Raw genomic sequence first — 72,089 nt, 5'->3', positions numbered from 1 at the left:
TTAGCATTATTCCTTCCAAAGAAATCCCAGGGTTGATCTCCTTCAGAATGGACTGGTTGGATCTCCTTGCAGTCCAAGGGACCCTCAAGTGTCTTCTCCAACACCACACTTCAAACACATCAATTCTTTGGCACTCAGCCTTCTTCACAGTCCAACTCTCACATCCATACATGACTACTGGAAAAACCATAGCCTTGACTAGACGGACCTTAGTCGGCAAAGAAATGTCTCTGCTTTTGAATATGCTATCTAGGTTGGTCATAACTTTTCTTCCAAGGAGTAAGCGTCTTTTAATTTCATGGCTGCAGTCACCATCTGCTGTGATTTTGGATCCCGCCAAAATAAAGTCTGACACTGTTTCCACTGTTTCCCCATCTATTTCCCATGAAGTGATGGGACCAGATGCCATGATCTTCATTTTCTGAATGTTGAGCTTTAAGCCAACTTTTTCACTTTCCTCTTTCACTTTCATCAAGAGGCTTTTTAGTTCCTCTTCACTTTCTGCCATAAGGGTGGCGTCATCTGCACATCTGAGGTTATTGATATTTCTCCCGGCAATCTTGATTCCAGCTTGTGTTTCTTCCAGTCCAGCATTTCTCATGATGTACTCTGCATAGAAGTTAAATAAGCAGGGTGACAATATACAGCCTTGACGTTCTCCTTTTCCTATTTGAAACCAGTCTGTTTTTCCATGTCCAGTTCTAACTCTTGCTTCCTAACCTGCATACAGATTTCTCAAGAGGCAGGTCAGGTGGTTTGGTATTCCCATCTATTTCAGAATTTTCCACAGTTTCTTGTGATCCACACAGTCAAAGGCTTTGGCATAGTCAATAAAGCAGAAATAGATGTTTTTCTGGAACTCTCTTGCTTTTTCCATGATCCAGTGGATGTTGGCAATTTGATCTCTGGTTCCTCTGCCTTTTCATGTCCAACTCTTCGCAACCCCTGAACTGTAGCCCGACAGGCTCCTCTATCCATGGGGAATGTCCAGGCAAGAATACTGAAGTGTGCTACCATTTCCTCCTCCAGGGAATCTTCCCAACCCAGAGACCAAAGCCAGGTCTCCTGTATTGCAGGCCGATTCTTTACCATCTGAGCCATCATGGAAGCCCAAGAATACTGGAGTGGATAGCCTATCTCTCCTTCAGGGGATCTTCCTGACTCAGCAATAGAACTGGGGTCTTCTGCGTTGCAGGCAGATTCTGTACCAGTTGAGCTACCAGGGAAGCCCCTCTTTGAGCTTCTAAGGGAAGCGAATTCTGGGAAGGCAAGCACAGGAGGTCCCCTCCATAGGAACAAGTTCCATTTTGAGAGCATGCTTGTAAGTCCCATTTGTTCTTAAGTCCAATAAAGTTAGCCTAGAAACCCAACTAACATAATCAGCTATACAACACTGTACTGTAATAGGTCTGTAATACTTTTCACATAAATAATACACAACAAACACAGAAAATAAGGAAAACATTTTTACTCTTATGGTACAGTACCTTGAAAAGCATAGCTGTACTAGCCACATAATCACTGCTTTTACCCTTGCTTTTGGACATCCTGGGCTTGAAATAAAGATACTGTATTACTGTACTCTATATAGGACTACACAGTAAAGCACAGAAAAGCGCAACCACTTGTAGAGGATTCATGCACATAACAAGGTACACCAGACACGTGAACTAACTTACCGGATTCGACAGGTCAATGACCATTCGCATCTTTGAAAGTCTGCTAAGTTCATATGTAGGGGACTTAATATATTGGGGAACTTGATGGTAGATAAGAGCTACTTTAAGCAATGTCTGTTGTATAGATTCTTCTAGTGCTGCCTCTGGACTGACACAGGTCTAGCATTGTCTCAGGTAATTATCATCTGGTCTTCCTGGTAGAAAGGAGACAGGAGACACCTACACAAATTTATATCCTGATCTTGGGCAAATAATGAGAGAGCAGAGAGCTTTTCTTACATCTACTTCTCATTTACCTTCATATCAAAACAATCACTATGACAAAGGGACATATTTTGGAATAGCATCTTCCACCTTTGACAGTCATCGCAAACTGTCTTCAATAATGTAATTCAGGAAATGTGTTTCTTCATTTTATTAAGGGTTTTTTTTTTTGCATGAAAAAAAGAAATTTTATTTTGTAGATGTTCAAGTCATACATTTTAGACTTAAATGAAGAAAAAAAAATTTTCCCTACCTTGTCTACAAATAAATTAATTTTACCATATCATTACCCTAGAAGGCTTTTGTAAGTTTTGTTTTCCCTTATGTTTAAGGATTGAAAAAGCCGGTAATAAAGCAAGATATCTCATGATTAGCGTATGCCCTATGGAATAGCAGATGTTACAATGCACCCTAAGGACAAAAGAAGCTGCCAAAATAGAACAGGCCAGCTTTAACAACCCTGGAATTCAGTTTTGCCAAATGTTTTAAGTACAGGAAATGACTGGAGCCACTCTGTATTTCTTTTTATTTAAAGCATGACTAAAGGTTGAGTCTTCCAGATCTGAGGCAAGTAGCCAATTAAAGCCATGTCCATCACCTGCAAATTTCTCCATGAGATTGCTGTGCCCAATAACCCAGAGAGTTATTTACTTCAATTATCTCAAGTAATAAGTCAATGCTAAGACCCCCAATCCCATGTTTTCAGAGTTATTTGCAATGATCCAGACTATATGGTCCAAGTCAGATGGTACGAATAAGGAATTGGAGGAAATATGTTAAAAAAAAAGTTAAAATCTCAATGTGATATTTACTTTCCCATTTTTTTATTCTCTGGATCATAAATCTTGTATTTATGTTTTCATCCAACATATATTTATGAGTTTTTTTTAACCCAATTCACATTTATAATTATAGATACTCAAAGCATACTAAAGGGGCATGGAAATTAATAAAAATACTTAAAATAGTCTATCATGATTTATTGGATTCATTTTGTGAGAAATTGTAGACTTTTGTAAATTTGTAAGAAGTTGACTAGAGGAAAAATCAGGAATATTTTTGGACATATATTGTACATATATTTATGTTTGAACAAACAACCCTTAAGCCATTTAACAGTTTATTCTGGCAGAGGGCTGAAGGTCATATGCTTAGCCTCTTTGTGTGACAGATGACTTTCTTTTATAATCTCTGACATCCTTAAAGGATTACAGCTGTATTTGTCACAAATTTATCATCAACGACAGAAAAACAAGTCAAAGCACATGCAGATTGGGCCAGTAACATCATGATTTGCATATGTACTGCAAGACTTTTAAATCCTGCTCTCTTGTTTCAATTTTTCATGTGTCCAGGTTACACGGTCACTATAATCCTAGATTGCACCAAGGATATACAGAAGAGGTGTGGATATACAAGTCGTGGTGTGTGTGAAACATAGTACAAATGGCTCCTGGAATTGTCAGAGTAGAAGAGATGGATGACTCTTTCCTTCTGGCAAAACCCCATCCTCTCAGAACCCAGCTTAAAAATCATTTCCTCTGGGAAACACTGAACTACCCTCCACTTATCCACCTCTTCAGATAATTTGTTTCCATTGTGCTACATGGGAATTCTACTTCCTGTTCAATTTTTTTGCAAACCTGAAAGTGCTCTAAAAATTTAAATCTATTCACTTAGAAGATGTCCTGAAAAATAGAATGCGTAGGGGGTCACAATTTTGTTTCACATCCTTAATTGTGTTAAATTTTTTTCTTAAACTTTATGACTGCCATCAGAGTATTTAAAAACTCTAGGGTCAGCATATTAAGGTTAATTTGGCCAAGCTATATTTTGACTATCTCAGATTCTTTACATTTCTGACACACTGCCAATAATCATTACTTGGCAAAGCAAGTCTCTCCTTAGGGAAACTTCCCTACTTCTAAACATGCTTTTCTGCCTGTCAGCAGCCTGCTAATGTTCACAGTAGATGTTTTTGCAAGGGAAGAGTTCCATGTTCAGTTGTAGTAGTATTTGTTTGAGGATTCTATGTGAACTTTTTAATAACCTGTATAATGAGTTTATTATACTAATAGATTATATTCAAATGATATGTATGCCTATATTTATTTCTTTTTGACTGTGCTGGACCTCTGTTGCTGCATGGGCTCTTCCTCTAGTTGCAGTGAGCTGGGGTCTAGGGTTGAGTGGGGGTTTTCTAATCTCTATTGCAGTGCATGGGCCTTTCATTGAAATGGCTTCTCTTGTGTGGAGCACCAGCTCTGGGGCGCTCAGACTTCAGTAGTCGCAGCACATGGGCTCAGTAGTTTAGGCTCCTGGGATCTAGAGCAGAGGCTCTATAGTTGTGGCACACAAGCTTAGTTGATCCGTGATATGAGGGATGTTCCTGGACCAGGGTTTGAACCCATGTCTCCTGCATTGGCAGGTGGATTCTTTATCACTGAGCCATCAGGGAAGCCCCTCAGATAGTGTGTATATATATATATAGACTCAAATCTATAGTGCTGAAACTATTTCCTCTATCAAAATAAATCTTTAAAAATCTGCCCCATATACACTTTCAGCTGTTATGTACTTCATTAAGCTAAAAAATACTGAAACATTTAAATAGGATTATAATTTTCCAGTGGTCATGTATGGATGTGAGAGTTGGACTGTGAAGAAAGCTGAGAGCTGAAGAACTGATGCTTTTGAACTGTGGTGGAGAAGACTCTTGAGAGTCCCTTGGACTGCAAGGAGATCCAACCGGTCCATTCTAAAGGAGATCAGTCCTGGGTGTTCTTTGGAAGGACTGATGCTAAAGCTGAAACTCCAGTACTTTGGCCACCTCATGCAAAGAGTTGACTCTTTGGAAAAGACTCTGATGCTGGGAGGGATTGGGGGCAGGAGGAGAAGGGTACAACCCAGGATGAGATGGCTGGATGGCATCACTGACTTGATGGACATGAGTCTGAGTGAACTCTGGGAACTGGTGATGGACAGGGAGGCCTTGGGTGCTGCGATTCATGGGGTCGCAGAGTCGGACACGACTGAGTGACTGAATTGAACTCAATAATTTATCTAGAATCTCTTATCCTTCCAACAAATGTTTTTAACTACATAACTTCCAGACCAGGTGTGAGAAGCTGGAAATATAAAAGAGAACAATCTTACCACTAAGGAATTTACACTTTCTTAAGTGAAAGGGACCAATGAACAATTATACTACAGCATAATAATTTCTGGACTTCCCTGGTGGCTCAGACGGTAAAGCATATGTCTACAATGCAGGAGACCTGGGTTCAATCCCTGGGTCAGGAAGATCTGCTGGAGAAGGAAATGGCAATCCACTCCAGTACTACTGCCTGGAAAATCCCATGAACAGAAGAGCCTGGTAAGCTACAGTCCATGGGGTCGCAAAGAGTCGGACACAACTGAGTGACTTCACTTATAATTTCTACAATAGTGGGTAAATTTAAGATCGTTAGTGAATAAAAAAGTATTCACATACCTATTGCTCTTATTGTCATTCTGAAAATATTGCAGAGTTGAATTGACTGGATAAGAAAAGTGATTAGGAAAGGGAACAAGAGATGAAGAAATAGTAAGGATATCACAATGATTTCTGATTTGGGGAAGTGAGATAGAGACACAGCGCAAATGAGCAGGACCTAATTCTGGAGTCCATTCGAGGTGGGAACGGGAGAGTGATCTATATAGATGAAATTTCAGGTTCAAGAACTGGACTTTAGATTTGACAATGGTCTCAGTTCAGTTCAGTCACTCAGTTGTGTTTGACTCTTTGCGACCCCATGAATCACAGCACGCCAGGCCTCCATGTCCATCACCAATTCCCGGAGTTCACTCAGACTCACCTCCTTTGAGTCAGTGATGCTATCCAGCCATCTCATCCTCTGTTGTCCCCTTCTCCTCCTGCCCCCAATCCCTCCCAGCATCAGAGTCTCTTCCAATGAGTCAACTCTTCGCATGAGGTGGCGAAAGTACTGGAGTTTCAGCTTTAGCATCATTCCTTCCAAAGAACACCCAGGACTGATCTCCTTTAGAATGGACTGGTTGGATCTCCTTGCAATCCAAGGGACTCTCAGGAGTCTTCTCCAACACCACAGTTCAAAGGCATCAAGTCTTCGGTGCTCAGCTTTCTTCACAGTCCAATTCTCACATCCATACATGACCAGTGGAAAAACCATAGCCTTGGTTAGATGGACCTTTGTTGACAAAGTAATGTCTCTGCTTTTGAATATGCTGTCTAGGTTGGTCATAACTTTTCTTCCAAGGAGTAAGCGTCTTTTAATTTCATGGCTGCAATCACCTCTGAAGTGATTTTGGAGCCCCAAAAAATAAAGTCTGACCTGTTTCCACTGTTTCCACTGTTTCCCCATCTATTTCCCATGAAGTGATGGGACCAGATGCCATGATCTTCGTTTTCTGAATGTTGAGCTTTAAGCCAACTTTTTCACTGTCCTCTTTCACTTTCATCAAGAGGCTTTTTAGTTCCTCTTCACTTTCTGCCATTAGGGTGGTGTCATCTGCATATCTGAGGTTATTGATATTTCTCCTGGCAATCTTGATTCCAGCTTGTGCTTCTTACAGCCCAGCATTTCTCATGATGTACTCTGCATATAAGTTAAATAAGCAGGGTGACAACAAACAGCGTTGACGTACTCCTTTCCTATTTGGAACCAGTCTATATTTAGATAAAACTGATGCCAGAAAATGCATATGCATAACCAGGGAGTCTGCATAATGTGTGAAAACAAGAGAAGGTGTTAACATTTAGAAGTTGACTTCAACAGATTAATAAAAGACTTTGCAAATAACCATGAAAAGACTCAAAAATTAGAGGGGAAAAATGCAGAGTGCAAGTTCAGGAAAATTCAGGACAAGAAAATGTTTCAATAGGTAAGTTATAGAAAGGGCTAAGTGGGTAAGATAAGTAAATGTGATCAAGACTGAAATGTGCACCGGCCTGTGGTGTGGGTACAGTTGTCACCTCAAGGGAAATTTAACACAGTTCTGTTTCCTCTCCCCACTCTCAGTGGGGAGTCTAGCTTGGGATCCACCATCATTTGCTCGCTCAAAAAATATTTGTTGAGGGTCTATTATGTCCCATGGAGAAGGAAGTGGCAACCCACTCCAGTGTTCTTGCCTGGAGAATTCCATGGATGGAGAAGCCTGGTGGGCTGTGGTCCATGGGGTCACAAAGAGTTGGACACAACTGAGCGACTAACCCATTATGTCCCAAGAAATGAAGTTTTTTGAAAGAAAAGAGCTCTTTTATGCTCTTTCAGGCTTGGGCTACATCAGAACCAAAAGACCCAAACCCTTGCCCTTGTTGTGCATCCCTGCCAGAATTAGGTAAGATGGACAATAAAAATACTTTTTATTGTAAATTAATAATTTTTGTATTTATTTTTATAAATATAAAAAGAAATTTTATATTCTTCAATCCATTTTAATGGATTAAAGAATAAATAGGAAGTGATAGGTTTAAGATGATTAGTATGTACCGATATCAAAATTGTTGTTGCTGCTGTTCAGTTACTAAGTCGTGTCCAACTCTTTGCAACCCTAGGGACTGTAGCCTACCAGCTCCTCTGTCCACGGGATTCTCCAGGCAAGAATACTGGAGTGGGTTGCCATTTCCTTCTCCGGGGATCTTCTGGACCCAGGGATTGAACTGAGGTCTGCTGCATTGCAGGCGAATTCTTTACCGCTGGGCCAATGTGACAGCAGCAGATCTTTTTCTTTCTTTCTTTTTTTTTTTCTAAAGTGTTTCCATAAGATGGATGCCAATGGAGAAAGAGAAACTGAATATGAGGGGGAAAGAAAGCAGATAAATGGTGAACTAACATTGCCATGAAGAGGAAAGGACTGGATTTTAAAGTACAAATGGAAAAATTAGAGTTATGCCAAAGATGTGACATTGCTAGTGTGGTCTAGATGCAAGGAAACAGGAAGAAAAAGTCATGGGTATGATAATAATAACAGAGATAATAAGATAGTAATATTATGATAATAACACTTTATGCTTTCAGGGAAATTATAAGGTCTCCTCCTGACAGTAAAAGGAAAAATATAGAGATAGAAGGGTTAGTAGAGACTTTGAATCCTTGAATTATTACCCCTGAGTATGAGAGGACAGCAAAGAACTGGGCATGAGAGAGAGGACTGCCAAGAGGGTCACTCTTATCATTAGAGTTAATGCCCTCGTAGGACCCGAGGCCTGAATTTGAAAATAGAGAAGTTGGATAGATTTGTCATTATAGTTCATCCAGTATATGAACATTGGTGCCTAGGTAATTGGCAAGAAGGTAATGCACTAATGGGTTGTGAATCCTGGAGAATATGTGTGTGCGTGCTCAGTTGCTCAGTCATGTCTGACTCTCAGTAACCCCATGGACTGCAGCCCACCAGGCTCCTCTGTCCATGAAGTTTTCCAGGCAAGAATACTGGAGTGAGTTTCTATTTCCAGTTCCAGGGGATCTTCCTGTCTCAGGGATTGAATCCATGTCTCCTGCATTGCAGGCAGATTCTTTACCACTGTGCCACCTGGGAAGCCCAGAAAAGATGAGGATCAGAGAAAATGAGATGCCAGGTAGGCAAGGAGAATGCCTGAAGATATGGAGGTGCAAGTTTAAAAACCTCATATATTCAGCTAATCAATTCTTTCATGGATCATGCTGGATGTACAGATTTATTATCAAACCCAAAGTCAACCTACATATCCACCTATTTTACCTTCCAGGGATTTTATAGTTTTGCATTTTACATGTAAGCCTGTGATCCATTTTGAGTTAATTTTTGTGACGGGTCTGTGTCTGTTCATTATTTTGCACATGAAACAATGTGTTCCAGCTGTCCCAGCACTGTTTGTTGAAAAGACTGTCTTTACGCCATTATATTGTCTTTGCTCCTCTGATGAAGATCAGTAACTACACAGATCTCTCTCGACTTATGATAGGGTTGTGTCCTGTAATTTGAAAATATCAAAAGTCAAAAATGCATCTAATATACCTAATCTACCTCTTAGGAACAGCTCGTTTCTCCTTTCTGACTAGTTAGGACATGGTTCTGACCCCATTTTGGAAAATAAGACCCAGACTGGATATTGCTGGCAACTTGCAAAAAACTATGTTCTTCCAGTTTCAATCTAATTTGAGTTGCTGACAAACCCCACCTAGAAAAGATTACAGGGCTCTGTGGTACTATTTTGTGTTCTGGATGCCATGGTTTTTTGAGGGTCCAGAGGTTGCCCTGTGGAGGAGGAAGCTGTGACAGTCTCTAGTGCTTTCAGGAGAAGGATGAATTGATTCTCTTTTCCCTAGGGGATGTCACGTAACACCCAGCATGCAGGAGGAGAGCTGTTCCCAGGTACTGCAAAGGAGCGTGCAGAATTTGGTTTGCTAGAATCACTTGTGGTAAGTTGACAGGGGCCAGGCTGAAACCATAATTGGTGCAGAGACACTGAGGAGAAGGCAATGGCACCCCACTCCAGTACTCCTGCCTGGGAAATCCCATGGGCGGAGGAGCCTGGAAGGCTACAGTCCATGGGGTCGCTAAGAGTCGGACATGACTGAGTGACTTCACTTTCACTTTTCACTTTCATGCACTGGAGAAGGAAATGGCAACCCACTCCAGTGTTCTTGCCTGGAGAATCCCAGGGACGGCGGAGCCTGGTGGGCTACTGTCTATGGGGTCACACAGAGTCGGACACGACTGAAGTGACTTAGCAGCAGCAGCAGCAGAGACACTGCATATGATTAATAGGGTCTGGAGCTGACTGCCCTGAGTTAGAGAGAAGGTGCCTTTTCTGAAAGTGCATCCACAGATGTCCCAGTGACAAAGTCTATAAGAGATGAATGTGTACACCCCATACTAGGACTCTTCCTGGAACTGAGGTCATTGTCAGAGCAAATAAGGGTTTGTTTACTCCCACAGCCTCCAGACTGTTCACCTTAAGGCTATTGCTGCACAGTCAAGAAAATAAAGATAGAGGAGAGAGAAATCGTATAGTCTTTTATCACGCAGCCAGAGTTTTGTTGACTCAGATAGAGATGATTTTTACTGCTTGCCAATGCGCCCAGCTACTAAGGAGGGCTGCTCTTCCCAAGGCATGGAGAGACAGAAGGTCAAGTAATTATAAGCTTGCCAAAGCCTCTGGTTTCTGGAAAAAATATAGATAGAAACTTTTACTGAATCATTTTTTTAAAGTTCTATTGACATCTGATATGCTATAGACTGCATATAATATTAAGTGTACACTTGGATTTGTATGCTGCTGCTGCTGCTCAGTCTCTTCAGTCCCGTCCGACTCTGTGTGAGGTACGTATAAATCCACGAAACCATTGTAACCATGCTAACGAACACATCCATTGCCCTTATGTTCACCCTGTGTCCTTTATAATCTCATCCTGCCCTCACCAGCCCTCTGGGAATTCACTGACTTACTTTCTTTGACAATAAACTCATTTAAATTTCCTAGAATTTTCCATGACTGGAATCATAACGTTTGCTTTAAAAAAAATCTGGTTTTCTTCATGCTTCATAATTATTTTCAGGTTCAAAAACAGTATTCATGTGAATAGCTTATTATTTCTGTTGTTGAGTAGTATTCTACTGTTTGGATATACCACTACTTGTTCATCTATTTAGCTGTTAATGGACATTGGGGCTCCTTCCAGTTTGGGGCTATTACAGAGAAAGCTGCAGATTTTAAATGCATAATTTGATGTTTTGATACATGCTTAAATCTTTGATACCAAAAGTCTCTTTTCAGCCTTTTCACATCCATCCTTTGTGACTTGTAAAATTATTGGTGCAAGGACTCTGAGAGTGGATATTCACTTGCAGTGGATATTGATATGTCCATACAAATGCGAGGGCCCTGTTATGAAGCCCTAATCCTTCACTGACTGTCTTCTCACAGCTATTCTTGCATCATCAGTCTCCACCACATTACAGGGTTATTTTACTTGTAAGTTCAGACATCCTGTCACTTAATGCATAACCTCTTCAGAGTGTATTTCTAAAGTGTAATTTCATAGCCTTAATAGCTATCACACAAAATAAAAATATTTAAACTATGACCAAAAATGGATAAGGTGAAGGAGTTTACAATTCAGAGAACAAAAAAAATTAAAATTGACCAATAAACATACAAAAAATACCCAACTACACTAGCAATCAAGATATACACATTCAAATACAACCAACAACCAGCTGTACAAATTTTTTTGCTCAAATTTAGCAAAAATTTAAAAGTGTGACAGCATTAGCTGGTAGGAAATTGGTCACTTTTATACTAGTTGGTGGAAGTATACATTTGTATCACATTTTTGGAAATTTAATCTGGTACATCCTAACTCAGAACTTTTACTTTTTGGAATTTAAATTAAGGAAATAATTATAAAGCATTTTTTAAAGTAAAAATGCAAATAATTGAAATATCCAACAATAAGATATTTCCTTTCATGGAGTAATATGTGTCATTTAAAATAATGATGTTAAATAAAGAAGATGGGTACATAAATACAATGAAATATCACTCAGCCATTTAAAAGAATGAGATAATGCCATTTGCAGCAACATGGATGAACCTAGAGACTGTCATACTGGGTGAAGCAACTCAGACAGAGAAGGAGAAATCGTGTTTGACATCCCTTGTATGAAAAATCTAAAAAGAAATGATACAAATGAACTTATTTACAAAACGGAAACAGACTCACAGATTCAGAAAATTAACTTATGGTTGCCAGGGGTAAGGATGGGAGAAGGGTGATTAGGGAGTTTGGGATCGACAGGTACACACTGCTGTATTTAAAATGGATAACTAACAAGGTCCTACTGTATAGCACAGGGAAATCTGCTGAGTGTTACGTAGCAATCGGGATGGGAAGGGAGTTTGGGGGAGAATGGATCATGTATATGTATGGCTGAGTCCCTTTGCTGTCCCCCCAAACTATCACAAGTCGGTTAATTGGCTATACTCCAATATAAAATTAAAAGTTTAAAAAAATTAGATAATGCAGTTAATAGGATAGCAAATGTATTTCAATTCATGTGGAAGTCTAAAATATGACTTTCCTTTATGGATCACATTATTATGTAAATATAAGTAACACTGATTTGTTTGTGTGTTTAAATGTTGACATTTTATTAGCAAAGTCATACATGTGTTGGAAATTGTGTGTCCATGGCAGTATAATCCAAGCAATCAATATTCAGTTAATAAATGCTTTGTAGACCACATGAGTTTTGTACAACAGAAAGACATTTGAAATATATAATGTTCACAAAAATATAATAAAAAAGAATTACAAATATATATGTACAGAAACATTTATCAAATGATTATTATTAATAATAACAACAATAATAAAGATGATGTAGTATTTGCAGCATGGAGTAACAAGAAAGCATTGTCTGGCGTTATTCTGCAACTTACCCATTATATCTTTCATCTTAACTTTTAAATATAATGCTTATTCTATACTTATGTAGGATAATGTTCTTGTTTATTGCCCCAAAATGTTATGGGGTTATGGGGCAATGTGTTGATAACTTATTCTCAGATGGTAGTGGGAAAAAAGTTCCTTTTATTATATTTTGAATATTTTTCCAAGTTTGAGATTATTCCAAAATAAAGACTAATTTAAAAATCTTACCAAGTGAATTCATTCATAAGTCACATGTGTAGCATTATGACTCACTAACACACCAGGCAGGCAATACCTCTGTACATAATTTTATTTATCATTGATTGACATGTATTATTAAACTCCACATCTTGATGGGAGATTTTCACTTTCAAAGCATAAATAAACTCAGTGTTTCATAGGGTCATATACTGTTTTACCAGATGTAGATACAGCCACATATTCATTATAAACAGATTTATCCTGTCTTTTAGTCTTCAAAGGCAGATTTGGAATTTGTTAGCTTATTACAAAGCAAAAATTGGTATTTTATTTACTGGAAACACTTTACCATTTACCTTACGCATTTTATTTGGAATGTAAATCACTAAAATGAAAGAGAGTGAGAGAGAGATTAATAACAAAATTACATACTATGTTACTACTGGCAAATAAAACTGTCATTTCTAATGTAGCTATGCAATTTTTGAAAATAAAGGAAGTTTGAAAATTTTGCAAAATAACTTTAAAAAAGCAAGCTATTAAACCAAACTTTTTCCTCATATGCCTTTCTGAAATCTAGAATTGTTTTGCCTACTGAACTATTGGGTGGAAATTATATTGGGTTAGTTTGACATGAGGAATTCTTATGGAACCCAGGCTGGCTCCTAGTGTTAACCATCCCTACTCCCTGAGAGCTTAAAAAACATTGATTCATGTTAGAGCATAAAAGTATGCTGGAGATGGATGTCAAAGTCATCCCACTACAACTTCTGGAATGTTCCTATGCTAACTTCTCCCCGCAACTTGCTTCCCCGCCCTCATTTTGACTTGTCCTTTGAAAACATAGCCATTTGTGCATTCTGGTCATCTGACACCGGGCACAGTCCCCTCCAAGAATCTTAGCAGATCTTCAATCATAAAAGAAAATACTTAGACGTTGAAGAATGTCATCTGTTTGGATTAACAAGTAACTCATTTTAAAACTAGACCTTTCAATCTTCTAAAGTTCTTGTGATCTTCAGACCACATTTGTTTTGTTCTATTTAGTGTAAATAATGCTCTCAAAGATGGCTACAAATAAATAGCAACACCACAGTGTTATGGATATTCAACTATTCATGATCATTTGTTACATCAGCCACTCTGTAAGCTCCTTGCCATATATTTGTGTACGTGCATGCTGTAGGTTCTCAGTCACTTCAGTTGTGTCCAGCTCTTTTCAACCCTATCGACAGTAGCCCGCCAGGTTCCTCTGTCCATAGGATTTCCCAGGCAAGAAAACTGGAGTGGGTTGCCATTTCCTTCTCCAGGGCATCTTCCCAACCCAGGAATCAAACCCACTTTTCTTGTGTCTCCTGTAGTGCGGGCAGGTTCTTTACCACTGGCTGGAACCGGGAGCCCATATATGTGTGTGCATATATATATATGTGTATATATATGTATGTATATGTACATATTTTTATTTTTATACATTTCACATACATTTATCTATACATAAACATACACACATATGTGTTACTTTTTTTCACACATTTTAAAAAGCATTTTGTAGCCCATCCACAGTTTAGAAATCTCAGTTCAGGAGAGGCTTTGAGTGTTAGTCACTCAGTCTGGTCTGATTCTTTGCAACCCTATGGACTGTAACTTGCAAGGCTCCTCTGTCCATGGAATTCTCTAGGCAAGAATACTGGAGTCAGTATTCCCTTCTCCAGGAGATCCTTTCAACCCTGATCAAACCCAGGTCTCCTGCATTGCAGAAAGATTTTTTATTGTCTGAGCTACCGGGGAAGCCTGACCATCATAAAACTCTTCTTCAAACCTTGGACTTGCTTTTTTCCACCAACCTTCACAAAGCTCCTCTTCCTTGTTTCCTCTCAACTCCCAAGGCACTTCCTCAGATGCTTCCTTTTATGGCGGGATCTCATGAAATCCTTCCACTTCTCCCACCCACATCACTGGAACTTAGTCCTGATTTATTATTTTTGTACCACTTATTCCTACCTGCAATAATTATTTTTCAGTCTTCTTCAGCTAGAAGGTGAGCTTCATGAAGGCAGGACAACTACTGACACCCTAGGGCTTAGTCCTGACACAAGCACACAGTAAATATCAAATAAATATCTGTTGAATACAGTGCTGATGCCCCAAACATTAACTGGTACAGGACAGACACTGGACAATCAGAACAGGGGTGAGAAGTGAACAACTGGGGGTGCCCTCCTGGCCTGAACAGACTGAACATTGGTCTTCCTTAAATGAATGAGAGTCTCAGCTGATGTCATCTGCCTTCTTTCCATGAATGGAGTATGGCTTTCCTCATTGGCTTCTTAGGAATGCCTCTCAAATTTGTACTTATAAGAGTGACCACTTGTAGTTATAAAGCAGAATGTTATTACTGCAAACCTCACAGATATTTCCAGTAATATTTCTTTATATTGACATCTAGTCATGGGATCGTTCTCATACTTTCTCAGGATTTTCCGTAATCTGGCTTTTGAAAGACTAATTCTTTTTTAAAAAGTTTGTTGATTTATTTGGCTGCCCAGGGTCTTAGTTGCATCATGTGGGGTCTAGTTCCCTGACCAACGATGAAACATGGACTCCCTACATTCGGAGTTCTGAGTCTGCCCCTGCACCACCAGGGAAGTCTCAAGACTGATTCTAATTCTAGCATTTCTTTCTTTGTCCAATGTGAACACAAGAGGCCCAACTTATTACAAAATCTCAGCATAAAATCAGTTCTTCCTTTTAGATTAGAATGCAACATTTTTGCACTTTTCCTTTTTTTGCTTCATCTCTCTTGAGATTGAGAATGAGTAAAATCAAATGTATTTCACATGCTTTGCTCTTTCAGTTGAAAAGAGACACAGTCCACTGCCCCATGATCCTGTCTTCCTTCTGGGAGAGTGTTGTCTACTTGCTCTACTCACAGCTTCCAGGGAGTAAGTTATTTAAAGTCATGACTCGTTTATTCATTTTTTCAAATCCTCACCACTAGGCAGCAGAGTCTGACTATAAATGGGAACAATAGCTTTAGGTGAAATTGAATTGAATATTCTTTTTCTTTCTTTCTTGGCTCAATAATTTCTTCTTTACCTTCTTGGAATTTCAATTATGCACATGCTGTCTACTCCCCTGTCCCTGTTCTTAGATATCTAATACAAGGAAGCTTTTAGCCTGCCATATTCCAGTCTTGACTGTCATCTCACTAGTTCCCAGTAATAAGGGAGATCTAGTTTACCTCTTTCTGGTTCGTTTAAATGTCATTTTATTCATTACTCCAAATCACTCATATTTTCGTATTCATTTTCCTGTTGCTTTCATTTAAGAGTTACCAGGACCATCCATGTTGCTGCAAATGGCATTATTTCATTCTTTTTAATGGCCGAGTAATATTCCAATGTATATATGTACCACATCTTTATCCATTCATCTGTTAATGGACTTTTAGGTTGCTTCCATGTCTTGGCTATTGTAAACAGTGCTGCAGTGAGAAGTGGGGTGCATTTATCCTTTGGAACATGTGTTTCTTCAGATATATGCCCCTGGAGTGGGATTTCTAGATCATATGGAAGCTCTATTTTTAGTTTTTCAAGAGACCTCCATACAGTTCTCCATAGCGGTTGACCAAATTTACATTTCTACCAAAAGCGTAGGAGGGTTCCCGCCTCTCCACACCCTCTCCAGCATTTGTTATATGTAGATTTTTCTTTTTTTCTTTTTTTCGATGATTGCCAGTCTGGATGAAAGTGAGGTTTGAGGGAGAATGGATCCATATATACGTATGGCTGGATTTCCCAGGTGGCACTAGTGGTAAAGAACCCGCCTGCCAATGCAATAGACATGAGATACGGGTTCAATCCCTGGGTTGGGAAGATTCCCTAGAGGAGGGTATAGCAACCCACTCTAGTATTCTTGTCTGGAGAACCCCATGGACAGAAAAACCTGGTGGTTACAGTCCATAGGGTTGTAAAGAGTCCGACACTACTGAAGCAACTTAGGATGCACACGGAGCACATATGTATGGCTGAGTCCCTTCGTTGTTCACCTGAAATTACCACAACATTGTTTAAAGTTTGAGAAAAAAATTTTTTTAATAAGATTATCATTCTGTAAAAAAAAAGTTACTGGGAAACCCAGCCAAAGTATTTGGATTTTAATTTTATCTAATTATGTCCCCCTTCTTCTGAAATTTTTTCCTTCCATCCATCTTTTCTCCCTCCTTTCTTCCCTTCCTTCCCTCTTTCCTTCCTTTCTTTCTTCCTTCTTCTTTCAGCTTCTGCCTCTGTCCTTTCTCTCTCACTTTCTAAGCCAGACTATTGACTCTAATTCCACAAGATACCCAGGTTACTTGCATAGTTACAGTTAAAACCCCTCGTGCCTGTCAGCAGGAATTTTTCCATCATTAGCTTCCATTGTTATTTAGACAGCATAATATAAGGTCTCACCTTATCGGTTCCAAAGTTTGACAGCAATTAAGAAAACTAAATTCCAAAGCAGAGGGAAAGCAAGCTAGCATATTTTCCCAAAGGTTAAAGTCTTGAAAAGACAACCTCAGTATCAGTTTTCAATTAAAGAGCCTGATTGTTTGAGTTATTTAGGTGTGTCCAGATATATTTTAAATCAAAATTAAACAAAGTGCAACATTTTAAGGGGTGTCTGGAAAACTACACTTGCCTAACTTCTCCAATTATTTATGGCCTTTTGTGAGTCAAAGAGCAAATGAGAAAGTAAAAGTCTTCTTTGGTCAGATAGAGCTCCAGAAATTCCACTGTGTTCCCAGATCAATGAGAGAATGTTCCTGAAATGTAACCAATAAATTATACAGCACATAACTAGCCTTTATTTTTAGGTCACCTTGAGGAAGTCAGTTCATAAATATTAATGGCTCTGGATCAAAGATAATAACTTTATTATTTTATTTATTTATTTATTTTTCCAAACTAAAGGTTAACCTAGTTGTCCCTATTTGAAATAGATGTGTCTGATCACGGGCCTCTGGTATAGAGATGGCTAGTTCTGATTCCATATCCTAATATATGTTATGTGTTAGTGGTATTAGATCCAAGATAACTGAGACATACACTTCGAATTTCGTAGTACTTGAAAATGCTACATCTAGTCCATCCTATTTTTTTTTCATTCAAATGACTCTGTGTTGTTATCATGTGTCACTGATCTTCACCAATATTTCAAGAGCAGAGAGCATGTGGTAGGTGGAATGGACATATGTGAAACCCTGAAACTTGTCTGCCCCACTCTCCACGATGCCTTCTCTCATTTTCCACCTTCTCCCTCTTCCACCAGGACTCACGGGACTCAGAGGGGCCTGTCCCAAACCTGCACATGCAAAGCCTCCAAACCAAGGAAGAAGTCCGCTTGATACCCAGTTCCCTGTCCTGCTTACATTCTTCGTTCCCTATTTTTCAAGAAATTCTAAGCCTGAATTGGAGGACAGGGCAAAGGGGAGGAAAGAGGCAGAGAGAGAGAAGGAAGAAGATGGGAGGTTAGGGAGGAGCTCTCCCATCTCCCCAAGCCCTAATCTTCAGGACCAGACAGCTGAGGATTCACTTGGCAAATACCCACAAAGCCTACAGAGGGGCAAATTCTCCAGGATTCCAAGTCATAGATCCTAGCAGTTTCTGAATTTGGTTTTCTGTTGCATATTCTAACTCTCAGAACCAAAAATAGCTTCACTGAGGAACATTTTTCAACCTTCATGTATAAAGGCCATTAAATCGATTGCCTTAATGCCCTGCCCCAACTTATACAAAACATGGAAAATCATGCATTTTACAAGTTCCTTGCAAGTCTAGGCACTAGATATCTCTGAAAGTTGTCCTCTACCATTACTAGAAGGCTGACCATCGAAGAATTGATGCTTTTTTTTTCTTTTTTAAATTTAAATTTATTTATTTTAATTGGAAGCTAATTAATTTACAATATTGTATTGGCTTTGCAATACATCAGCATGAATCTGCCACGGGTGTACACGTGTTCCCCATCCAGAAACCCCCTCCCACCTACCTCCCCATACCATCCCTCTGGGTCATCCCAGTCCACCAGCCCCAAGCATCGTGTATCCTGCATTGAACCTGGACAGGCGATTTGTTTCGTATATGATATTATACATGCCATTCAATGCCATTCTACCAAATTATCCCACCCTTGCCCTCTCCCACAGAGTTCAAAAGACTGTTCTATACATCTGTGTATCTTTTGCTGTCTCACATACAGGGTTATCATTACCATCTTTCTAAATTCCATATATATGTATTAGTATACTGTATTGGTGTTTTTCTTTCTGGCTTACTTCACTCTGTACAATAGACTCCAGTTTCATCCACCTCATTAGAACTGATTCAGATGTATTCTTTTCAATAGCTGAGTAATACTCCATTGTGTATATGTACCACAGCTTTCTTATCCATTCATCTGCTGATGGACATCTAGGTTGCTTCCATGTCCTGGCTATTATAAACAGTGATGCAATGAACATTGAGGTACACGTGTCTCTTTCAGTTCTGGTTTCCTTGGTGTGTATGCCCAGCAGTGGGATTGCTGTGTCATAAGGCAGTTCTATTTGCAGTTTTTTTAAGGAATCTCCACACTCTTCTCCATAGTGGCTGTACTAGTTTGCATTTCACCAACAGTGTAAAAGTGTTCCCTTTTCTCCACACCCTCTCTAGCATTTATTGCTTGTAGACTTTTGGATCACAGCCATCCTGACTGGAGTGAAATGGCACCTTATTGTGGTTTTGATTTGCATTTCTCTGATAATGAGTGATATTGAGCATCTTCTCATGTGTTTGTTAGCTAGCTGTATGTCTTCTTTGGAGAAATGTCTGTTTAGTTCTTTGGCCCATTTTTTGACTGGGTCATTTATTTTTCTGGAATTGAGCTGCAGGAGTTGCTTGTATATTTTTTAGATTAGTTGTTTGTTAGTTGTTTCATTTGCTATTATTTTCTCCCATTCTGAAGGCTGTGTTTTTATCTTGCTTATAGTTTCCTTTGTTGTGCAGAAGCTTTTAAGTTTAATTAGGTCCCATTTGTTTATTTTTGCTTTTATTTCTAATATTCTGGGAGGTGGATCATAGAGGATCGTGCTGTGATTTATGTCGGAGGGTGTTTTGCCTATGTTCTCCTCTAGGAGTTTTATAGTTTCTGGTCTTACATTTAGATCTTTAAGCCATTTTGAGTTTATTTTTGTGTGTGGTGTTAGAAAGTGTTCTAGTTTCATTCTTTTACAAGTGGTTGACCAGTTTTCCCAGCACCACTTGTTAAAGAGATGGTCTTTTCTCCATTGTATATTCCTGCCTCCTTTGTCAAAGATAAAGTGTCCATAGGTGCATGGATTTATCTCTGGGCTTTCTATTTTGTTCCTTTGATCTATATTTCTGTCTTTGTGCCAGTACCATACTGTCTTGATGACTGTGGCTTTATAGTAGAGCCTGAAGTCGGGCAGTTGATTCCTCCAGTTCCATTCTTATTTCTCAAGATTGCTTTGGCTATTCGAGTTTTTTTGTATTTCAATTCAAATTGTGAAATTATTTGTTCTAGCTCTGTGAAAAATACTGCCAGTAGCTTGATAGGGATTGCATTGAATCTGTAGATTGCTTTGGGTAGTATACTCATTTTCACTATATTGATTCTTCTGATCCATGAACATGGTATATTTCTCCATCTATTAGTGTCCTCTTTGATTTCTTTCACCAGTGTTTTATAGTTTTCTATATATAGGTCTTTAGTTTCTTTAGGTAGATATATTCCTAAGTATTTTATTATTTTTGTTGCAATGGTGAATGGAATTGTTTCCTTAATTTCTCTGTTTCCTCATTATTAGTGTATGGGAATGGAAGGGATTTCTGTGTGTTGATTTTATATCCTGCAACTTTACTATATTCATTGATTAGCTCTAGTAATTTTATTGTGGAGTCTTTAGGGTTTTCTGTGTAGAGGATCATGTCATCTGGAGACAAGAATTGAGAAGATACAAGAAAGTTTTAACCAGGACATAGAAGAAATAAAAAAGAGTGAATATATAATGAAAAATGCAATAAATGAGATCAAAAACACTCTGGAGGCAACAACAATAGAATAACAGAGGCAGAAGATAGGATTAGTGAAGGAGAAGATAGAATGGTAGAAATAAATGAATCAGAGAGGAAAAAAGAAAAATGAATTAAAAGAAATGAGGACAATCTCAGAGACCTACAGGAGAATATTAAACACCCCAACATTTGAATCATAGAAGAAGACAAAAAGAAAGACCATGAGAAAATACTTGAGGAGATAATAGTTGAAAACTTCCTTAAAATGGGGAAGGAAATAATCACCCAAGTCCAAGAATTGATGCTTTTGAACTGTGGTGTCAGAGAAAACTCTTGAGGGTCCCTTGGACTGCAGGGAGATCAAACTAGTCAATCATAAAGGAAGTCAGTCATGAATATTCATTGGAAGGACTGGTGCTGAAGCTAAAGCTCCAATACTTTGGCCACCTGATGCAAAGAACTGACTCATTGGAAAAGACCTTGATGCTGGGAAGTACTGAAGGCAGGAGGGGAAGGGGACAACAGAGGATGAGTTGGTTGTATGGCATCACAGACTCAATGGACATGAGTTTGAGTAAGCTCTGGGAGATGGCAAAGGACAGAAGCCTGACATGTTACGGTCCATGGGGTCACAAAGAGTAGGACATGACTGAGCAACTGAACAATAACACAAAAACCATTACTAGGTGCTAAAGAGCAGGGACTTTTTTGACAACCAAAAAAAAAAAAAAAAAAAAAAAAACCCCTCAGATCATCAATGGCACATGAGCAACATATACACTTCTGAATTCTTAAATCTTTCCTCCAAAGAAGACTTTGCTTGTGTATTTGAGCATAGTGAGACACAGGCCAGTTTTGCTAAAACCTTTCATAGTCTCCCTGTCTGGTAAGTCCTCTTACTGGAGAACCTAAAGATTGGGGAAGTGTTTTGGTAATCTGTGCCATGAAGTTTGAAAACCACCAAATATCAAGGAAAATTTTGTGTTCAGTTCCTTTTCTGGTGTAATGTTAAATTGTATAGATTATTAATGCATGTCCACTGAACATAACCCTGGTTTTGTCATATAACTGCTTAGATTTTATTGGTGATATTAGATTAGTGGTTGTATTAAACAACTAAATTTCCATTGTGATTATTAATTGAAAAAAAAATGATGGGGAAGTGTTTTCTCCACGGTGCATGGGAGGGTCTAAAAATTGCATAGAAAACCTTCAGTGCAGGAAACTTGCATCTCATTTTCCCCATCATACTATGGCACTAGAAAAAACTAATCTGATTACCCTTCTGTGACTAGAATGGTTAAATTTCCAAATAAAAACATACAAACCACTAGGTATAAAATATGGGTATGTTGTACAATGCAGGGAGTATACAGCCAATACTTTATAACTAATAAATGGAGAACAATCCTGAAAGTTGTGAATCACTATATTGAACACCCGTGGCTTACATAATATTGTACAGTAGATATGCTTCAATAAAAATAAATAAGAAATTTAAGAAAAGGGCTAGTCTTAAAGAATTTTCTAGGACACTACCTAAAAATTCAAAAGGAATAAATAACATTCCAAAGATAAAGCAGCTCAGCCAAGTACCAAGAAAATTTCCTTCCCCAAGACTAAAAACCAGATGTATAAGCCCTAACATCCAGCATTATACATATACAACATATTTGTTTTTCACTTATCAAGAGTGCTACAAACTCAAAAACAAGAAACAATTCAATGGAAATGTGACTAGGTGGCTGTCCCAGGAAGTTTCACTGACAGGCATCCTCCTGATTCCATCTTGCCTGGTGGATTCTTGTGGTCAGTGTCATGAAAGAATCTTCTCTTCTCTTGCCATCCCCACCAGAACCATTCCTCCCAAACCCCTAGACTCTGTCAGTGTAAAACAAGATAAATACAGTTGATCTTATTCCCTTGCCCTCAACTCCAACTCATTCTCCAAATGGAATCAAGGTAAACTTTTTAAAAAATGCTTAATGAATCTTTTATTTGGACTATATTCCACTACATAAAATCATAAAGCAATGAAAAAGTATTTCAAATTGTTGTTTATATATATATATATTCTCTTTAGTAGACAGCATGGTAAAGAAGGAAATAGCAATTACCCCAAATCTCACCACTAAAAAACTGTCACCATTAAAGCATTGATAGATTTTCTAACAGTTCTGTTTTCACAAGCAATATACATAATTTTTAATCACGATTTTGGTGTTGTTGTATTTTGAGTTTAGCATTCCATTCCATTAGGATTTCAGCTTACTGCTATATCACAAGATTCTCTAATTTTTCAGCATTTGTTGTCTAATAATCTTTATTCATCATACCATTAACTGAAAAGTGGAGATGAATTTAGCTTTCAACAGCTAAGGAATTGCTAGTACATCATTGTACATCCTCTCCATCAAACATTTAACCAACATTAAAAATAATTTTCTTAAAGATAAACTTTTAAACACTTAAATCTGAGAGCAATCTCTGGTTTTTTAAGGTCATTCAGTGACTTGTTAATGTCCGAGAGTGAAATCTGATGTTCATTTTATTACTTACAAGGTTCCTGGGATCTGGTTCTTGGCTTTTTCTCCAGCCTTACCTTCTGCCATTACTTCAACCCCCACCATCATCACCAAGTGAGGAATTTCTTTTTCTGCTCCCCATACCCCCATCACAGATCACCACCAAGTGAGCATTTAGCAGCTGTGACCTTGACCATTTAACTCTCCTTCTCCCATTTCCTTTGCCTTCCAGGTCTTAATGCCCACAGGAAAATGTGACGCTTGTCAATTACAAGTCACAAGACTCACTCAGCCTCAAATGCCATGTAGATTACAAGGTTCTCCAGTTTAGTAGAGTCAATAAATGGAATTCCATTTTCAAACTGGAAAACCTGCTATGGGATGAACTCTCCTCCCACCAATCATAAATTCATCTGTTGGAACCCTAAACCCTAAGACCTCAAAATGTGATTGTATTTAGAGATAGGGCTTTTTAAGGAGGGGGTGAAGTTAAAGTAAAGGCCATAATGATGGGACCCTAATCTAATTATTATCCTATAAGAACCAGAGATTGGGATACACAGGGTAACACCAGGTAATGCACAGAGAGAGACCATGTCAGGATACAGAGAGAAGGTGGTTCTCTGCAGGCCCAGGAGAGAGGCCTCAGAAGAAATTACTCCTGCTAACACTTTGATTGATCTTGGACTTCCAGCTTCTAGAGCTGTGAGAAATAAATATCTGTTGTTGAAGCCACAGAGTCTATGGTGTTTTATTGTGGCAATCTGAGCAGACTCGTACACTATGAAAAGCTAGAAATATTTAACTTACATTCTGGAGCTGAAAATCTATCTATATCATCATTAATTTTCCATTTTCAACTGTCTTTACCTCTAAATCTAGAAATAAATATGAACATTAAAGAAGAACCTAATAACAAGGATTCATTCATTGGTCAACATGTACAGGGCAGGCCCTATAATGGGTGCTTCCTGAATGCCAATTTATTCTCCACATAACAGCCCAGGACACTTAGGACCACACAGGTTGAGTAACCAGCCCAAGATCACACCATAACCACAAAGTTAGAGATGACATTTGAAAGTGCATCTCTGTGAGAGCTGAGTTTGGTAGGAGCAAAGGCTTGAACCCAGAAGTGTTGCTAAATCTCCAAGTCTGATCTTAAATCAGATTATTTGTCTTCCATGAGCTCAGTTTCTTCATCTGTAAAATGAGGATAGTGTGATATTTACTTTGCAAGATTGGAGAAAGGATTAAATGAGATAATATGCAGAAGAATAAGAATGCAGTAGATATTCAAAAGTGGTCAACCCCTCTATTGTAGCTTGTCTCAGAGGCAAAGCCAAGAAAAGAATCCTTGATGCCAATATCAGCAGAAATTGCCTTGTTTCAGCAAGGCCCCTCAGTTTCAATAAAGAAAAAGCTTATTTCTCTATTGTTTTATATGTGATCATTTATAAATTAAATAGGCTTTTAAGTGACTGATCTGCCTCCGTCTAAACTGGGGCCTGTGACTAGGTGCTTTTGGGATGTCTGTGCTCACCTCTAGAACAGGACAAAGGAAAATCAAGTGAAGACTGGCGCATCTCGACGAGTCAGAGCTGAGCTAACAAAGTCTAGTGGCTGTGTGAAAATATAAAGTGAACAAGGAAATCTGATTTGAATTAAAGTCTATTTGTGTTTTTTAAAGAAATCACTATTCCATCATGGTGACGAGTACTGCTCAGCTATAATAATTTCAAAAAAATAAGAAGTTTAATTGAAAAAAAAAAAAAGAAGCACCACTCAGGAGTCAGCCACACTTAGAGTCAAAGTCACCTCCTTCAATTTTCGAGATAAGTGACCTTGGCCAAATTCCCTAACCTCCCCAAACTGGTTTTCCTCATCTGTAAAATAACCACAATAATAACTGCCTCATGGTCTGGTTGTAAATAATAAATGCAATTATATATGTATAGTGCTTCATGATAATAGCATTTACATAACACTTGCTATGTGTCAGTCATTGGCTTAAGCACTTGACTTATATTTATTCAATTTGGTATAGTCTTCATAACAATTTTTTGAAATAAGTACTATCATCAGCTTCATTTTACTGAGGAGGAAGCTGAGATTCAGAGAAGTTAAGTCACTTGCCCAAGGTCACACAGGAGTAGTTGGTGGAGCTGGATTCCAGAGGCTGTACATTTAGCCTTTATGGAATGCCTGGCTCTGAGTAAATACTTAATACTTCAGTTCAGTCGCTCAGTCATGTCCAACTCTTTGTGACCCCATGGACTGCAGCACGCCAAGCCTCCCTTTCCATCACCAACTCCCAGAGTTTACTCAAATTCATGTCCATTGAGTCGGTGATGCCATCCAACCACCTCAGCCTCTGTTGTCCCCTTCTCCTCCCGCCTTCAATCTTTCCCAGAATCAGGGTCTTTTTTCCCATGAGTCAGTTCTTCGCATCAGGTGGCCAAAGTATTGGAGTTTCAGCTTCAGCATCAGTCCTTCCAATGAATATTCAGGACTGATCTCCTTTAGGATGGACTGGTTGCCTCTCCTTGCAGTCCAATGGACTCTCAAGAGCCTTCTCTAACACCACAGTTCAAAAGCATCAATTCTTCAGCACTCTGTTTTCTTTATAGTCCAACTCTCACATCCATACATGACTACTAGAAAAACCATAGCTTTGACTAGATGGACCTTTGTTGGCAAAGCAATGTCTCTGTTTTTTAATATGCTCTCTAGGTTGGTCATAACCTAATACTTACAATTGCATTAAAGAAAAACTAATCCTTTTTGACTCTTAATTTTTGTTTTTTATTTTAAGAGGACTTTGTACAACAAACTAAAGCATAACCTATCAATAGGAATGCTTTCAAAAATCATATGAATATGGTTTGTTTCGGATTTAGCCTAGTTTTAACTAAGAATTATGTTTTTGATTACATAAATTACATTGATGATAGAATCACAGTAAGTTAATGTAAATGAAATTAAATAATGTTAGGAGCACAGAAGATGAGAAATGTTTATCAAAAAGTCATAGAGGAATGGAAGATTTGTTTACTGAATAAAGAGTACCTTTTTATGATTTTCAAATATGCTGTACATAATATCCTATAGATAGTTTTAAGTGAAAATGTACGTTTCATATAAAATATAATATGATCTCAAAACATTCTTGTCCAAAGATATAACACCTATGCATTTTTTTTCCAATCTTATGTTTAAGTTGTGTAAAAATGTAATCACAGTATATAGGAATTTTCACCATCTAATTCAAATTCAGGGACTTCCCTGGTGGCTCAGAGGTTAAAGCGTCTGCCTGGAATGCGGGAGACCCAGGTTCGATCCCTGGGTTGGGAAGATCCCCTGGAGAAGGAAATGGCAACCCACTCCAGTACCCTTGCCTGGAGAATCCCATGAAGGGAGGAGCCTGGTAGGCTACAGTCCATGGGGTTGCAAAGAGTCGGACACAACTGAGCGACTTCACTTCACTTAATAATTCAAATTTTCTGTCTTTTCTTGAACACATATCTATTTATCTCACATATCATACTTATTATTTTTCTTCATTCAATCCTGCTGGCTCAAATGGTAAAGAATCTGCCTGCAGTGCAAGATATCTGGATTCAATCCCTGAGTACAGAAGATTCCTTTTGAGAAGGGAAAAGGAATGGCTATCTACTCTAGTATACTTGCATGGAGAACTCCATGGACAGAGGAACCTGGCAGGCTTCAGTCCACAGGGTCCAAAGAATCAGACATGACTAAGCGACTAACACTAAACTACTAACATTTACTAAGTACTCACTTTGGGTCATCCTGCCCTGAATGCTCAGGACACAGCTGTCCTTGGAGACACTCAGAGACAGGAAGGTAATTATAATAAGGCGAGCGGTGTTTCCACTGTAGTTCTTCAGCTCAGTAGGAAGACGAGTGAAGAAGGTAGGAGAGGATATGCTCGGGTAAGCAGATAATGTACTGGTATGCCAAAGCCTGAGCCTGGGCAGTGAGGTCAGTTTTAATGGATGCAGCTTCCCAGGCTGCAAAGCGGAGCTACAAGAAAGATAAGGGGTGTGGAATGCCTGCCATGCCATGCCAAGGATTGAGATATTTTAAGGGTTTTAAACATAAGAATGTCTAAACATAATCAGATTTGTGTTTTAGGATTTTTATTGGAAGGAGTGTGGAAACTAAATTTTTTTTTAATTGGAGGATAATTGCTTTACAGTGTTGTATTAGTTTCTTCTGTACAACAATGTGAATCAGCTAAATGTATACATATATCTCCTCCCTTCTGAACCTCCCTCCCACTCCACTCCCCATCCCACCTCTCTAGGTCACTGCAGAGCACTGAGTTGAGCTCCCTGGGCTATACAGCAGGGATAGATTTACACATGGTAGTGTATATATGTCAATGCTATCTGGAGGCAAAGAAATAATTCAGGAGTCTAACTGCTATTTGTATCGGAAGAGAAAGTATAAAGGGTCTGAACAAAGACAGTCACCATGGAAACCAAGGGGAAGGAAAGGGGTGGGGGTTACCAACTGTGCTCGAACTCGCAGTCTTTCCTTTCTACTAATAAAACTATTTCTCACATTTTTCTCCATCTCATGTGAACTAAAATTGTTATCAATTTATGCCAGACCTAATTTCATTGTCCCTAAAGTCTGATAGGAACTGCTACTTACCAATAAGGGCTCTGAAAACACAGAGCTGAAGCAACTAGCTCAAGGTCACACAATCAGGGCAGGAGCAGAGAGACAAGACCCAAACCAGCTTTGTCTGAATCTGCAGCTGATGTACCCCCCCCACCCACGCACCCACCCACCCCCTTTCTGCTTCTATTCCCCTGTTTTTCACTCACACTGACTGGCTTTTAACCTGAATCCATCCCTGTCCTTTCTTAAAAGAATAACTCATCTGTTTACTAGTCTTTTCAACTACCGTGCAATCTCTTGCTTTCCATGTCATGTTAGCCTTAAACCTCGGCAATGTTCACCTTGTCATCATTTTTTTCCTTAAATTTCAGCATTTGGTTTCCGTGCCATCTAAATGTACTGATGCCAGGACTTCCCTGGGGGTCCAGTGGTTAAGACTTTGTGTTCCCACTGCAGGGGCATGGGTTTGATCCGTGGTCGAGGAACTAAAATCCCACAAGCCACAGGATGTGGCCAAAATATAAGTAAACACAAACACTGATAAAAAAAAATCCATGATGAACAAAAATCAAATTTAAAAAGCAAATATACTGACACCAATTATTGTCTGGAAAATTTTAAAGTATTTCTTCATCCTTCTTTCCCTGTGCTTATCAGAGTGCTTTGCATTAGTAGTAACTCCTTTATTCCCTGAAACTCTTTTCCCATATGCTTTCCCAACATGTCCCTGTGTCACTCCAGCGGCTCCCTCTCTGGCTCTTATGTTAGTTCTTTCCTGATAAAGAAAAACATTTCCTTTCTGCTATGTTCTGTACGTGCTTCTAGAGGTTTGGGTTTTCCTTTGCTTCCTTTTAATTTTTTTTTTAATTCTCTGCTGTTCTCTTTCAATATAAAGACCTCTGTTGCAGTGGTGTGCTGACAACATATATTTCACACAACCTCCCCATACGTGCCTGTGTGCCAGTTACCTCATCTGCTGCCTCTTGGGAGCAACAAAGAAGTACACAAAGGATTCATCCCCTGTTGTGTAAGCTTTCTTCCTGACCTCTGTCTCCCCAAGTACTTGGATTTCTTTGATCATGAAAATAAATGCCAGGCAGGTATTCAGTTTACAGAACTAGAACTGAAGCCTGCAGATGATAACAGGAAAGAGAGAAAGACAAAGTCAGCGGAATACCCCCAACTGAATGCATCTTAGTGCAACAGCTCAAGCTCAAGTTCCTGGAGGACCAGGAACCTCTGTCCCATACTTATCTGGAAGCCTCCAGAACTAGTATGACTCAACCAGCAAACATTCCATTGAACCTGCACCTCACCAGGCTGACAGAGAGGCTGGAAGCCCAGTGCAGTCAGTGATGACAGTTCTTGCTAGGCACTCTCAGAGTGACCCAGAATTGACACTGATCTGAAACCCGGGTGTCAACAGGACTCCTAAAAATTCCAGCCTTGAAAGACAGGATCCATGGGTTTCTGTTCAGAGCACAGTGCACTTTAAAGCACAATTCAGTAAGAAAAAAAAAAAAGAAAGAAAGAAACCTAAAAACGGTGTTAGTCACCTCTGCTCCCTCCATCCCCACTTCGATGTCCATGAGATAAGAATTAAAAACTTAGATCAAGACAAAAGGGCAGCCCCTAAAATTGTGCTTTACTGTTTTTATTTTTTTGTTTTGTTTTGTTTCTTCTTTTTCTATTATTTGGAGGGTGGGGGTGTGAGGGGAGAGTGGGGTGGGGAGGAAGACCTGGGCACAGAGAAGGATTCCAAGCTCTTCAGCTTCTCCTCTGCCCTCCTTTTATGGGGTGGTCTTCAGCGCACGGAAGGGATCTCTTCTTGGGGAGTAACTTTTCTGCGTCCTCTTTAACCAGCCAGCCTGCGTCCAAATCATCATCTCCCCAGCTAGCTTAGGTTACAAGCTCCACAGAGGCAGGGATGTTTATTTACCGTATGTCTCATGCCCTAGTGCAGGGGGAGGCTCCCAGGTTCGGCTACGAGTCAGGAAGGCAAAGATCGCCGGGCCGGAGCGCTCAGGGCCAGGTGACACAGTCCTGGGTGCCGCCGCTGCTTGACAGCTTCATCCCCGCCCACTGGCGGGCGAGCGCGGCCCGGCCACACATGCGCGCGCGCAGGGTCCTTAAAAGCCGCGGCCGCGCGGAGACGCCGAGCTCGCCCACCGAGCGCAGGCGGCGACATGCACGTGAACGGCAAAGTGGCGCTGGTGACTGGCGCGGCCCAGGGCATCGGCCGAGCCTCCGCCGAGGCGCTGCTGCTCAAGGGCGCCAAGGTAAGCGCGGCGAGGCGCACGGCCCACCCGAGACCCGCTCTCCAGTCGAGGCCCCGGGGAGTGAGCGACCCAGGCTGCGCCCCCGGGGCTCTCCTTGCCGCCTCCAGAGCTGTCCAGGCTGGCGCACTCCAGCGGACTTCGAATGCGCTGACAGAGAACCCGATCTGTAAACTGCCCGATCTCAGGTCCAAACGAGGAGCTTCCTGTTGTCTCTGTATTGTCGGTCTGTCTGCCTGTTTTACCAGGCGCGAAGGATCTCGATTCCTCTCCTTTTGTCCGTAGGTAGCGCTGGTCGATTGGAATCTCGAAGCAGGTGTCAAGTGTAAAGCTGCCCTGGATGAGAAGTTTGAACCTCAGAAGACTCTGTTTATTCAGTGCGATGTGGCCGATCAGGAACAACTGAGAGGTAAGCGAGGGGAAAATCAATCCATCAGCGCGGAGCGCGCTTCGAGCAAGTAGCAACCTGAAGGCAGCCTGCGCCAGAGAGCTAGCTTGGCGTGGCGGAGGGGCTACCTCCTGCAGAGCAAATACCTCAGAGCTCCAAGAGATAGCCGACTGCTACCTGACATCCCAATAGACATTAAAAAAAAAACTAAGGAGGGATATCTGACATCCCAATAGACATACACAAACTAAGGAGGAAGAAAAGCCAAGCATGTTTGAGAAATCCTTTTCTTTTAGTCATTTGGCAGCACATAATGTAATCAAAATTCCTTGGTGTATTCCAAGATAATGCTGCTTCAGTAGTTATTAAATGATTGAACTTGCAAATGGAACTTAGAAAGATAAAGTAGGCTAGGGGATTACGGCAGACTACTTCTCCCAGAAAGCTGGAAGATGGCAGAATCCAATGGCAGTCAAATGTGGCAATGTTTCTCCTTGGAACATGCTAGAATGCAAGGTCAAGGGTGGTCATCACAGCTGTGCTGGATGCTTTTGACCAGATGTTCTCCCTGATTTTTCCCCTATGAAATGCTTTAAAAACAGTAATAGTTGTATTGCAGAAGAAAAGTTCCTGTCAGATTTTCCTCAATGCTTTCCTGTTTCTGTCTACTCGCTTAAGACAGACGGATCTACTTGACCAATCCAGAGACAGTATTGGTGTAGACAAAAAAACAGATTTGGTCATTTAGAAGTCCAACCGATCGGTATGAGAAAATACATGTATTTCTAGGAAAAATGAGAAAATAGAACATTTGTATTTTACAAAGTTTTTTTTTTTTTTTGAAAGACTAAGTGAAAAAAATTGCTAGGCACATCTTTAACGGATCAAAAAACTTTCATGAAAGTCATCTTAGTACTTCTTAACATGGATGAGTCTGTGTGTGATTTTTTTTTTTTTAATGTTGGAGTGTTCTGTGAAAGAGTGAAAATGGAGTGGTATGTTAGAAGGAAACAAATTGTTCAGGGAAATTGTTTTAAAGGAAATTATGTAATTAAACTGAAAATTTTATAAAGATCCATAACATGGATTATAAGTGTGAGCAGAAGAGACCTGTAAACACAGTGCCAGAGCTGTGTATTTTGCCAGAGGATACAGTTTTGCTGATTGCACAGGGTATTTTTCTTCAAGGGTAAAGTCATGTCAAATCCCAACAGCCACGATGATAGAATAGGGAACAGTAGAGGTCATCTGAAAGCTATTTCTGTCTGAATTTATGTAGTTTTTCACATGACATTTAACCTTAATTGTTTTGCTTCCCAGTATTTAAAATTAGTACCTTGGCTGTAAACACGTTCCTTAAGGATAACTGATTGTGGAGGAGGAAACCAGACACATAATGAGTGACCAGGAGAAGCCATGATGGTCAATGAGAAAGCCACATGTTTTCTGGACATCAGTGTTTATTGGCATTTTAGGGAAACTTGGCATTGACTCTTCCAGTTTCAGGATTTAGTGTGGCCTACAACTTTTAAAACTATGTAGACACGTGGCCCAAGAGACGTCATTGAAATCATAAAAATACAGAGGTGAAAAAGTTCTTGGAGGTGACCTACAGATGAAAAAAAAAAAAGCAACAGGAAGAGTTTAGGCAAATTATAAAGGATGCCACAGCATTTAAATGTCAGCAAAACCTAGATTGCAAGTTGCTTGAGCCCATACGTGAGACGCCATTAGTATTTGACAACCTAATTTCCTGTAAGGTGGTTGTGGAGTTCTGAAGAGTGTGTGCGTACCTGCTAAGTCACTTAAGTCATGTCCAACTCTTTGTGACCCTGTGGACGGTAGCCCTCCAGGCTCCTCTGTCCATGGGATTCTCCAGGCAAGAATGCTGAAGTGTGCTGCCATGCCCGTCTCCCCATCAAACCCGCATCTCTTGTGCCTCCTGTATTTACAGGCAGGTTCTTTACCACTAGCACCACCTGGGAAGCCCACTAGGTACTAGATGCACTGAAAAGGTCATAATGGATCTGAGTACACAAGTGTTTAATATGACACCTTCTGAAGATAATATGGCTTATTTTTAAAAGGATGTTTGTCATAGGCTAAGCCACAGAACTTTAGTAACTTCTCAGGGACAGAGATGCTGGCTGCCCAAACTGACTTCCAAGAGCACTTAGCACAGGGTGCTCAGCTCTCTAAAATTTACCCCATTGAGGTACTGCTTACAGAACTTTAATGTGCATACAAATTGTCTATGGATCTTACTAGGGTTAAGATTCTGATTCCGTAGGTCTGTGGTGACCACTGATTCTGCATTTTTGGCAGGTTCCCAGGTAATTCTGATTGATGGTGCTGGCTTCCAAACCACACTGAGAAGCAAAGCAATAAGCCACAGTCTAAGACTGTAATTTTCACCAGAAGACTGCAGAAGTTGAAACATCATTTCAGGGCATACACTGTGATAAATGTGTCTGGGCAAAGTAAGAACGGATCTATAACGTCTTCTTTTTTTACTAGATACTTTTAGGAAAGTTGTAGACCACTTTGGAAAGCTGGACATCTTGGTCAATAATGCTGGAGTGAATAATGAGAAGAACTGGGAAAAAACTCTGCAGATTAATTTGGTAAGCTGTCTAAACCATGTTCATTCTCTACAATTATTTCATAAAAGGATGTCTTAAAAGGAAAAAAGAGTTTTTTTCATGGAAACAATATAATGACCTACAATTTAGAAAAAGAGAATTTACAAAAAGCTAGGGGAAAAAGCACTTCCTTTCACAAATAGGAAGACATTTGAGATTTTCAATTATGAAAATAAATCTGTCTTAAAATATTAAAGGAAATAGGAAAAAAAATCATTTATTGAATAACTTAATAGTTGTCAAGCTATGATCTTCAGCCAAACTAGCCTGCCACCTGTTTTTGTATGACCGGCAAGCTACAAATGGGCTTTACATGTTTTAATAGTTGAAAAAATAGTAAGAAAAGAAGAAAAAAATGAAATGTATAAATATATGAAATTCCAATTTCAGTGTCTGTAAAGCCTTATTGGCACACAGCCAAGGTCGTTTATTTACATGTTGTCTCTGGCTACTTTTCTGCTACAACAATAGAGCTGCATAATTGTGACAGTGGTCCTGTGATACACAATGCCTAAAATGTTTACCATTTGAATTTTTTCAGAAAAAAATCTTTCCAATTTCTGCCTTACATTATTTATTTAAAAACTAAATTTAGTTCCAGGACTGCAATAGAAAACAAGGCTAAAGTGATCATTGTACTTTGTAATAATTAAGATTTTTATTATTAATGTCAGTGTGTACGTGTGTGCGTGCATATATGTGTGTCATTTCTACAATGTTTGATGATTATTTAATTCTTTCTTGAATTGTGAAAATGTAGAATTAGGAAATAAAATTTGTTTTCTGCATTGTATTACAAGCTTACTGATTATCCCATTTTATAAACACATGACATAAACCATTGGGGTTTAGAAGTACTGAAGCTTTAGCTAAAGCCAGATGTCACAGCTGGGCTGGGCATGGGGTCACCATGCCCTTGGTAATTTCTTTTATTTGGTAATCTTTTTTATTAGTCTTGCAAAGCAAGCATGTGTCAAGTGCAGAGGGGCTACGGTGTGTATATAAACACATAGGGAGTGCTCCCTACTTCACCATATCCAACTTCTTAAAAACAAGTACCATGTGATGTTTTTCTTTGTTCTTCTCTCAGTAATCAACACGATATCCTGAAGATAGTGCTTAGTCAATAAATATTTTACTTGAATTGACATTCTCATGAGTAATGACTTAACTGTAACAACTTGATAGAATTGATGAGAATTACCCTAACTCACAAAAAAAGGTAATCTGTGAGCACTACTTTTTTTAAGGTACAGAGTTGCACCCCAAGCTTGACAGATACCTAAAATCCTTTGACCCAGATCAAACACCCTCCTTCTAGTTCTATCTAAAATTTGTCTCAAGCATTCCTGGGTATCGTATTTCAAAATAACTTTAAAAGGTGTTTGTCAAGTGTCTCTCAAAATGTTTCTGATGTGTGTGTATATGTTTAGAGACCTCACAACTGCTGTTTCTGAGTTGAGACAACTCTTTGATTTTCTTCTACTTTACACAAATAGTATAGATAAGTAAAATGAAATATTTTCATTCTGTGAACCATAGTTACATCTCTTGGCTAAATCTTACTTTATTACGGTATATCAATGTCTAATGCCATTGACTTTGCTTAGTTAACACCTAATTTAATTTTATATTCCTGTCTCTGTTATGAATGATAAGATCTTATCATTTTCTGAAAATATTTCTATTTGATTTGGCTGTCAGTTATTCCTTTGCTTGCTTTATCTCCTTCATTTTTCTGTTTCTGAATAGAATGTAGTTATATCTCAAATGACAGTTGTCAATTTGCCTACCTCTTTCAGTCATCCTGTCAGTTTTAATTCTGCATAAATGGCTGGTGATCATAATTAATCGACTGTTGACTTTTTAAAGTTGTAACCCTATTGCAACCTGGGATTTTTTATTTGTTTTCTATTTCCATATATAAAATTGGCATCCATGTTTTCTTTTGATTCTCATTTACCTAGGCATACTTTTTTCTGTTTCTTTATTTTGAAAATGAAAATATCCTTTTATGTTAATTTTATCTCTTGCTAACAGTATAATTAAAATCTTATTTTTCAAATCACATCCTAGAACTTTTTATATTTGTGAATTTAAGCCACTCATATTTATTTTTACTCTTCTGTTAGGATTTATTCCTTTTGCTTTAGTTCATACTTCATGTTCACTAAATTTTCTTTTTGTCTATGTTCTGTTTCCATGCTTATCTTAAATTCCATTGGATAGCCTTAATTTTCTTTGGCTGGTAAGAAAATAGTACATTTTATGTGTACTTTTTGGTGGTTATCCCTGACTGATTATGAACCATACTTCAGTATATCCTTTAGTTGCCAGACTTAAAAAAATATTGTTTTTGAACATGCAACCAATTGGAAACTTCAGGAATTTAAAGAAGATATGTTTTTATGAACTTATGCTACTCTCTGAAACCACATAAACTGACCAGATTTTTTTAATTGAGCTATACTAATAAAAAAAATACACAACAGTTCTTTCCCTTGTGTATCACTATTATTTTCGTTTCCTCAGTAAAACTCCAGACATTTTATAGATAGAGGTCCCTAGGATGTAAGTTTTCCATATTCAGTTCATTCATAATGGGTAACTACTGTGTCTTTTCTCTGAGAAATCAGCTGTCAGAAAACATGTGCAATGATTAGAGTTAATATAAAGAAACATGAAAATAGTGAAGAGAGATCACAGGGGGAATAGGTTGGAGTCTAGTGATCTGTTTTCATCCAGCAGAGCGGGCATGTTTGCTTTATTTTAATAAATACACAGGTGAATAAACATCTGCTCCAAGCTGGGAAGTTCTTGCATTATCTTCAAATAGAGAATTCTGGAAGATGGGAATTTTATTTGTCCCCTTTGGTTATAGCTCACTCTCCAGGATTCTTCCTCACTGAAACTCAACTGGCCTTTACTTTGCTTTGAACTCTGCTGACAGAGGCCACTCCTTAGCTTAACTCTAGAGACTGATGACATTTGTTTAATGTTACAGAAAGAGAACAAGCTATAACCTTTGTCACCCATATATAACTTAAAAACAAGTTCCTTCACTGCTACCTACAATACTCATTGCAAGAGTAGATTAGAGTCTGACTAATCATTGTCCTCCTAGCTGGATTACCTCTGGTAGTAGAATGCAAATATTTGTGTGTGGTTTGTGTATAATGTTTTTTTTCAATTCTGCTCTGGATATAATTTGCTTCCTTGAATTATACAGTTTCGTGTCTGGTCTTTTCCATGTTTTTCTATGTTCTTGTCCATGTCAGAGAGTCACCAGTTAGTTAAAGAACCTCACCACATATCATTCCCTCTTCTGAAAGCTTATATAACATAACTTATCCTCATAGGGCTTATCGGTTTTTGAAATTTTGTTAGAATTATTTTGATACGTGTACAACTTATGCTTATATGCTGTAAGTTCTTTCAAGGCAGAACATTTTTGCTTTGCATGCTTAGTAGATGTTCAATTAAAATGTATTAGAAAAATAAACTGCTATCCTGTGATATTTTGCAGACATGGATATTCGTTTTAGTGTTTCAGTACGATGTTTGGATGGTTTCCTATTACATCAGTGTTGCAAACAGTATCGTCTATCCTTCCACTTTTATTCCTTACCAAATTTATCCCTTCTTTATTCTTCAGACAGTGGTTCTCACCGTGTGTCCCACACAAGAGCTCCAGGAAACCTCTTCCCAGTCTTTTTTCCCCATGAGACTTCTCTGTCCTTCCTTTTCAGTCTGAAATCAGCCACACGAGCCTTATTTGTAGCTGCTCAGACTCACAAGGAACATTCAGGAAAGAAATACTTTTTACATAACTATCGGTTGGTCTGGCCATTGAGCAGAGGTACACTTGACTTTGAATACTGATAAAGTTATTTGGTAATGTATTTATTTCACTACTTGAAACTTTAATAAACCTAAATAACTCATTCACACTCGGGTGGGACTTACGACTTAATTTGGACATATGACTAACTTGTATTGACTCCATTAGTATATTCAAATAAAAATTAAATAAAATTGATGGCTATCACTGGGGATTCTTTAAAAGGATTTGTTCTGTACCTGAATTTAAAATTCGTGAACTTTTGGGACTTCCCTGATGGTCCAATAGGTAAGCATCCATGCTCCCAATACAGGGGGCCCGAGTTTAATCCCTGGTCTGGGAACTGGAGCCCACATGCCATAACTAAGACCCAGCACAGCCGAAGAAATAAATAAAAGTAAAATAAATAAAATGTTTTTGAATTTTTATTTCATTTTTCTGATTTTGTATTTCCCAGATTGGAAAAAGATGAAAATAATCCTTTTACCTCTAAGGTTGGTTAAGCTTCAATAAAGCATAATTTGTATGAAGTCACATTGTCTTCATTCCCACCATCCCATTTCTAAATGAGGTAGACTTTTCTGCTCTACTCTGCCTCTAATGAAGAGTTGAGGAAACAGATAGAAACACTGTTGTCAAGCATACTCCTTTTTCTTGGCTCCCAAGCATGCTGATTACAACTTAAATTAATAACTACTTTCTGTTATTGCAACTCTATCATACCTAAAGACCCTATAGAACTATTTTAGTTAGTTAGGCAAGGCTTCCTGAATTATAAGTAGCTTCTGCAAGGGGGAACACAATCATATTTACCCCCTAAATAAGCAGAAATGTTGAAAGATTGAACATGGAAGAAAAAAAAGATGAAAATAGATTTCAGAAAAAGATTATCATCTCTATTAGTTTCCCTTGAAAACTGACTGGAGGAAAAACAAGAACCTAAAAGGTAGAGTTTTATGATTATATGACAGAATTTTTTATAATTGCTTTAGTTACTATGTAGCACAAGAATCATAAATAAACTGAAAACAACTCCAGAGTGGAGGGAACTGGGATAAAGGAAATAACAGATTAGAAAATTTCAGTAGTAAACACACACACACACACACAAATATAAATAGAACATATATACATATATGTGTGTGTATGGTGCTCTGTTGTGTCTGACTCTTTGCGACTCCATGGTTCTTCTGTCTAGGGAATTCTCCAGACAAGAATACTGGAGTGGGTAGCCATTTTCTTCTCCAGGGATCTTCCCAACCTGGCAATCAAACCCAGGTCTTCTGCATTGAAGACAGATTCTTCTTTACTGTCTGAGCCACCAGGGAAGCCCATGCTCTCCTCCACGGAATCTTCCTAAGCCAGGGATTAAACCCATGTCTCCTGGGTCTTCTGCGTTGTAGGTGGTTTTTTTTTCTGCTGAGCCCCCAGAGAATCCTGTCTATACATATTTGTGTGTATAAGAGAAGACATGATGCTTAATGAGAGGAGCTAAGTTCATTTATGCATTTATCTTTATTACTAGAGAATCATTTCCAGGATAGGGGAATTTATGAGAGTGATTTTTAAGTTACAGAATGCCTTAATTCATGAAAAAAACTACTTTAAGATTTGGAATACTAAACAATTGTAATTTCAGTATACATATAAAAATTCTCTCATAACCAAAAATATTGAGTAAGCCTGTGTTCATTAGATTATTTTGTCAATAGTCAAGTTTTTATTTATTCTCACTATGTAAAATTAGGGCTTCCCTGGTGGCTCAGTCGGTAAAGAATCCACCTGCAATGCTGGAGACCTGGGTTCGATCCCTGGGTTGGGAAGATCCTGTGGAGGTCATGGCAGCCCACTCCAGTATTCTTGCCTGGAGAATTCCCATGGACAGAGAACCAGGCTGGCTGCAGTCCATGGGCTTGCAAAGAGTCGGACACAACTGAGTGACTAACCACACGTAAAATTAGACATTGAATTTTCCTTAATATATGATCTGGGATGTGGAAGAGATTGTCATAGTAAAGGAAAAGAGGTGAAAATATCATATATGTCCAGCTAAAACATTAGAGATTTTTTCTTGTAGATTTATTTGAAGAATACTTTCATTTGAAAAAGTACTCATTTCTTAACCTGATAATAGATAGCATGACAATTATTTTTCCTCCTCAATCAAAAAAAAACCAGGAAATAAATATAGCTTTTAAAAAAATTGGAAACATTCCTCAATCTTCTATCTGGCTGTATCATGTAGATGTTGAAAACCCAAAACAGGTGTCAGCAAAGCTGTAAATACCTGAGAATAAAAGAGTAGTGCCAATACGCATAAACAGAAATCCTGTTCAGACATGCAGAGACCTGGACAGAAACACACAGAATCTGACTTCAGTAATTCCAGTCATGTACATTTTTTAATCCTTCTTGTATAAACCACTGAAGGTGTTTTTTTTTTTTCCTTTTAAAAGGGAATCGTGCAAGTTTTATTCAATCTCCCTGAGTTTGCTTAATATCACACTGATACATGGCTTGAATCTTCAGTTTACTTCTTTGTGTTAAAACTACTGTTAGGTATAGAGGCAACTCTGAATGCTTGTCAAGAAAACTCCAAAAGGAATTTTTAAAATAAAAAGAAGGTAACCATCAATATATGCCCTCAGGTTCAGGCTCGTTATCTCATTCTCTGTTATATTGTTTTCTTTCCAGTATTGTAAAAAATGAAAGTCATAAAAATTAAGATGTCAAAAGGAAATTTTCTATTAAAAGTCTGAGTTGGAAGGGAGAGGCGTTCTTAATTCTAAAAGGGAATGCTGCTGCTGCTGCTGCTGCTGCTGCTGCTGCTGCTGCTAAGTCGTGTCAGTCCTGTCCGACTCTGTGCGACCCCACAGATGGCAGCCCACCGGGCTCCCCCGTCCCTGGGATTCTCCAGGCAAGAACACTGGAGTGGGTTGCCATTTCCTTCTCCAATGCATGAAAGTGAAAAGTGAAAGGGAAGTCGCTCAGTCATGTCTGACTCAGCGACCCCATGGACTGCAGCCCACCAGGCTCCTCCGTCCATGGGATTTTTCAGGCAAGAGTACTGGAGTGGGGTGCCATCGCCTTCTCCGAAAAGGGAATGTACGGTTTCAAATACGTTGCATGTCACAAGTTGCTTTTGATAGTGGTTAGTTCCTATTTATTTACTTTTGCTTGTGCTGGGTTTTTGTAGCTGCACTCAGGCTTTCTCTAGTTGTGGAGAGCAGGGGCTATCTCAGGTTATAATGCACAGGCTTCTCTTGTCATGGAGCACAGGCTCAGTAGTTGTGGCACATGGGTTTAGTTGCTCTGTGGCGTGTGGGATCTTTCAGGACCAGGAGTCAGACCAGTGTCTTCTGCACTACAAGGCAGATTCTTAACCACTGGACCACCATAGAAGTGCCAATTCATTCTTAAATGTTAGAATAATACCGAAAAGGTGCCTATATGTGGGTGTCAGTAATAAAACAGAATTAGCTATCAAAAAGGTAGCTGGAAGAATGATGAACAAAATTAAGTGGTTTAATTACTGAAGACCATGTGTCCAGGGAACAATAATCCCCCACTCAGTCTAGGTGAAACAGCTATGTGATCTCACAGGACACCGAGTTCAGGGCTGCTTGATGCTACAGCTCTGTGATATCATCAGGACAGTCCCTGTCATCTTTCCCATCTGCCGTCCTTCATGGTGGTTCCCTCTTAACGATGCTGTCTCTATAACTTCATTCCAGCATTGTTGCTCAGTCACTCAGTCATGTCCAGCTCTTTGCCACCTCGTGGACTACAGCATGGCAGGCTTCCCTGTCTGTCACCAACTTCCAGAGTTTGCTCAAACTCATGTTCATTGAGTCGGTGATGCCATCCAATCATCTCATCTTCTGTCACTCCCTTCTCCTCCTGCCTACAGTCTTTCCCAGCATCAGGATTTTTTCCAATTAGTTGGTTCTTTGCATCAAGTGGCCAAAGTATTGGAGCTTCAGCTTCAGCATCAGTCCTTCCGATGAATATCCAGAACTGATTTTCGTTAGGACTAACTGGTTTGATCTCTTTTCAATCCAAGGGATTCTCAAGAGTCTTCTCCAACACCACAGTTCAAAAGCATCAATTCTTCAGTACTCAGCCTTCTTTATGTTCCAACTCTCACATCCATACATGACTACTGGAAAAGGTCAGTTTTCATTCTAATCCCAAAGAAAGGCAATGCCAAAGAATGTTCAAACTACCACACAGTTGCACTCATTTCACATGCTAGCAAAGTAAGGCTCAAAATTCTCCAAGCCAGGCTTCAATAGTACGTAAACCATGAACTTCCAGATGTTCAAGCTGGATTTAGAAAAGGCAGAGAAACCAGAGATCAAACTGCCAACATCCTTTGGATCATAGAAAAAGCAAGAGAGTTCCAGAAAAACATCTGCTTCTGGTTTATTGACTATGCCAAAGTCTTTGACTGTGTAGATCACAATAAACTGTGGAAAATTCTGAAAGAGATGGGAATACCAGAACACCTGACCTGTCTCTTGAGAAATCTGTATGCAGGTCAACAAACAACAGTTAGAACCAAACTTGGAACAACAGACTGGTTCCAAATCGAGAAAGGAGTATGTCAAGGCTGTATATTGTCACCCTACTTATTTAACTGATATTCAGAGTACATCATGAGAAATGCCAGGCTAAATGACGCACAAGTTGGAATCAAGATTGCTGGCAGAAATATCAATAACCTCAGATATGCAGATGACACCACCCTTATGGCAGAAAGTGAAGAAGAACTAAAGAGCCTCTTGATGGAAGTGAAAGAGGAGAGTGAAAAAGTTGGCTTAAAACTCAACATTCAGAATACTAAGATCTTAGCATCTGGTCCCATTACTTCACGGCAAATAGATGGGGAAAAAATGGAAGCTGTGAGAGACTTTCTTTTTGGGGGCTCCAAAACCACTGCAGATGGTGACTGCAACCATGAAATTAAAAAACACTTGCTCCTTGGAAGAAAAGCTATGACCATTCTGGATACATATTGGAAAGCAGAGACGTTACTTTGCTGACAAAGGTTCATCTAGTCAAAGCTATGGTTTTTTCAGTAGTTATGTATGAATGGAGAGTTGGACTGTAAAGAAAGCTGAGCACTGAAGAATTGATATTTTTGAACTGTGGTGTTGGAAAAGACTCTTGAGAGTCCCTTGGACTGCAAGGAGATCCAACCAGTCCATCCTAAAGAAAATCAGTCCTGAGTATTCATTGGAAAGACTGATGCTGAAGCTGAAACTCCATTACTTTGGCCACCTGATGCTAAGAACTGACTCATTGGAAAGACCCTGATGCTGGGAAAGATAGAAGGCGGGAGGAGAAGGGGATGACAGGGGCTGAGATGGTTGGATGGCATCACTGACTGGATGGACATGAGTTTGAGCAAGCTCTGGGTATTGGTGATGGACAGGGAAGCCTTCTGTACTGCATTCCACGAGGTTGCAAAGAGTCAGACATGACTGAGCAACTGAACTGAACCTTTGTTGGCAAAATAATATCTCCGCTTTTCTAAGTAATGTCCCTGCCATTCCCTGCATACAAAGCAATGAAAAGGGAGTAATGCAATCATTTGGGTTTCTTAAGAGCACTGAAAATTTTCTCTGTAGCATACTCTTTCATCACCCTCCCCAATCTGGACCCGACTTGCAGCTGACTCCTTCTCTGGTCTTACTGGCTGGGAAATGGGTCACTTTCATCTCCTAAACCAGTCACAGGCAAGGGGAATGGGATTTCTGTGACTCAATTAGATTAACCACTGTCAGCACTAAAGCAAGGGAGATCACCTTCCTTTGTATTACATGAAGAAGTAAATACCAATGCAAAAAAGAAGGAAATGAGAACTGTACAGGCAATCAAGGGTATCCACTATGATATATTCCAAGAGGCAAGAGAATGAAACACAGCAGATAGATAGAATACTTGGGCAAGAGAACTATGGGCTAAACAGGGTGAATAAATTTTGTATCCAGTATTTAGAAGAGAAAAAGAATATATAGAATTCTTGAAGGTGCTGTGAATTAACGAAAGTTAATAAGATACTTTTGCAATATAACATTTGTCATAAAATCTCAGAAATTGGGCAACTATGAAATTTTGCAGAAATGTGATGAGCTCTACAAGTTTAGGCAAACAAAAGAGTTAATGACTAACTTAAAACAAAAACACAGCCATTTCATAACCTTTCATTGATAACTTTTGCAGGAATCTCCATCAGTGTCTGAGATAGCAATAGAAACGTTGGGTTGTGACTATATCATAAAATATAATGATTCTGTTGCTTTTCCTATTTCTGCCCCTGGACTAGGTTTCTGTGATCAGTGGAACCTACCTGGGCTTGGATTACATGAGCAAGCAAAATGGAGGTGAAGGTGGTATCATTATTAATATGTCCTCTTTAGCAGGTAAGGACAATTATGATGTCAATAATGATTTCTTATTGGTCATTTGGACTACAGAATATCTCTTCAAAGTGCACTAATTACCAACTCAGGTTTGAGATAGCAACTTGGTTTACTTTTCTTTTTACTGGTTCTATGGGATTTTCTGTTTCATAATATCAAAAGTTTGAACTCAAAGTTTCTTTCTTTTGTTTTAAATTGTGACTTTAAAGTTACCTAATGCAGTACTGCTTTCAAGAAACATGTTGTTGTTGTTCAGTCATTAAGTCCTATCTGACTCTTTCAAACCCAAGGACTGTAGCACACCAGACTCCTCTGACCTCCACTGTCTTCCAGAGTTTGCTCTAATTCATGTCCATTGAGTCAGTGAAGCTATCTAACCATTTCATTCTCTGCTGCCCCCTTCTCCCTTTGCCTTCAATCTTTTCCAGCATCAAGGTCTTTTCCAATGAGTTGTCTTTGTATCAGGTGGCCAGAGTATTAGAGTTTCAGCTTCAGCAGCAATCCTTGCAATGAAATTTCAGGCTTGATTTCCTTTAGGATCCACTGGATTGGTCTCCTTGCAGTCCAAGGGACTCTCAAGAGTCTTCTCCAGCACAAGGTGGAGAAGATCTTTTTCTCCAGAAAAAGGCGAAAGCATGGGCAATACTTAAAAGACATATTTGATCCTAGAGAGGGCTGAAGTTTAGATTCTCAGAGACTGGAATCCTAATTCAACAACATCAATTCTTTGGCACTCGGCCTTCTTTATGTTATAATTCTTACATACAAACATGACTACTGACAAACCTATAGCTTTGACTATACATATATATTTTCCTAGCATTGCTATTTGTCAAAGGTTATTGTGAGATTCCTAAACAGTAAAGTTTGTCAAAACACCTTTGATGAACTGAAAAGGACTAAAATGAAGTTAAGGTATCTCTACTCATGTGTGATGGTACTAACAGTGTATAATTTTAAAATATGGCGTATATAGTTAGTTGGGATGTGCTATAGGGGAAACCAAACTTTATCTCTTTTTCGGTGTCTCTAGCCCAGTGCGAGAATTAAATTGACATAAGGTGGATCAACAGAGGAGCAAAGTATACAGGTTCTCACATGTCCACGAGAGCCCCCATGGGAAAACGAAGATCCAAAGAAATGGTGAGACCTCAGTGTTTGTAAACTAGGTTGAATGAAGCGAGGCATTTGTGGGAAAGTAACTAAAATATATGAGGAGACTCAAGAAAGATAAGAGTTATTTTAACAAGATCTGTATAGATGTCTCTTCTTGACACCAGTCTCTGATGATAAAGTTTCCTTCCTCCTGGGACTGGGACAGCGTCTTTTGCATGGAAGTTCTGTGTCCTGTTTTCAGGAAGAAAAGAGAGATTAAAGTGTTCCCTTGCACCTGCTGTTTTACAAGTGCCTTTAGCTCAAAAGTCACCCTTATGCCCAGGTGACATATTTTGAGATGCCATACTCCACCTCCTTCCAGTGCTAAACTTCTTTCATAAATAGACCCAAACGGGTAGTGGCTTAAATATAGCATAAACTTGTTCGCCACTCATGGATCAACATAGGGCAGGATGCTCGCTGCAGGAAATCTTTTCTGTAGGCAACCTTTTGGGAAACCAGCCTGGCTGAAGCTGGGAGTCTGGGAAATGCAGGCTAGTTGTGTGCCTAGCCTGCACACAATGATCAGCAGAGAGCTGATCATTCTTTCCACAATATGCCATTCAAACTGTGTTTTATTCAGGGCTATGTGACTTGTGATCAGCTGATATCATTTTGCTTGGTATAAGCCATAAACCTTTAGGGTTTCCCAGGTGGCACAGTGATAAAGAACCCACTGCCAATGCAGGAAACGCTAGAGATGCAGGTTTGATCCCTGGGTTGGGAAGATACCCTGTAGTAAGAAATGGCAACCCACTCCAATATTATTGCCTGGAGAATTCCATGGACAGAGGAGCCTGGTAAGCTACAGTCCATGGGATTACAGAGTCGAGCACAACTAAGCACAACACAAGCAGCAGCTATAATCCTTATGGCAGGAACTTTTGGAGCAAAAGATTTCACTTTGAAAATTCTAGGAAAATCATCATGAATGGTTCTTGAATAGTTCAAGTGGAGTCATGAAATTTTATAAACCTGACCAATATTGACACCAAGTCTAAACTATCTGTGTTCAAAAACAATGAGACTTTCTTCAGTCATCAGATTGGTTTCAGTTATTGTGGTACTGGCAGAATCAATGTGCCCACTTCCTGTTCTCCACCCCTCAGCTCCAGTAACATTGCAAGCATCAGCATTAGAGGTGCCTGTGATTATGTACATGTCTGAGGCTCTGCGTTTTTCTCATTCCATTGGGAATCATTGTCAGATAGTGCTTAAACCACTGTGAACTTCACCCGAGTAGAAATGTAGACATCTCCTTTCAGTTCAGTTCAGTTCAGTCACTCAGTCGTGTCCGGCTCTTTGCGACCCCATGAATCACAGCACGCCAGGCCTCCCTGTCTATCACCATCTCCCGGAGTTCACTCAGACTCACGTCCATCGAGTCTGTGATGCCATCCAGCCATCTCATCCTCTGTCATCCCCTTCTCCTCCTGCCCCCAATCCCTCCCAGCATCAGAGTCTTTCCAATGAATCAACTCTTCACATGAGGTGGCCAAAGTACTGGAGTTTCAGCTTCAGCATCATTCCTTCCAAAGAAATCCCAGGGCTGATCTCCTTCAGAATGGACTGGTTGGATCTCCTTGCAGTCCAAGGGACTCTCAAGAGTCTTCTCCAACACCACAGTTCAAAAGCATCAATTCTTCAGTGCTCAGCTTTCTTCACAGTCCAACTCGCACATCCATACATGACCACAGGAAAAACCATAGCCTTGACTGGACAGACCTTTGTTGGCAAAGTAATGTCTCTGCTTTTCAATATGCTGTCTAGGTTGATCATAACTTTCCTTCCAAGGAGTAAGCGTCTTATAATTTCATGGCTGCAGTCACCATCTGCAGTGATTTTGGAGCCCCAAAAAATAAAGTCTGACACTGTTTCCACTGTTTCCCCATCTATTTCCCATGAAGTGATGGGACCAAAGGTTCTCAAAAATAAACTAGCATTTCATTTTCTGGGTTGCTTCAAGACAAAAATGACATCTCTAGAGTTATTATAGATGTAGTTATATAAACTGTTCAGGGTAATCTGGTTAGTTTTCCTAATCTGACATCTACTTACAAATTATAATACTTCAAGTCCAAGAAAAAGGTGAAAGCATGGGAAATACTTAAAAGACATATTTGATCCAAGACAGGGCTGAAGATTAGATTCTCAGAGACTGGAATCCTAAAGGGAAATTGTCAAAGCTAAATCTATGCACCTTTGAAATAAAATCCTAAGAAAAATATATAAATGATTGGAAAATTAAGAAAAATGTTTAATAGTTTATTAAAATATAAACATGGAAAAGAACCTATGGAGGCAATCAAAAGGTAATTCCGTGAATTCCCTCTTAAAGTTAAGAGGTCTCATAACACTTTGAGAACCATGAATGCCATATAGTGGGGGACCCTTGACCTTGTATCATTGGAGGCACTGATTTCAGTCTCAAGAGGACTAGAAGCCCTCAGTGTTGAATCAATATAGGATTCTCTGGGAGAGATTCTATAGCAGAAGAGGCTCAATTTCCCCCAAGAGCATGAATAGAGAAATACAATGTAGTACTGCCTCGTATCCAGTGAAATTATTTAAACATGTAACAGCAATTAACTTTAACTGAGCACTCACCATTCACAGGATACTATTTTAAATACTATGGACACCTTGTGCTGTGCTTAGTCACTCAGTCATGTCCAACTCTTTGTGACTCCATGGATGGTAGCCCACCAGGCTCCTCTGTCCATGGGGATTCTCCAGGTAAGCATACTGGAGTGGGTTGCCATGCCCTTCTCCAGGGGATCTTCCCAACCCAGGGATCAAACCTAGGTCTCCCACATTGCAGGTGAATTCTCTGCCGACTAAGCCACCAGGGAAGTCCTTATCTCATTTAATTTTCTCAACAGCCCTGTGCAGTAATTTCTATAATATCCATCTTGAAGATAAGGGAGCCTAGTCTGGAGAGCGTAATAAGTATCTTGCACAACCTTACATGCAAGGAAGCTGGGGAGTTGGAATTCTCATAACAGCAGCCTGATAGGAGATCCCCTATGCCTTGACCACAAGATTTTCTATCTCTTCGTCTATGAGTTTGTTAAATCTGTGTCTGTTTCCATGTCTATCTTAGCCTAACTATAAAGAAAGAGAAACTGAAGTCCTGTAACTTAATTAAGCCAGTGTGATGTTCCAGTATATTCAGGACTCCTGGGCACTATTTTAATCTCAGGACTACTTACTCAACCTTCAGTGAAAGCTTAAGCTTTTGCCCTGTTTGACACACACAGAGTAAAGCCCTGGAACCATGTGGGGAGATTACCAATGTCACAAGTCAAAACATGCCAAACAGAAGAGCAGTTTAGATGTCCCCTCACCTTAGATGTCCACTCGCCTTTCTTGGCTAAGAGCTTGGTTTGTCACACTTCCCATCCTGAGTGTTAATTAGCTCTTCTTCATTATCCCAGAGTTAATATTGGGAACCATGCGTGAATCTTTTGCTAGTCATGTAGATAAAGCAATGAATGGATAGAAATTCAATGAGGAGACCATTCTGGCTTTGAGTTACTTTCTGACACTCTTACAATCTAGTGAAAATCAGAGCAATCCAAAATGATTCTCCCTCTGATATTCCTCCTGATAGGCAGGGTAATTCCACTGATGATGGTTCATTAGTTCATCTCTGTCCATTACACTTGACTGGGTACCTTCATAATGCCCATCCTCCACACCTGCAACATCTAACACCATTTCCTTGTTGCCTCTGGCCCATCTGGGCAACCCCTGCTAGCTCTCCTCTGACCCTTGGCTTTGACACTGAGGTTCTCTCATCTCAGAAAGAATATTAAAATGTACTGTTTTGTGTCTTATCCACTCATTATGAGCCTCTGATCTTCCCTTAATGAAATCAGTTTGGTAAAAATACAAGATTTTGTAATAGTATAGCAGAAAATAAATTGTGGCTATCTCACATCTTCACTCTTTCCTCAGGAATAATATCAAAAATTTTGTACCCTTGAAGTCAGAGCATGTTGGCAGACGCCAGATGACCAAAAAAGGTCTTTGGGAATTACCAGAGTCAAAGTTTTGTTTGTTTGTTTGTTTGTTTTTACTTCTCAGCTTATATGAGATATAACTGACAAATGAAATCATAGGAAAACTAGTTCTAGCGCTTCCTTCCTGTGTTTTCTGGATGTTCTTTCCCTATAGACCTTTCCTCTTTTCCCCTACTGCTCTCTCTGTTGAAGGAATAATGGTTACTCTTCAGTCCAACCAGAGTCCATCCCATGATCTCGTGCCCAGATCCAGTGGAATCATTTAGTGTCATAGAAAAACCTCAAGTTGACACACTGGTTTGGGCAGAGGAGTTAATGAGTAATGACCACTGACGCAGACAGAGTATCAGATGCAATTAATAAGTTTAACAAACAGAGGAGTAGTTACAGTAGAGAGTGATTCTTTGCTGTGTTGAGGGAAGGGTGTCTCCAGTCTGGAGCCAGGGAAGTTGTTCCAATCTCTGTTAACCACATAGACTCTTCTGGATGAGCTTTTGTCTATAAATGTAATATATAAACCTGCACTCAGTTTGCCACATTCATCCTTAATTATTAAGCAAGAAAAAGTTGAACAACAGAGAAGAGCAAAGTCTGGTTTAATGCAGATAATCAAACAGCTCTGCTCCCATAAGACATCCCATATATGTGTGCGTGAGTGCTCAGTCGTGTCTGACTCTTTGTGACCCCGTGGACTGAGCCTGCCAGGCTCCTCTGTCCATGGGATTCTCCAGGCAAGAATACTGGAGTGGGTTGCCATTGCCTTCTCCAGAGGATCTTCCCAACCCAGGGATCAAACTCATGCCTCCTGCATTGGGAGGTGGGTCTTTACTAATGAGCCATCTGGGAAGCCCAAGACATCCAATAGGAGTCAAGTATGCTTCTTTATACTTAGTTACTCAAATAGTGGGAAAAGAGGAGAAGTCGTCATAGGAAAAGGAGTCTGCCCACCAAACCTGTTCCCAGCTGCTTAGCTGCTGCAAAATTGGTGTTTGCTGCAGGTGATCTATGTGCTTCAGAAATAAGGCGTTCAGTGGCATTTTGTGAGTGACACTGTGAAGGTCATATCCCTGAATTGAAAACATTAAGAGTCCTGTGAAAATATTTGGATATCCCAGAATTTTTTGTAGTTGAATACCAGCCCAGTGACATACTCATTTGAGCTATGTCATATCTAGAACAATATAATTTGTTGTGTTACAGTAAAAGTGCTAAGGTTACCACTTTAAATGACACATTCAAGTTAACCAAACATGCTGAACATCTACAGAAAGGAAGTTATATGTCAGGAGCTGGATGTCAGTGTCTATTGTAAGTTTGCAGCACTAAATATTGGGTTGGCCAAAAATGTTCATTTGGGTTTTTCTGTCACATCTTACAGAAAAACCCAAATAAACTTTTTTTGGCCAACCCATTAGTTATCATGGCATAGATGAAGCAGAAACATAATAAGCAGTGAAAGTCTTTAAGACTCATGTGGCCTGAAGAGAAGCATTTGGGCTGCAATGTCACAACAGACCAGAAATGTCAGGTTATCACATGGTACAACCCTCTGTAACTCTTCTTGCTTTAAAGAAGGGGGACTAACATATTTAGCAAGTTCCAGGCATTGTGATAAACCATTGGCTGTATGATGTTACATTTAACTTTCACAGTTCCCTACAATAGAAGTCTGTTTAATTATCTCCAATTTATAGTTGAACAACTCATCTTGAACAAGTTGCATAACTTGGGTAAAGTGGTGAGAATTAGTTAAGAAAGCAATGGACATGAGTTTGAGCAAACTTAGGGAGACAATGAAGGACAGAGAAGCTTGGCATGCTGCAGTCTCGCAGAACTGGACATGACTTAGAGACTGAACAGCAATGATTTAGTGTATCTTGTACAATGGATGACTCTGCATTATCTGAAGCTTCATTGGTCCAAAGAGCCACCTCCCTCCTTTAGTACCAAAGAACATTCTCATGGTGCCATTTTGCTGTCTTATGACTTAAAATTACTAAGAAGACACACACTAGAATAAGGCAGTACGAAAGGTCAAATATTTTATTGGCCTTTGAGAAATGGAGAAAAAATTTAGCATTTCCTAGCCGTGTTGGGGGTTAGGAAGACTGTTAAGGAAATGAATAGTCTTTCAGAATTCAATATGAGAGATATTACCTTTGTTTAGAGGTAAATTCTACTCTGGGGAAGGTCCTGCCATTATGATGCCAGTCCTTGGCCCCAACTTTGAGGAACAGGCCCCTAAAGTTTGCACAGGGACATTCTTTGAGTGGTTAAAAAAAGCTCATCTTGGTTTCCTCTAAACCCAGCATAGGCAATAACTGAACTTTTAGGAAGGGGTATTTTGATGGGATATTAGGGGCAACTTTCTGAGAATTAACAATCCCTGGAAAGTGCTACTGAAGTTACCTATTGGAAAGATTTTTGTTACGAAGATGTAGTCGTTTTGTGAAAATTTAAGCCACTTTTTACATCACGGCACATTTCAAAGCATAATTTGTTAATGGCAGGCATGAGACTGAGAGGGGAAAAAGCAGCATCAGATAAGGTGTTCTACTGTGTGAAAGATCATATAATGAAGACATCCACCAGTTACTTCAGTTAGCTTTCTGCATAAACACAGATAAATGCATTCTCGCTAGTTCTCTCTTCCCCCTCTATTAGAGAAGTGGTGGTCAAATGCAGAGAGATAGGTAGACAGTGTGAGATGGGTAGAAACTGTGAAGAGTTCCAATTCCTGCTTTTGGGCACAGCTGCTGAGCCCAAGTTTATCACGCAAAGAAATCAGTAAGTTTAGACTCTCAATTTACTTTCCTAAGTCGAATTTCTTTAACACTTCTGTGTAGTTTATTTTACATGGTTTCTATCCACTTAAAAGCAAGTATGTTCACAGATTCAGTAAAATTGCCATCTGAGCGTATTTCAGTTTTTTGCACCAAAACTTTTTGAGCTTTTTACTGTCAGTGAAATGTAGATATTGAAGCTATCTTTTGTAAATATGGGTAGAAAGAATGTTAAAGGTCGAAGAACTAATGGAAATGGAAATGATATTTTATCTTTCTGAATGACTTTATTCTTTAATTGCATGTTTAATTTTCAAGTATTTAAACGGGTTTTGATAGTTATCCCACCAGTTTGTATCATTTTGTGTCATTATCCTGAGCGGTTGTAGAAAATATTTCTCTGTTTCATGAGTAGAATGTCTCGCTCTGTTGATATTATTTCTCTTAATCTCAGTTATGACAGACATAAACCTGCTACTAATTAGACGTGTTCTATTTTGGAGAGAGCCATTTTGCAATTCTTTAAGTAAACTTGCACAGTGCTGGGCCTAGAATAAATAAGCATTAAAAGTTACCTCCTAACTTTTTTATAATTTAAGGCATCTATTTTTAAGCACAATTGAGGATTCCCCACAACGTCCAACAAAATGACATTTCTTTAGAGACCATTCTCTCCTGGTCACAATCCTTGTTTTGTTATTCTTAAATCCTTTAACATGAAGACAATAGAATTTCTCTGTGCCTATGGGAATTAATTTGCAAGATTTTAAAATATCTAAATTCATTCCAGCAACTGCGCCTGCAGTCATTATACTGGCAGAATTCCCTGTGAAGTCAGATGGGGTCATCTGGCTGGTTGAATATCAAAGTTCTACCCTACCCCTGCACAAGGGGCCCTCCGGTTTGGTTTACACATTTCAACAGAGCATATTTTAAATACTACTTCATTATCCTTTGTATTTAAAGTTGCTGAATACATAGTTCTTAAATGAAGACACTCTGTAAAGACTTTCGAATTGGGATTAGCAACAGTCCGCAGTTGGCCAAGGGTTAGAAACCAAATCGAGTTAGGATGCTGTACCAGATTTGTGGCATTTTTAGTATAAAAGATACATTTTCATAAAAAGGTACACTGTGGATAAACAGGTAAACTAATTAATAAAACAAGACTTTGAGATGTTTCATCTTAAGAAAAATGTTCAATTTGCATTTATAGAAAAATAACAGCAAATGATAGGTAGAGCTTATTATGTGGTACGCACAGTTTTAAGTATTTTGTGTAAATTAGCTCATTTAAGACGCACAATAGCTACTATTACTCCTCAAGTTCACACAAGGAAAACACCACGATATCCAGAAGTAACCCCTCCAAAGGTAGAGCTCACTGTGGTAGATTCAGAATTTGAGATCAGCTAGTCTGGCACCCCAGATCCAAACTCCTGTAATTCCTCTCAACAAATTCAATTAAAAGGACATTTTTAAATGGTTAAATAATATAAGAGACGGCATTCTGGTCAAATGGTGATCCTCCCCTTGGTTTTATACATTTTTAACTAACAATTTAAAACATGTTTTCATTCTATTTGGCACCTAATTGGTACCAAACACATATTTCTAAAGTGAATTCACTCCTATAAAAGCTTTTGAATTAGCACACACTGTGTTTTAAGGGAAGAAAACTAATGGGAAGTCTCAAGACAGAGGAAGAGATCCTGGCTGGAAATGTGGAATTTAAATTTAAAAATCATGTGTGTTTCTGTGAGAGGGAGAGAATGAAAGAGACATTGAGAGAATGAACTGCATCCACAAGACTGGATAAAGTCACATAGGGAAAGAGTGTGCATGGAAAGAGAGGGGACTTCTTTGGTGGCTCAGTGAGTGGTAAAGCATCTTCCTGCCAATGCAGGGCACACGGGTTTGACCTCTGGCCTAGGAAGAATCCCACATGCCTTGGAGCAGCTAAGCTGTGCACCACAACTTTTGAGCCATGCTCTAGAGCCCAGGAGCGGCAACCGTAGAGCTCACGCACCTAGATCCAATGTTCTGCAACAAGAGAAGATACTGCAGTGAGAAGCCTGCACACTAGATGGTAGCTCCCACTCTCTGAGTCTAGAGAAAGCCCACGCAGCAAGGAAGACCCAGGACAGCCAAAGATAAATAAATAAATTATTTAAAAAGGCAGAGAGGGCCAAGGTCAGCTCTTGGGTCCTCCAGCCTATTCCTGGGTCTGGTTGAGGAGGAGGAGGAGCTGCTAGCAAGGGTAAGCTGGAAGGACACCAGCGAAAGGAGGGAAGTATTTCAAGGAGAGCTTAACTCACTGTGTTTGTTGCGGCTGAGGAAAGTGTCCAGCAAGATGAAGGCTTAGCCTTAGCAGACATAGGTCACTGGCAACCTCCACAAGATCTGTTTGACTGGACTGGTCAGATGAAAGCCTGATTAAGGTGAACTATGAGCTATGCAGAGGTAGCTGGAGAAAGAGGTGAAACCAAGAGGGCTACTATTTTTATTTATTTTTTTAAGTTTGAATTTTTTTTTTGTTCATCATGGATTTTCTGGCACCAGCTTTTAATTTTTATTTACTTTTGGGTGACAGCTACAATTTTTAGATGAGAGATTTTGAGACTTGTTAATATCTCAAAGAAAAGAGATTCTCTTTTGATTCTGCACTTGATAAAAGTAACCAATGTTGGCTTCTTAAAATATTTCCATCTTTAATTTCTATGACACGATGATTAACTTGTTTTCTTCCTACCTCCACTGGTTCATCCTCCTCTACCACAGAGGGTTTCCATGTATGGTTGTGCAGGTTATAAACTGCAGGAACTCTGTGAGGCACAATTTCTACAAACTACCATGTGAGTGGTGATCCCAGAGTCATATTGCACACACCCTGAACAATTCTCTGTGCTGACCCTAATTTCTAGCCTCAGAACAGATTTTTATCTGAAGCATGTGGAAACCATATATGAGTATATGCTAATACTGTGAGTCTAAGGTCAGTAACAGAGTATGGCTAACCAACACTGAAGTTGATTGCAACAGAAATAATGTTTATACTTGGATCGTGAGATCCAAGAGAAAATGTTGGATTTCTGAAACATTTCAACCTCAGTTAAAGTCATTGTCATAAAAACAAAAACACTTTTCTCTCTCCCTTTAGCCTTCCTTTCCAAAGCAGCAAACTTACAGAGAAAGAGCAAATGTCTACATTGAAAGTTAGTTGGCAAGCTGGGGACAAAATCCTGTAGGATCTTTAGCTATTCAAAATGTAAGAAGCAATAGTTAAAATCTGCATGTAGTGGGGAGATAAAGAAAAACTATTTAACTAAATTAACTACAACTTGCCTAAATAAAATAATTGAAAAAATAGAATTTTCTTTCTTTTATCATCCTCCAAACTGAGTATATCTATCAAAAGAGCAAGGTATATGCAATTGATAGGTATATCCTTACAGTGTAATACTACTCAGAAAAAGAAAGAGAAATGACTTATTGATAGACGTTACAACATAGGATGAATCCCATAAGAATTATCCTGAAAGAATCCAGATAGAAAAGTTTATGTTGTGTGCTTATATTTATATAAACTTCTAAAAGAGGCAAACTAATCTATCGTGACACAGAACAGATCAGTGGTTGCTTAGAGGGGAGGGAAGGCAGAAGGAAGGGATGACTGAGTACGCACAAGGAAACTTTGGGGGGATGTTTGTGTTCGTATCTTGATTGTGGTCATGGTTTCGTGAGTGTCGATGTATGTCAAAGCTTATCAAACCACACACTTTAAATATGTGCCCGTTTATTTTATGCCAGTTATACCACCCAGCTGTAAAAATATCTTAAAAGGATGTTTGGTTTTTGAATGTCTGAAAAGGATTTATGCAGCCTTTGATCTAATACCAGAAAGTGAAAGCAGAGCAAGAGGAAACATTTTGCAGGATCATAGTGAAAATATCACTGGAACGCTAGGGGAGTTTCAAGACCAAGCGCCACTTTAAAGATGCAGACAAATTCTGATTGCATCTCCAATATACCTTTAAAGGAAAGTGCGTTTATTCCGCAGCTTGCTTCTTAGAAGCAACACAACAACATTAGATCTCCTTCACTGCTGGGACACTTTGAGCTAGTTTGGGTTCAGAAGTTCATTGCTCCCACATATGTAACAGAAATTCATTCCACCTTCATCTTTGACAACATCTGTGAACAGTGTCCTTCTGGGTTTTGTGCTGTCAACCAGCTCATCTCTGATTCAGCTTCACTCTGCATTTCCTGCAGTCTGTGAACACCACCTTCAACCATTGCCTTGGCCTCATAACAGTGAAGGAGACGATAGAACAGTAACTAACTTATAAGAACAGGAAGCAGCAGTGTCTGGCTGTACCTGTTTATTTGCTTTATCTTGATCTCTTAATACACCTGTATACCTAATACATCTGTGAAAGAATCATTAATTCTTTCTTGTTGACTGACACTGAAGACCTTAATTAACTTGCACATGTTACTGAACAAAAACAAAATGAAAAGGAGAACCACATGTTCCATGCTTTGAGATCACTGGGTGGATGCACTCTGTGTGATCTACCATCCCAGGGATTTAAACTGCTCTTGAGCAAACACACTTCATAAATTAAGACCTGGCAGGCACCCAGGAAGTGGTTAAGGTTCACTGAACTTTGGCATAACCGGCTCACGATCCATCCGTAGTGTTCTCTGACTAGTTAGCTGGGTGGAGGTGAGCACATCTCAGCAGAATCATTTAGTAGTTTAGCATGATATTTGATAGTAATAACATTATAGAATCAGGGATTGCTGCTTCCTGATTTGGAGAAGGCACAAATTTTTAAAATGATAGAGCATGTTAACACAGGAAGTTAAAAGCCAAGATGGAAAAATGGCTGTAATGAAAAGTTTCACTGTTGATTGAGATAGAGAATTGACAATTAGGAGAAATAAAAGTGAACTTGCTTACAAAGCAGAAACAGACTCACAGATATAGAGCACGAACTTAAGGTTGCTCAGGGGAAGGATGGGAGAAGGGACAGTTAGGGAATTTGTGATGGACATGTACATACTGCTATATTTGAAATGGATAACCAACAAGGACCTACTGTCTCCCCCCAAAACCCCTCCCATCCAGGGGAGTTTGGGGAAGAATGGATACACGTATATATGTATGGCTGAGACTGTTCTCCTGAAACTGTCACAACATTGTTAATTGGCTATACTCCCATTAAACAGAAAAAAAAAAAAAGCTTGATAGTACAAATATCTACAGTAAAGTTTGTTTTTCTTGATTCATTTCTTTGGGTGGGAGGTGCTGTTGGGCTGGGAAGTAGGCAAGAAAAGATACTATATATGCTACAATACTACCTTTTCCTGGACTGTGAATTTAATTATATATTTGAAGAGTTACTATTGCATGTCTATGGAAAATTAAGCCAACTGTAAAATTGCTTGAATTCTGTTGTTGAGTATGTAATTATGAGAGGAAATAAAATAGGATCAAATATTTTTGTTTCTGGTTTTCTTTTCCTAAGTCATGGAATGAGAAGATATAGGCATCTGCTACCTCAGAATCAAAAGAAGTTAATTTTTAATTTTCTTCAACACTTAGAGGCATCTTTCAGGGCAGGGCAGAGAAATGCTGACCAACCTAAAATGAAGACAAATAAAACCCTCCAAATCCTGCTTAAGCTATCTAAATTCCTTCAGCCTTTAAAAATGTAAAATATACACTTTTAAAAAATCCAGGCTTAAAAACTGAAAATTAGATAATAACTTGCTGGATTTCAAAATGATTCTTTTGGTGTTTTAGATAAGGTCAACTTTTCTTGACTTTGTCAAGGAGGCAGATAAACTTTTATATCACCCTTGCCTGTATCCCTAGGCTGTAACTTACCAACTGTAAATTCAGAACAATAGAGCAGAGGTCATGCTAGAAATATATGATGCTAGGACCAGTGACTTTTACAAAGTTGTCCAGTGATGACCTTAGAGTATTTCCTAAGATCAATCTTAAAATGGAACACGCACAGATTATGTATTTTCATAGCAATTGTTGCGGTTTGTCTGCTTTTTTAAAATAAAATTGTTTTGGTTTTTATTTGTCTGTTTCAGGGCTCATGCCTGTTGCACAGCAGCCTGTTTATTGTGCTTCAAAACATGGCATAATCGGATTCACACGCTCGGCAGCGGTGAGAACACAGCCACAATATCTCTCTTTCTCTTTCTGGGCAAACGTGACAGATGAGCTCTATAAAGTAGAGGGGAACAGAGTTAAAATTCAGTACATTTATGGACTTCCCTGGTGGTCCAGTTGTTGAGATTCCTCGCTTCCAATGCAGGGGGCGTGGGTTCAATCTTTGGTCAAGGAACTGAGATCACACATGCTCCGTGGTATGATTAAAAAAAAAAAAGCGGAAAAGTAAACAGTGCAGGTAGAGTGCATTGTATGTTTACATTTTTATGAAAAAAAAAAAGCCAAAATTTGCTTTAAATTTTTTTGATACATTTAGATTAAAGATAGAAAAATAAATTATACTTCAGAGTTGTTGTTCAGTCACTAAGCCGCATCTGACTCTCTGTGATCCCATGGACTGCAGCATGCCAGACTTCCTGGCCTTTCACTATTTCCCAGAGTTGGCTGAAATTAATGTCCTTTGAGTTGGTGATACTAGCTAACCATCTCATCCTTATTTATTATTAAAAATAGTTTCCAGGTAACATAAAGGACCAACTATAGAAGGCAATGGCAACCCACTCCAGTACTCTTGCCTGGAAAATGCTATGGATGGGGGAGCCTGGTGGGCTGCAGTCCATGGGGTCGCTAAGAGTCAGACACGACTGAGCGACTTCACTTTTACTTTTCACTTTCCTGCATTGGAGAAGGAAATGGCAACCCACTGCAGTGTTCTTGCCTGGAGAATCCCAGGGATAGGGGAGCCTGGTGGGCTGCCGTCTATGGGGTCGCACAGAGTCGGACACGACTGAAGCGACTTAGCAGCAGCAGCAGCAGCATAGAGTAGATTGTTTTAACATGAAGTAGATTCTAAACACAGGTTACTGAAAAAATCTTTAAGGATTAGAAAAACAAAAAGATAGCCTTTATTTTTGAAATTGACTCCAAATTTAAAAATCATTAACTATAGACTTCCTTAAATGCTCAAGGCGTTACTTATCTTGACGATACGGTAAAAATGAGTCAGAGCCTGGAGGACGGAGGAAGGGGTGAGGCTAGCTTTTACCTGGTAGCATTGTCAAGGATTCTATCTCCATAGAGATCTAGGTTAAATGTGTGCAGAGCTTAGAAAAATATTTTAGCCGTAACTGACCACATGCGTTGATAGTATGATGTACCTTAATATAATAACTGAAAAAAAGTACAGCTTAAGTGGAGCCTGATGAACAAGGGTAAAGTAGAAGGATGATTGATTGGAGGTGTAAGCAAGACCAGACCAAAGGCAACTTATGGGTCAAGGTCATGAACTTGGACTTTATTCTAAGTATAGCCATCATTGGGTCTTTTCTGCACTGGAGTGACAAGATTATATTTCCATGTGAAGAGGACCATTCTTGCTACTACTTAGAGGACGTATGGGAATTCCCTGGTGATCCAGTGGTTATGACTCTGCACTCTCACTGCCAGGGGTGAGGGTTCAATCCCTGGTCAGGGAACTAAGATCCCTCAGGCCGTGTGGTGCTGCCAAAGACCAAACAAAGAAAATGTATGAGAGAGGACAAAAGTAGAAGACAAAAGAGCAGCTGAGAGGCCTCTGCAGTGTTTAGTCTAGGTGAGACGGAGAGAGGGGCCTGATGACGAGGAAATCGTTAATTGCAAGCAATGATAAGCATAGAGAAAGCAGATGGTGAATGGTAAATGTTCAGTCAAAAAGGAAGATGAGCAGCTGTCACACTCGTAATTGAAACTGACTGAAAATTTCAACTTGCAAAGTCTTAATCTTTAAATCAACTTTTAATGAACACCTAACACTATTACAAACCAAAGTGCAATCACGCGTGCACACTAAGTTGCTTCACTGGTGTCAGACTTTGCGACCCCATGGACTGTAGCCCGCCAGGCTCCTCTGTCCATGGGATTCTCCAGACAAGAATACTGGAGTGGGTTGCCATGCCCTCCTACAGGGGATCTTCCTGACACAGGGATCGAACCCATGTCTCCTACAGCTCCTGCACTGCAGGATCCTTTACTGCTGAGCCACCAGGGAAGCAAATAAATCAAAGCAAAGACCAGAAATGTTGCATTTACAGTTACAAGACTGGAACTTGTACAGTTGATGCTCATTATTCATTAGTTATGTTCTGTAAAATCACTTGCAAAGACTGAATTAGAGGATACTGAACTGTTACTTTTAAGGGAAATGTGTGGTTAAGTTCCTGCAAGGAACTTGTCACAATGTCTTGTTCAACCAATCCACACATAGCATAGTTTTAAGTATATTTCTATTTAAAGACACCTTATTTAATATGTATTGTGTGTAATATGTATTGTATTATTAATAGCATGGCCAATAGCATTTATACCTCACACCTGAAGGAAGCTCCTCTAATGTATGTATTTTCTCCCATAAGGCACATTGCAGCCTTCTTGCACTTAGAAATACTAGACAGCACTTCAGCACTATGCCTTGAGGGCGTTTCAAATAGTAAAATCACCAACAAAAAGCACAAAGATGAGAAAAACCTGGGCAAGTACCCTGAAAAGGATGCGTGTTTATGGTAGAGGATCTGAAACAAGAAAGCAGAGCATCGTTTTGTTTGACCTTAGTCCACATCAGGCAACTCAAATTTCTTATTACTCTCTGTCCACAGATAAACTTGAAAGCACAATGAGTATTAATTTGAGGCCTTATGAGTAAATTTTAGTAAGGAAGAAAAATGAATCTACAAACAATTGACTTACATTTTGTTTTACAAATAGTTCAGATAAAACCTATAGGTTGAAAATTAAGCCAAAAGATGTTAGTCTGAAAATACTTAAAATTGTCTTCCTGCTACTGCTAGGTCACTTCAGTCATGTCCAACTCTGTGCGACCCCATAGATGGCAGCCCACCAGGCTCCCCCATCCCTGGGATTCTCCAGGCAAGAACACTGGAGTGGGTTGCCATTTCCTTCTCCAATGCATGAAAGTGAAAAGTGAAAGGCAAGTCGCTCAGTCGTGTCTGACTCTTAGCGACCCCATGGACTGCAGCCTACCAGGCTCCTCCATCCATGGGATTTTCCAGGCAAGAGTACTGGAGTGGGGTGCCATCGCCTTCTCCGAAAATTGTCTTCCAGATAGTGCCAATTACTAAATGTCTCTAGAATAATCAAAGCCCTAAAATTTTCCACTAAAAGTATTTTTAAGCAAGTAAGAATACTTTAATACAACCCATTGCAAAGAAAACTTTGGATATCAATTCTAAAGCCTTAGCTTTTTAAATTTTTTTTTAAACTTTTTATGTGTGTGGTGGGGTATAGCTGATTAGCAGCACTGTGGTAGTTTCAGGTGGACAGTAAAGGAGCTCAGTCCTACATATACATCTTTCCACCTAAGCCTTAGCTTCTTACCTTCAGCTTCCTGCAATGTTCAGTAGGTAAGAGTACTTTAGATAATCAAGTATTTTCAGAAGTGCCCAATACTGAATTTTTTAGAAAGTAATCAAGTGAGGCTTTTGGGAATTAGTTTACCACTTTAGTTTTGTATTCCTTTACTTTCTGCCATCAGTCAGCCTTACCATAGCCATCTTTACAGAGCTAGGATAGCTGTTTCGTGATTTTCACATCAGAGTCTTTTAACTAGCTTTAATTATCAGTTTACCCTACATGATACATTTATGAAACTCCTGAAACCTGCAACCTTCTACTTCCAATTGACAGATGGCTGCTAATCTCATGAACAGTGGTGTGAGACTGAACGCAATTTGCCCAGGCTTTGTTGATACACCCATCCTCAAATCCATTGAAAATGAAGAAAACATGGGGAAATATATAGAATACATGGGTCCTATCAAGGATATGATGAAATACTATGGAATTTTGGAGTAAGTAAAGCTATACCTATCTTCCTTTAATATGACAAAGCAAAGGGCTATCTAGACATACGCAATCAAAAGGGAAAAAATAGCTTTTATATCTGAGAAACTCACGCAAGCTTCAAAGTTTAGTTTGGCAAAATCTCTGCAAAAAAACTTTTTTTCTGGGTTTCTGAATAGACTGTATTTATATATCATGGATTTTGTTTTTAGATGTAGAGAATGCATTATTAATACCTTCAGCCATAAGGAAGTATTTTTTTAAAAGGTGATGTTTAATTGTCTTTCAAAGAAGCGATACCTTATCTGCTTAAATTCCAAGCAATGTTTAAATATACCCTTTGTGACATTTCATGTGGCCCCTAACTTCATCCACTTTCCTAACCATGTCTGAGTTAGAGCAGTTGACATTTCACAGGATGGAGTCATTGGTATCAAATCCTGACTCCACCACCAACCACAGACTTATCCGTCAACCTCTGGGAACCTCAATTTTCTCACATGTAGAATGGGAGCGATTCTACAAACAAGCTGATAAACGGAAGGTACTTAAAACAGCAGCAGATAAATAACAGACATTCAATAAATGTTGGCTACAATTCTCCCTCCTTCTACAATTCTGCCTCCTAAGAAATCAGTACGCAGGTCAAGAAGCAACAGTTAGAACTGGACATGGAACAACAGACTGGTTCCAAATCAGGAAAGGAGTATGTTAAGGCTGTGTATTGTCACCCTGCTTATTTAACTTATATGCAGAGCACATCATGAGAAATGCCGGGCTGGATGAAGCACAAACTGGAATGAAGATTGCTGGGAGAAACATCAATAACCTCAGATATGCAATGACACTAACCTTATGGCAGAAAGTGAAGAGGAACTAAAACGCCTCTTGATGAAAGTGAGAGAGGAGAGTGAAAAAGTTGGCTTAAAACTCAACATTCAGAAAACGAACATCGTGGCATCCAGTCTTATCACTTCATGGCAAATAGATGGAGAAACAATGGAAACAGTGAGAGGCTTTATTTTCCTGGGCTCCAAAATCACTGCAATTGGTAACTTCAGCCATGAAATTAAAAGACACTTGCTCCTTGGAAGAAGAACTCTGATCAACCTAGACAGCGTATTAAAAAGCAGAGACATTACTTTGCCAACAAAGGTCCATCTAGTCAAGGCTATGGTTTTTCTAGTAGTCATGTATGGATATGAGAGTTGGACTGTAAAGAAAGCTGAGCACTGAAGAATTGATGCTTTTGAACTGTGGTGTTGGAGAAGACTCTTGAGAGTCCCTTGGATGGCAAGGAGATACAACCAGTCCATCCTAAAGGAAATTAGTCCTGAATATTCATTGGAAGGACTGATGCTGAAGCTGAAACTCCAATACTTTGGCCACCTGATGAAAAGAACTGACTAATTGGAAAAGACCCTGATGCTGGGAAAGATTGCGGGCAGGAGGAGAAGGGGATGACCGAGGATGAGATGATTGGATGGCATCACTGAATCGATGGACATGAGTTTGAGTAGGCTCTGAGAGTTGGTGATGGACAGGTAGGCCTGGCATTCTGCAGTCCATGGGACGGCAAAGAGTCAGACATGACTGAGTAACTAAACTGACAATTCTTTAAATTTCTACTCTAAGAATATTTCTGATAGGTCTAAATTCTGCTGATAGGGTAAAGGTGGGAAAATAATCATTTACTCAATGTAAATAATAAGGATAAATTTATGAATCCTTCCTATCAAAATAACAAGGTTAGGTGTGGACATCTACAGCAAATTTATAGTTCAGTAAATATCTCATTGAATTAAAAACTCAGGTAGCAGTGCTTCATAACATACATTTCTCAATTATTTGTTAAAGGTAATAGATACTTCAAAAATAACTCAAAGTGATGTGACAATTATGCCTTATTCTTTAATTTTAAAATATTGATTTTCCCTTTATATTTAGCCCTTCGATGATTGCCAATGGATTAATAACACTCATCGAGGATGATGCTTTGAATGGTGCTATTATGAAGATCACAACTTCTAAGGGAATTCATTTTCAAGATTATGACACAACCCCATTTCACACGAAAATGCAGTGAACATCTTATATGTCAGCTTTAACTGAAAATAAGCACAAATGGCATACTCCATCTTCTACTGAATATAGCTTTTTAAGTGAAATGTTACTGTTTTAAGCCTTCCTTTCACGCATGTGATGTTCATTTTCTCTAAATGATTAGTTAAGTATATAGACTTTAAAAAATGAGGAACTATAAAAAATATGACATAGACCAAAGCTAGGTTTTGATCTTTATAGTCTAAACAAGGGATATTCCAGGAATATTCTGCCTTTCAGAAGATATATTTAAATTTGTGATTCATAAATGTTCATTTCTTCATAACTTCATTTTAAAACAGATACTTGAATTGTTATTTAACTCAAAGCAGATGTAAAAAGCTCATTTTGTCTCTATGTTCACACTTTAAAAGAAGGAAGCTGCCTACAATGGCAAATATTTAGTAACAATAACTTTTACTTATGCACCATCTTTCAGCTGACTATTTCAGCTCTTTGAGAACATGGCATATTCAGGGCCCAGTAGGTAAGGAGTAAATTATTGTATGAATATATCCCAAATGAAAAAGCTAATGCATGGAAAAATGACAAAAAATAACTGGCTGAAGTGTTGATCTACTTCACCCTTCCATCTGGTGAAAACATCTTTTCCTCTGTGCTTGCTTTAAAAATTTTGACTCCAAAAATCTCAGGAATGAAATTTTTAATAGCTACAGCAAAAAAGCATAGTTAGTGCTCCTAAAGTGTTGTATTTAAGACACGCTTGTTAAGAAAGAAATACAAATGTAATTTTGTTCAGATTCCTTCATTTGTGCCAATTTCAAAAATGCCCGCTTTTCAGTAAAACTATTTTTTTTCTAATCTTCATGAGTTACTCAGTGTTCTATGTATAGATGTAGACAAGAAACCAATTTTGTGACAGCCTCAACTGAAGATGTTTTTGTGTTTTCAAAGCCATAATAACAAGAAGTAAAAATAGCTGTGGTATTTTGCCATTTTCCCTGTCAGGTATTTTAAGACAGGATCATTAAATGCACCTGCTTCAGGTAATGCTATTTGCAAGCAATAATTAATGCTAATAATAATGACATGAAAGATTTCCAAATCAATCATTTCCTTGTAGAAATTTTGAAAAGTAACTCATTCTGCCTGCTAGCTCCTAAGCTCCCAGGTGGAGCAAAATCCATCCATGTGAGATTAGTATGGATTTCTTAGAGATATTGGTGAGTTGTCAGATTATGGCTGTTTTAATTCTGCCATAGAGATCTATTACCTTCACTTTTAAGGAGTGGATTGAATATGAGGAACTGTTGTCTAAATGTCCACATACTTGAAAAACACCAAGACGTGAACATCAGTGAAAATCTAAGAAAAGTTAAGTTGTATAATTAGGCACAAGCGTGTTCATAACTTGTGGCGGTAACATACCGGTTAGTGATGTAGATACGAGGAATACCATTTATCTTACTCTGTCTTCCACTGTAATGCTCAAAGCTATAGCTTAAGCTTTTAATTTATGGAGAAGTCTTTGTACTGGTGGCCATCACTATACATTGTGCTTTGAATTATTGTTTTTAAATCAATAAAGTATGCAGACATTTAAACCCAAATACTGAGTAAAACTGAAAAGAATGTGTTCTATTTTTTAAGATTATTTTTACATTAAAATGTTTATTCTATAAAAAAGACTTTAAATAAATCATAATGTTATATGCTGCTGTATATACTGGTTAAGAAAACTAAATAGTAAATTTTCAGGAAAGGGAGTGGTGAAATCTTAAATCGATTTTTTCAGTGAAAACCCTAATGTAAATAATTTTTTTGAGCCAATTTTTCTTATTAAGTGAAGTAGGGGTCCCAAGATAGCAAAACTAAAAATGTATGGGTACTGAAAAAAGATTAAAAGATTGGATAATGACACTGAAATGTCTCACACACTTAGTTGTCCCATATGAACATAATTTTATATACTTGTAATAACATTTAAAATAGAAGTGATTATGTGATAATTTCTAATGTGGCCCTGTGTATAAATTTAGGACACTGAAGAGGTCTGACAGTGTACATATTTAATAAAAATTTAAGTCATTTCACAAATTAAGTATCATTTATGAATAGCTTTTTCTTGCATGTGGTTTGCAGGGTCAGGCCCTGGTGATACAGAACTGAGCAGCGTAGTGGAAAGAAATGGAGTTGAGAATAAATAGATAAATGACAGGCATGACAGACATTTGATATTTTTCCCGATATTGTCCCTGCTGTAGACTTGAGCTTGTCACTTCAGTTCAGTTCAGTCGCTCAGTCGTGTCCGACTCTTTGCGACCCCATGAACTGCAGCACGCCAGGCCTCCCTGTCCATCACCAACTCCCGGAGTTCACTCAGACTCACGTCCATCGAGTCTGTGATGCCATCCAGCCATCTCATCCTCGGTCGTCCCCTTCTCCTCCTGCCCCCAATCCCTCCCAGCATAGCACGACTAAAAGTTGTTTTTAAGAGCCATGAATAAAGTGAAAGTGAAAGTGTTAGTCGCTCAGTCGTGTCTGACTCTTTGCGACCCCATGTGCTGTAGCCCACCAGGCTCCTCTGGCCGTGGGATTCTCCAGGCAAGAATACTGGAGCAGTTTGCCATGCCCTCCTCCAGGGGATCTTCCCAACCCAGGAATTGACCCTAGGTCTCCTGCATTGCAGCTGGATTCTTTACCATCTGAGCCACCAGGGAGGCCCCCAAGGATACAATATTAAAACACATTGCTGGCCTTATTAAATCCTATCACATATTTTGTGTTTAACCTCTTGGGTTTAAATTAAAAGGATAAACTGGTAAATTCCTAGATTTAGGTTGACCTGAAGTAATTGCATGCTAGTCAGGCACCATTTTCTAAAATCTAAATGTATAAATTTAAGTAAATTTTTATTTCTTTGTCCTTAAATTCATGTGTGTGAAATATACAGAGAGAGACATATAAATATGTTTGCTCCTATAGCCACAAAATAATTTTTAGAACTATGTGTCCATTGCAATTATCTAGTATGAGTAGCAGAGGATTCAGATAAACCTTGAAACTCATGATTTAACATAACAGAATTGTTTTCCTTTGGTCACACAAGCGTCCAATGCTGGTATTCAGTAAGCATGTTTCCAAAAGGTGGTTTAGACTGCTTCTGCCTTGTAGTCCCACCGTGTAGGACTCTGGAGTCATTCAAATCCAGCCAGTGGACTGGAGAAGAAAAAATGAAGAAGGTATACCTGCTTCTTAAACATTTCAGCCTGGAAATAACAGTCATTATTTTTACTCATAGCCCATTGATGAGAGCTAGTGTAAAAGCCCTACCTGAAAGCAAAAGATGCTGGGAGATGCAGACACACACATGCCTCCCAGAAACAACTCTACACCATAGAAAGGGAGCATGAATTTTTAAGAGACAAATACATCTTTTGTCTTTGCCACATCAGCTATGTCTATAAACCCCTCGTTCCTCACATTGAATACATTCACTTCCATTCCAAAGAAACATCCTAAAATTCCATTCAGTTACTGTACGCAACTCGAATCCAGATCTCCAGTAGCTGCACTGACCTCATTAAGATTCTGTGGCTTCTCATGATCCTGGGACGATTTATCTGGCCTGTGCACACACTCTATAGTCATAAGCAGAGAGAAAATCTACAGTCAAATCTCTCGTTTAGAAAAGGGAAAAATGGGATCACTGGTAAACCCTGCAAGCAGGCACTGTGAAATCTCTGCCCCAAAGTGGGGAACTTTCTTGACTTTACTGCAGTCTTCAATTTGAGAATAATGATTAAAAAAAATTTTCTTTTTATTTTTGTATTTGGGTAGAGCTGATTAACAATGTGATAGGATTGAGGGGACTCCGCCATACATATGCATGCATCCATTCTTCCCCAAACTGCCCTCCCATCCAGGCTTCCACATAACATTGAGTAGAGCTCCATGTGTTGTACAATAGGTCCTTGTTGGTTATCCATTTTAAATATAGCAGCGTGTACATGACCATCTCAAACTCCCTAATTATCCATTCCCCCCATCCTCCCCCCCTACCCCAAAACCACAAGTCAATTCATAATTAAATGATTTTATCATTGTGCTGGAAGAGCAGGAGGGTGAGGTGGACTCTGGCTTTGCCCTAAGGGGAGTTCTTTTTACTGTATTATCCTCCATGGTTTGTTTTTTGGCTTCTTGGTTTTTCTTTTTTTGCTACCAGATCTTTGAGGAAGTGGTATAGTTTTCACACATGCTATCCTGTCAATGCAAGTTTCAAAACCTGAGGGGTTTTTTTCAGTCTTAAACAGTTAAAGGTTGAAAAAGTCTGGCTTGTGATTTCTTTAGCTGAACAATTTGAAAAAATGTGTAGGCTTCTGATTATTTGCTTCCAGTTGGTTTAAGTTGCATGAAAAATGCCCCAATATATTGAATATTCATAATTAATAATCATAATTCTCCAGCCTGATAAATTTTTTTTCTCCCCATTCCGTCTCTTCTTTCAATATAAGTGCAGCTACATTGAGGTAACCCAGCTTGGAGGGAACTCAACACTTACATTTTGTGGCAGAACTCTGCGTTAATGGATCTTTAATGCAGAAAACATTTCTGAATCGGACCTTTTCATTTTCAGAGTCTAAAACTAGTTGAGTTTTCAACCCAAAAGGCTCCACATTTTTGGATTCTCTCTTCTCCTTTTATTTTCGTTTTTACCACAAACTAGCCTAAACCAGCCTCAACTTACCTCCTAGTTCTATTCCTTGCTAAGTGTAACCAGAAAGCACCAAAAGATATCACTAGCATTCCTTCTTCCAACCTCTTCATCTAGAAATCGGCCTGAGGAGTCAGGGAAGACAAAATACTTGTCAGATGCTTCATCTTTGCTTCACAGGATTTTTCAGCTTTGTAGTCCTAAGTATCCGCCTCCTGAGGGCTTCCCAGGTAGTACAGAGGTAATGAATCCACTTGCCAGGGCAGGAGACACAGGAGGCACGGGTTCAGTCCCTGGGATGGAGGAGCCTGGCAGGCTACAGTCCATGGGGTCGCAAAGAGTTGGATACAGCTGAGCACCATCTACCTGCTAAGTCAATGACACGTGTTTTAGGGTTGTTTCATTATTGTTGTTGTTGTGTTTGGCAGCTCTAGTTCTGGTACCGAGTGAATTAGCTAAGGTAGTGTTCAGAGCTATAAGGGATAAATCCCAAAACTGCAGGGGCTTAATAAGATAGAGTTCCTCTCAGAAAGATTTAATACAGGTGTGGAGTGGGCAGCCTTCCAAGGGGCTGAGTCAAGGATTCAGCTTCCTCCCTCCCATCCTCCATCTCTAGCATCTTTTGGAGCCTCAGAGTCTACTCACGGAGTAGCCAGATGCACCTGCTTCTTATGCACTCCAACCCACAAACCATTTGAAGACTTGCTCAGACACCCCCCTCCAGATGCAAGAGGTGGGGGTGCAGTGCTGAGAAGTGTAACCCCGGCCAGAGAACCCACTTTCCAGCAAAACACTACTCGCTGGAAAGGGGGGGTATAAATCTTTTGTAAAGAGCTAGCCATCTCTGCCATACTGCTCTCAGTTTTAAGTTAAAACATCTGATGTATGGCTTCCAGGTTGAACACATGGAAACGTGAAGAGAGAAGGCTGGAGAGGTCACAGCATCTGTGCACCGTTTTCTCTTTCCTTGTCCTGTGCATTGTTCCATCTGGCTGTTCCTGAGTTATAGCTTTTTATAATAAACCAATTCTTTTAAGTGAATAAATATACAAGTTTAAATCACTACAAAGTATGTACTTTTGCATATTTTAAATATTGGCATTTAAAAATATTCAATGGGAAAAATAAGCACCATGACCACTTTATGCATATCATCTGCTCTAAAATTCAAGAATAAATATTTTTGGAAACGTCAGAATTTTTATGTTTTTTTAATTGTTTAGCTCATACTCATATCTTCTATAGCATTTTATCCTAAAGAATGCTTTCCTGGGAATTATTGTATGATCATCACTCTTTGCAACAAGTGTAAATACACACACACAAATTAAAAATTAATTTTTGTTTTGCATATAAGGCTCTAGATGGTAAAAAATTTCCTTTGGATTTGGTAACATTAAAATGAGTAATAACAAGTATATTAAATTTTTGTAAGTGATAATTATTCTTAAAAGCACAATGCATCATTATTAATATATATAATCTCTTAAAAATATTAAAAATCCAAGTCCACTTTCAAAACATACAATACATTAGAAATGTATATGGAAACTGAGATTTTCCCCCAAATTATTCATGTATTCAAGAATAGATATAAATAGTACTTGTAGATAAAATAAGCATCAGTATCAAATCTATTCCTATTATAACTTCAAGATTTAAGAAACTTTGTAAATAAATAGCTGGGAATAAAAGGAGTTTTGTTGTCTTCTTTGAATTCTCTCTGAATTTTATTTCAAAAGCATACAATAATCTGTCCTCAAAAAGGTGTTGTTTTTGAAATCTATTAACTGACAACTCAGTTACTTCCTCCTTCAACTCTTATTGAAAGTAAAGAAAGGTCAGTTTTCCTGCCAAAGGATTTGTTATCCTTTATTTGGGGTCTGTGAGTGTCCCAATTGCTGAGAAGTGTAACAGAATGGCTATCCAAAATGTGATGAATATCTGGTTTGCCATCCTAGGTTGCTGATATATATAAAGACTAACTACCCCTTTGCCTGTCAGCACCTGATTTGGTCTAGTTAACAGGAGGCTCTCAAAGCAGGCTGGAAAACTAAAGAAAGTGAGGTTAGGCTACTTTTCCTTGGCTTCATTCCTGAGCTATTGGTGTCAGCATCTGTCAGAGAGTCCTTCCCCACCACCCCACCACCCCACCACCCCCCAGCTCCACACAGTGCATCGGTCCTGGTGACCATTCTCTCCTTTTCTCCTCCAGGTCCAAGGGTGGTTGTTACCTACTGCAGTTCCTACCTCTTGTGGTTTCCCTGAACACCACAGATAACTTTATAAATAATTGTTTTACTAAACTCACTTCAAACTGCCCAGTTTGAGAGAATGCCATTTCTTTCCTGCCAGAACTATTGCTAATAAACTGAACTTATCAAAAGACTGTTAGCTATAGCTGTTACTCTTTCACTCAATAGCACCCTGTTGATGAAGTTTAAATTAGGTGAAACAGGGGTAAAACACTTCACACTATTAAAAATAAAATGAAAATTCTCGAATAAAACTTTAGGAATAAAAACAGGTGCTTTAGAAAATGAAAAGATAGTACAAGGATATTATTAACAAATTACAATAGTAAGTTGGAATATTTACATTAAATGGGAAAACACCTAGAAATATACAACTTATTCAAATGGACTCAAGAAGGAAAAGAAAATTGGATTAGTTAGATAACTACTAAAGGGATTGCAAACTAGCCAATTTATTTATCTATAATTAAATAATTCCCATAATAAAGTCTTTACCCGGATGGCTTCACTGGTTAATTCTCTCAAATACTTAAGGAGGAAGCAATTCCAACATTACACTGATTTTTTCAGAGGTCAATTCCAACTTATAACCTCGATTTCAAAATATTGATCTTAAAAACGAAACAGCTGATTATTTTACCAGCAAAAATGGGTTTACTCAGGAATATCAAAGAAACAGCAATTTGGGGAAAACAAACTATGGCAATAGCTGTTGGCAAGTCCAAGACAATGAAAAGGAAAGTTGAAAAAGGGCAAGTTGAAAGGGATTGTTTTGAACAAAAGTCTATTGGAGAAAAGTGAGTGTTTAGGGTGATGATGGTTTCTCACTAAAAGTTGGCTTAAAGCTCAACATTCAGAAAATGAAGATCATGGCATCCGGTCCCATCACTTCATGGGAAATAGATGAGGAAACAGTGGAAACAGTGTCAGACTTTATTTTTTTGGGCTCCAAAATCACTGCAGATGGTGATTGCAGCCATGAAATTAAAAGACACTTACTCCTTGGAAGAAAAGTTATGACCAACCTAGACAGTATATTCAAAAGCTGAGACATTATTTTGCCGACTAAGGTGTCTAGTCAAGGCTATGGTTTTTCCAATAGTCATGTATGGATGTGAGAGTTGGACTGTGAAGAAAGCTGAGCGCCAAAGAATTGATGCTTTTGAACTGTGGTGTTGGAGAAGACTCTTGAGAGTCCCTTGGACTGCAAGGAGATCCAACCAGTCCATTCTGAAGGAGATCAACCCTGGCTGTTCTTTGGAAGGAATGATGCTAAAGCTGAAACTCCAGTATTTTGGCCACCTCATGAGAAGAGTTGACTCATTGGAAAAGACTGTGATCCTGGGAGGGATTGAGGGCAGGAGGAGAAGGGGACGACCGAGGATGAGATGGCTGGATGGCATCACAGACTCGATGGACGTGAGTCTGAGTGAACTCCGGGAGTTGGTGATGGACAGGGAGGCCTGGTGTGCTGCGATTCATGGGATCGCAAAGAGTCGGACAGGACTGAGCGACTGAACTGAACTGAGTTGCTGAGGTTGTCAGTTTCCTATAGGAGACACACATCTCTCCCTGTTGGGGCCTGTGATTGATGGCTCTTTCCTGTTGGTGATTCTTCTGTTGGGATGTGTGATTAACAATTCTTCCTATAATAGACATCAGGGGGTACTGCCTGA

The 72,089-nt window shown here is 39.1% G+C and overlaps 1 protein-coding gene and 1 non-coding gene across 2 annotated transcripts; both read left to right on the top strand.

Annotated features, from left to right (window-relative positions):
* TRNAS-GGA lies at window positions 26,442-26,513 on the top strand. Its single transcript has one exon. It is a non-coding gene; the product is annotated as a tRNA-Ser (tRNA).
* Window positions 29,826-65,054, top strand: HPGD (hydroxyprostaglandin dehydrogenase 15-(NAD)). Its single transcript, XM_018051829.1, has 7 exons — window positions 29,826-30,091; window positions 30,374-30,497; window positions 32,994-33,100; window positions 43,291-43,387; window positions 57,465-57,541; window positions 61,225-61,388; window positions 63,328-65,054. The coding sequence occupies exons 1-7, from the start codon at window positions 29,999-30,001 to the stop codon at window positions 63,464-63,466; spliced, it is 801 nt and encodes a 266-aa protein (XP_017907318.1). The 5' UTR covers window positions 29,826-29,998; the 3' UTR covers window positions 63,467-65,054.

The sequence above is a fragment of the Capra hircus genome, chromosome 8 (genome assembly GCF_001704415.2).
Source record: "Capra hircus breed San Clemente chromosome 8, ASM170441v1, whole genome shotgun sequence".
NCBI lineage: Eukaryota > Metazoa > Chordata > Mammalia > Artiodactyla > Bovidae > Capra > Capra hircus.
The sequence above is the reverse complement of the archived record's forward strand: the minus strand, read 5'-3'. Positions and strand labels throughout refer to the sequence as shown.

Excerpts from the sequence above, each read along its gene's own strand:
- HPGD (XM_018051829.1), top strand. The coding sequence starts at position 29,999 with ATGCACGTGAACGGCAAAGTGGCGCTGGTGACTGGCGCGGCCCAGGGC. Across the intron at positions 33,101-43,290 it reads AAACTCTGCAGATTAATTTG|GTTTCTGTGATCAGTGGAAC; the intron begins GTAAGCTGTCTA and ends CCCCTGGACTAG. Across the intron at positions 43,388-57,464 it reads TAATATGTCCTCTTTAGCAG|GGCTCATGCCTGTTGCACAG; the intron begins GTAAGGACAATT and ends TGTCTGTTTCAG.